General features: G+C 43.0%; 4 protein-coding genes across 4 annotated transcripts in view; all 4 read left to right on the top strand.

Annotated features, from left to right (window-relative positions):
- The first annotated feature begins 476 nt into the window (after nt 1–476).
- LOC146712254 (uncharacterized) lies at nt 477–1,085 on the top strand. Its single transcript, XM_085452624.1, has one exon. The coding sequence runs from the start codon at nt 477–479 to the stop codon at nt 1,083–1,085; it is 609 nt and encodes a 202-aa protein (XP_085308750.1).
- Nucleotides 1,086–10,807: 9,722 nt separating this feature from the next.
- Nucleotides 10,808–17,736, top strand: LOC146712253 (E3 SUMO-protein ligase ZBED1-like). Its single transcript, XM_085436071.1, has 6 exons — nt 10,808–10,850; nt 12,412–12,564; nt 15,605–15,741; nt 15,888–16,358; nt 16,465–17,065; nt 17,261–17,736. Exons 1-6 carry the CDS (start codon nt 10,808–10,810, stop codon nt 17,581–17,583), a joined length of 1,728 nt encoding a protein of 575 aa, XP_085292197.1. The 3' UTR covers nt 17,584–17,736.
- An 18,209-nt stretch (nt 17,737–35,945) lies between these two features.
- Nucleotides 35,946–43,928, top strand: LOC146712252 (uncharacterized). Its single transcript, XM_085452623.1, has 9 exons — nt 35,946–36,000; nt 40,396–40,437; nt 40,657–40,926; nt 41,001–41,234; nt 41,317–41,538; nt 41,867–41,935; nt 42,092–42,121; nt 42,205–42,246; nt 43,111–43,928. The coding sequence occupies exons 1-9, from the start codon at nt 35,946–35,948 to the stop codon at nt 43,332–43,334; spliced, it is 1,188 nt and encodes a 395-aa protein (XP_085308749.1). The 3' UTR covers nt 43,335–43,928.
- Nucleotides 43,929–56,314: 12,386 nt separating this feature from the next.
- The window catches only part of LOC146712251 (uncharacterized), a 5,415-nt gene continuing 781 nt past the window's right edge, over nt 56,315–60,948 (top strand). The window contains exons 1-5 of the mRNA XM_085436057.1: nt 56,315–56,345; nt 59,883–59,924; nt 60,065–60,334; nt 60,521–60,763; nt 60,847–60,948. The exon at nt 60,847–60,948 is cut by the window's right edge and continues 93 nt beyond it. Of these exons, the coding sequence (XP_085292183.1) occupies nt 56,315–56,345; nt 59,883–59,924; nt 60,065–60,334; nt 60,521–60,763; nt 60,847–60,948 (688 nt within the window). The remainder of the gene's footprint in view (nt 56,346–59,882; nt 59,925–60,064; nt 60,335–60,520; nt 60,764–60,846) is intronic.

The following is a 60,948-nucleotide window of genomic DNA, read 5'->3' as shown; positions in this document are numbered from 1 at the left end:
AACTAGCACCACTGAAGGAACGAATGGGCCGGGAGGTCAGTTCCTTGATCATTGGTACGCATATTGTCAAGACCATTGATCAACAACAACTGATCAAAAACCATGAGTACCATTCACAGAGAGTTGGGGAATGGCTGCGAGTGGTGCAGTGGTGCTAGTTTCAGTTATTATCCAAATGTCCTGTTTATAAGATTATAAACAGGACATTATGCAAATGTACTGTTAGGGGTTAGGACCCTAACAGTACATTTGCATAATGTACTGTTATGCAAATGTACTGCATAACATTCTTCACTTCATCCATGTAGGCCGCCTCATCGTTGTTGGAGATGGCGCCCAACATCACTGTGTCGTCAGCAAACTTCACAATGGTGTTGGAGCCATGGGTGGCCACACAGTCTGAAGTGTAGAGGGAGTAGAGCAGTGGCGAGAGGACACATCCCTGAGGTGCTTCTGTGTTGATGGTGATGAGAATTATGGATTTGATCAACTGGTCTCTGAGTGCTATTGACACCCTCTTCTCAACGAGAAGTCTGGGCTCGGGAGAGCCCGAGTGCCCTGGAGGGACTTTCCCTGCCGGTTACACGATGGATGGGTGGCAGAACTGGAGGACCGTGTGCCTGGCGGGACTGTCGATCGAGGACGCTGAAGATATCTACCTATTCGGAACCATGATAACAGGGTTCATGCTGATCGGCGTTGGCTTAGCCCTGGTTTATCAGAGAAATAAGAGAGTGGAACCGGCTGTTCAAACCCCCACAAGGCTGCCCGCTGGATTCGAAGCGACGGGACGAGGTGCGACCTCTCACAACGAACGTAATATGGTTAACACCTTGGAGACGCTTACAGCTGCTGTGAAGGCTCAAAACAACACCATTGAGCGTATGAGGGGAAACATCAGAGAGAGGCCTGCTCAAAATGAGACCCTTGAGCGACTGTTGGAAAACATCGCGGAACGGATCACTGCAGTTGTGAGGTCTCAGAATCAAAAGACTGACAACACCACGGAACAGAAGTTTGATACCATCATGGGGAGGCTCGCAGCTCTTCAACGGGAGATCGAGAGACCAGTCTCAGAGTGCTAAATTCGAGCTGCTCACAAAGGAGAAATCAACAATATTCTACATTTGGACACCACGGCCCCAGCTGCAGGCCCAAGGCTGGAGCCCACCAAAACAACTCCCTGATAACGACTGTGTGATGACTATTCTTCCCGTCCCATGAAGGACACCTGGGTTGGCTGGAAGACTGTTTACTTAGCCTGATAGAGCGAAGGACACTGTCTCAGCTGAACTCTGGACACGCACACACACACACTTACACTGATAAGCACTCACTCATCCCCCTCCCTTTCCAACGCCTTCGATGCTTGTGCCCTACCGGGGATGATAGCAGTCAACTGGACCAGCACAGATGCTGCAGGACCGGATGCGCTGTCTACGCCGGCTCTCTCTCACCTTTACCCGCCCCTGTTGCTTGTCTCGTGTTTCTATGGTGTATTGATAGTCATGTGCTTTTGTGCTGAGGTGTTTTTTCTTTTATCAAACTGTTCTCCCACTAGGAGCTCAGTCTGAGTGGAGTTTTTTTTCTCCTCCTCTTACCTCATGTAGTGTATTTTCGTTGTTTTTTCCTATCAGCCTACCTTCTGACATGTCTGCCCAATGTGATGTTTGTGTAAGGTTTGGTCAGAAGGTTCTTTTGTAAGTGCGCATGCGCCATTAGCGTTCTGCCTGCTGTAACCCCTAATTTCCCTCGGGATGAATAAAGTATTCTGATTCTGATTCTGATTCTGATGCTGTTAGAGACGCATCTACCCACCCTCACCACCTGAGTTCTGCCAGTGAGGAAGTCCAACACCCATGCACACAGACACATTTTGCTTTTCCAGGAAGGTCATTAATTGGCTGTGAAATAACTTTTCAAGAATTTTGGAAAGAAAAGGTGGTTTGGAGATAGGCCTGTAATTTGCAAGAACCGTAGGATCAAGAGCAGTTTTTTTAATCAGGGGATTGACTACTGCATGTTTAAAATCTTTAGAGACTACACCTGACATCAAACTGTGGTTTACCAGCTCGAGAACCAAAGGTCCGACTGTAGGTAACGCCTCTTTTAAAAGTCAAGGAGGAACAGCATGGTTTGGAGACCCAGCAGGCTTAAAACGACCCGGGCTCAAACCTTTTAAAGACAGCAGCGCAGGAAGCAGAGACTGATGGGTCATGAGCAGAAGGGGAGAGATTTGATTCTCAATAAAAATGTGTAATAAACTTTCACAGGCTTCAGATGAGGGCTCGATACAGTCAATATGTGGTGCACTAAGAACAGAGTTAATAGTTTTAAATAAAACATAGGGATTGTGACAGTTTGACAGAATAATGTCAGATAAGTGTTTTCTTTTGGCATCTTTTACAGTTCTTTGATATTGTCCCCAAAAGTCCTTCAGCATCTGAAATGACACTTGTAGTTTGTCCGTTTTCGACTTGTGCTCAGCTCAACGACACTCGCGTCTGACAGCTCGGATCATGTCGTTCAGCCAGGGCTCAGATTTAGTTTTAGGCAGTCTGGTTTTTAATGGCGCCACAGTGTCCAAGGCAGTCTGACAAGTGGAATAAAACCATGAGCTCAGTTCCCCAGTCTGGCTGCATAAAAACTTTTACAGTTCTGGTTAAAAACAGCTGGAAACTGGTCAGCAGTGGAGGAGTTAAAAACGCAACAGCACCGAGCAGCAGCTGTGAGCAGGGTTGCATCACCGGCTGTTAACAACAATGGCAAGCCCCCCTCCTTTCTGCGGATCAGGCTTTCAAATGAATTAAAAGTCTGTCTGGGGCTTTCGTTGACTGATAGACTGGTGTGGATGATTGCTGCCACGCCACCTTCTTGGCCTGTGCTTCGTGCTGTGTATTGCGGCTCCTCCACCCAACGGGCACGGCAGGCCAAACATGAGAACGCTGATGATGCTCAGCAATAAACACATTAATGCACTTATGTACTATTTGTTCCTTTTATTCCACATGGTACTGTCCACTATACAAAATCAGCACATAGGATCAACTTTTAAACAAACGCGCAGATTTCACAAACACAAGAACTGCAACTCACAAAGTCTTACTGTCACGATCCAGGGTCTTTCGACCCAGCGTTTTAAGTTTTAGTTTATTTTCTATGTTTATGGTTTATGTTTAAGTTCATTAGGTTATATAAGATCATTTGTTTATTAGATTCCCCTTGTGTATCCAACCCCTGTTAAGTCTCCCTTGTCCTTCATGTGAGTGCAACCACATTTATCACCTAATACACCCATGAGTCACGCCCAACACCCGTGCACCAATACAGAGTGTGCATTTAAAACCAACCCTCTTAATCCAAAAAAGGAACAACTCATATGGCTCCTACACTGTGTGTTTATCTTCATGGAAACTTGGCTGAATGACACGATCTCCCACGTGGACATTCAGCTAATGGGGCAACACAATATCCAGGAATGCCGGTATATCTGGAAAAGGACACGGCGGCGGTGGCCTGTATGTTTAAATCAACACAGGTATAATCAACAAGCAGTGCTCTGCTGAAGGAATTTATGGCAGAGATGTGAAGGCCCTATTATTTGCCAAGGGAGTTCAGTATCATTGTTATTGTGGCAGTGTACATTCCCCCTGAAGCTAAGGAAGCTCTACGCAAGCTGTATGAGGCTGTCAGTGACCTGCAATCTGACCAACCTGAAAGATTTTTAATTTTCACTGGGTACTTCTGTCAAATGCAGACACCACAAGGATGCTCGGAGGTACAGTGAAAAGAAACAATTTATTTTGGCACTAAAAAGTGGCACACATTGAAAGTGGTGAACGAAAATGAAACACTACACATGAACTAAGGACGAGAGGGAAAACAATTGGCCTCTGGACCCTTTAATTTACTAAACCAACGCAAAACTTCCTATTAGAGCACTAAGAACTTGTAACTAAATACTGGCAAGAACTACGAGACAAAACTACTACTAGGAATGCTGAGAAAGAAGACAAAGCTATGAAGCACTAGGATTGGCTAGGACACAATGATAATTAAGCATGAAAACAAGATTCACACCACATGTGCAGCGGCAGAGTCCAAAGGAAAAAGTCTCTTTGGTTGGCTGGGGAAAAACAGCCTGAGCACGGCTCCAGGAAATTTTCCGGAGCGGGCACACAAGGTACTATTCAATTCAATTCAATTTTATTTATATACCACCAAATCACAACAACAGTTGCTTCAAGGCGCTTTATATTGTACAGTAGATTGTACAATAATAGATAGAGAGGAAAAACCCAACAACCATATGACCCCCTATGAGCAAGCACTTTGGCGACAGTGGGAAGGAAAAACTCCCTTTTAACAGGAAGAAACCTCCAGCAGAACCAGGCTCAGGGAGGGGCGGGGCCATCTCAAATCAAATCAAATCAAATCACTTTTATTGTCACATCACATGTGCAGGTACATTGGTACAGTACATGTGAGTGAAATTCTTGTGTGCGAGCTTCACAAGCAACAGAGTTGTGCAAAATACAATAATGTAAACAAGCAAAATACAAGAATGGCTACATCTGAAACTAATAAATATATGTACAATATATAATAGTATATGCATTTCTGGATGTGTATACTAAATGTTTTCCAATGTGTGTGTATACACATATTTTACAAATTAAATAGAGCAAACAATAAAATAAAATATATAAAAATATACAGAGTTGAGACATGTGCAAAACAGTGGCATTACTGTACAGTATGGAGTGCTGTGATTGGTTGGGGTGAGAGAAGGAAAACAGGATGAAAGACATGCATCATGGGAATCCCCGGCAGCCTACGTCTATTGCAGCATAACTAAGGGAGGATTCAGGGTCACCTGGTCCAGCCCTAACTATATGCTTTAGCAAAAAGGAAAGTTTGAAGCCTAATCTTGAAAGTAGAGATAGTGTCTGTCTCCTGAATCCAAACTGGAAGCTGGTTCCACAGAAGAGGGGCCTGAAAACTGAAGGCTCTGCCTCCCATTCTACTTTTAAATACTCTAGGAACAACAAGTAGGCCTGCAGAGCGAGAGCGAAGTGCTCTAATAGGGTGATATGGTACTACAAGGTCATTAAGATAAGATGGGGCCTGATTAATTAAGACCTTGTATGTGAGGAGCAGGATTTTGAATTCTGGATTTAACAGGAAGCCAAACAGGAGAAATCTGCTCTCTCTTTCTAGTCCCTGTCAGGACTCTTGCTGCAGCATTTTGGATCAGCTGAAGGCTTTCAGGGAGTTTTTAGGACTTCCTGATAATAATGAATTACAGTCGTCCAGCCTGGAAGTAATAAATGCATGAACTAGTTTTTCAGCGTCACTAAGAGACAGGATATTTCTAACTTTAGAGATGTTGCACAAATGGAAGAAAGCAGTCTTACATATTTGTTTAATATGTGCATTGAAGGACATGTCCTGGTCAAAAATGACTCCAAGGTTCCTCACAGTGTTACTGGAGGCCAAGGTAATGCCATCCAGAGTAAGAATCTGCTTAGATACCATATTTCTAAGATTTTCAGGGCCGAGTACAATAACCTCAGTTTTATCTGAATTAAGAAGCAGAAAGTTAGCGGCCATCCAGGTCTTTATGTCTTTAAGACATTCCTGCAGTTTAACTCATTGGTGTGTGTTATCTGGCTTCATCGGCGTCATCTGCATAGCATCATCCACAACTATTTTCTGTTGTGGATGATAAAGGATTCAGAAAGTTTATTCATGCAGTGAATCCAATGCAATTGTATACAATTCCAAGCAGGAAAATTTGCACGTGCTTCAGAGTTTGTACGTGCTTTGTCTCTAGGGGGCCACCGTAAAGATAAGATAAGATAAGATAAGATAAGATAACCTTTATTAGTCCCACACGTGGGAAATTTGTTTTGTCACAGCAGGAAGTGGACAGTGCAAAAGTTATGAGGCAAAAATATACTTTTATTCATTCACTCCACATAAAATGCAATAAATATATTATAAAATACAGAAATCAACAATTTACATTTCAACTTTTAACTATTTAAAAGCCTTCACATCAAACATTATGTTAACAGTCATGTTTCTTGGTTTGACATTAATGTATATGGGGTCAAATTGACCTTATTGGCCCCTAAGAAACTGAGGGTGACCCATTCAAACTCAATGTTCTCAGACTCATTTGAAATACTGATGTGGTTCTGCTAGAGTTGAAGATGTCATGGGATGCGGCCTTTGCTAGGCATTCCCAGCACACCCTCACTATCTGTTTAGGTGAACCAGGCCTGCTCAGCATCCTCCCCCACCATCTGATCCAACTCACCACCAAGTGGTTATCAGTTGACAGCTCAGCTCTTGTCTTTACAAGACATACAGCTGCTCATCTGGTGACACCATTACAAAATTATGGCTGTGCATTTGTGACCTGGGGTGTCTTGGTGTCATGTGCACTTATGGACATGGTGTTCATTATAGACAAACTGTGATTCTGTGCACAAAAGTCCAATAACAGACTATCACTCAGGTTCAGATCAGGCCAGCCATGTAACACAGTTACTTTTAAAAATGAGTTGACACATCACTGTAAAAAACAAAACAAATATACTGTTTATGCACTTGGTATTTAAAATCGATGTATTGTTTGTTTTAACAGCACAAACTGTCTCAAGTTGTAGAAACTCCTAATTAGTGGAGTTTATACCTGATACTTGGGAGTGCAGCCTTTTCTAAAGTCATACAAATATCCAGTAATTAATTCATTCTGTCATGACAGCCATTATTTCTGACCCTGTAAACAGCCATAAACCTGTCACCATGACTGTAATGAAGATGGATGATAAGATGTAGCCAGTTTTGTCTAATAATAGATTAATTACCATGTTGACATATTATATATGTTATATTATAATATACAGACTGTGAGCTGCTGTCAGAGTCTCTGCTGGAAATAAATGAGTGAGGGACTCACCGAGGAGGAGGAGCAGAGGGGTGGCTGCTGGCTTCATGGTGTCTGGATGTAGACTGAGCACGTGGGCTCTGAGCTACGGAGAGATGCCTGCTTTCATCACTTCCTGTTCTCACGTCAGCGTGCTGCTGTGTGTCCGGCTCACAAAGGTCCTTCATGAAGTGTCCCAGCTGTCCTTCTCAGTCCATCACAGCTCAGTGTGTGAAAGCAGCAGCTCAGAGAGCACAGGCTGACTATGACTCTGCTCATTAAAGACCCTACCAGAGCAAACCCAACAATCATATGACCCTCTATGAGCAGTCGTTCAGCGATAGTAGGATGTTTGATGAATTTAGTTATTGGAGTGAGCCCATGAGGAAGAGGCAGAAAGACAAGAGGCCATCCTGAAAATCAGATTTCTCTGGAGAGTAATGATGCTCGTGTCCTCACTGCTCTGCAGCTCAGTAACATTAATGATGTTACACAGCAGGAATATAAAACAACAGCATGATGCTTTGGTCACAAATACACGATGTAGTGAGTAATCATCATTTTTGCTTCTGTTGCTGTTTGAACTGTCTGTTAAAGGTGTTTGTGGTCCTGAATTTAAAGAGAGCAGACTGCAGCAGTTTCAGATCCTCTCTCTGATCACCAGGAGAATAAAAACGAGGAGACAACTTCAACATGATTCATCTGCAGCTTTAAACAACTTCCTCATAATAAAACAATTAACTCATTCACTGCCATTGACGTCTATAGACGTCAATTGAAAAACTCTTCAAAAAAAGCTCTTCAAAAATGAGTAAAAATGCTCAAAAACCTTGGCAGTGGGGAGTTACCTGATTTGAAAATGGCTGGCAGTGAATGAGTTAATATATAATTCTTTATTTATCCAGGTAAAAAATCTCATTGAGATTAAAAATCTCATTTCCAAGAGAGACCTGGCATCATAGCAACAAAAGTCACATACCACATAGGTATATAACATTTAAAACAAATACAATATCGCATACAAACATGTGTAAAATATACAATAACAGATCAAATACAAAAAGAGTACATTAAAAACAATCACACTGAGTAAAAGAGCTGTTCTCTCGTTCCTTTAAGACAGACTTAAACTCTCCCAAGGTAACCAAGTCTGATCATTTCAGTTCCTTCTGCAGATTATTCCAGGAAGCAGGGGCAGCGTATATAAAAGCCCTTTTCCCCCATTCTGTTCTGATCTTTGGGACAATCAATTGTATGATTTTGTTTGAACGAAGGTTGTATTGGTTGTGGTTTTTACACATATAAACACATAAATAAGATGGAACCAGCCCAAGGAGAGATTTATAGATAAAAATCAACCAATGGGAGAGTCTGCGAATATGCAAAGATGGACATTTAGCAGCAGCATACAGAGAACAATGATGTACACGACTTCCATAGCCAGTAATAAAACGTAAAGCACAATGGTACACAGTATCCAACCTCTTTAGGTAGTGGGCAGGTGCATTCATAAAAAGCAGGTCACCATAATCCAATAAAGGTAAAAAGGTTCAACGAATCAAATGTTTTCTCACTTGGAGGGAGAAACAGGATTGGTTTCTAAAAAAGTAACCTAGTTTTAGTTTTAACTTCGACACAAGCCTTTGAATGTGAGTCTTAAATGACAAATTCTGATCTATAATGATCCCTAGATACTTGTAAGATGTGACCATTTCAATTTCAGATCCTTGAATTGTTTTAATCTTAGGAGACGTAGCTAACAACTCTTTGCCATTTGAGAATAACATGAACTTGGATTTCTCTGGATTTAACACCAACTTAAGTTGAGTTAAATGAAGAATGTTTAATTATATGATTATAATGAGATGATCATGATGACCACGTGTCTTTCACAGAGACTACATTTGTTGTGCAGATGATAAAACAGCAGAGGTTTTGTCTTGTACAGTTTGTCACTTTAGGTGTGAACAAGCTGTTTTCACAGCATTTAAAGCAGAAGTCAGACTGCAGATAAGATCAGCTCAGCTCTGTGCTGTGCTTAAAATAAGCTACAGAACATGAGCCAGCACTGTGTTTAGGCAGCAGCAGGAGGCCACAGCAACCTCACATCACCCAACAACGAGAGTACAACACAGACAGGCTGGGTCATCAGAGTTAACACTTAATCTTAGTGTGTGTCTTATGTTTCCAGTTTTATTTTAATAGTCTTTTGTTCAGTGTCTTCAGTGTGGCTTCCTCCCTGTCCCATTATGTTAGATCTGTTTCAGCTGTGTTTCCCTGCTCTTTCTCATCCCTTAGCCTCTGTGTATTTACTCCTCTGTCTTCCTCTGCCTGTTGTCGTGTTGTCCTATGTTGCTGCGTGGGGTTTCCTGTGTTCCTGGGTTTCCTCACACCTGGTTTCTTGTTCCTAGTCTCCCAGTTTCTTCGGCCATTTCTCAATTCTCAAGTACGCAAGTCCGTACTCGCGTTCTCGCCAGTCCAGACGTCCCAAGAATGCAGCGTGATCATTCTACAGTTGGAATGGTAGTGTACTGATGACATCACAGGTCTGGAGTTTTTACTGCCGCCCCCTCTTAACTTAACACTGATTAATATTCGCAATGGAAATTACACATGACATGAAAAAGTTATACATGATGAAGTAGTAGTAGTTATTTTAAGCAAAAAAGATCATTTAAAAAAGTATCTTAAGCACTTTCGCTTTTACATATGCTCATCATCTGTTTCATAATTTCTAATAAGCTTCATACAGGTAAGCACAATCACTACATGACAGAAACGCAAGCTTCATCTCTCTGTTAATAAACATAATACACATGTATGTGTGAATAGAAACAAACAGGTGAGATGTTAGAACATTTTTTTTAGTAAAGACTCAAACCTACAACAGACAGCTGCCGGGGTTTGGAAGAGAACCGAACTAATATTTCAAATATAAACAGATCCTTGTTGGAGCAGCCTTCAGCATCTCCATGTATCAACATGCTGGTTTTGTTTCCTCCTGAATTAAATATGTTTCCTGTTAGATTTAATTCAGACTCAGCTGTTTAAATAAGAACAGCACAATTTAAATTAGGTGAAATATTCAGGTTCAAATATACTGACAGCTCTCCGAGTATGACTTTAAAATAAAACGGCCCAGTTATGAAGCTGAACTTTAATCTGAGCCAAACCGATTTACTCAGGAACAAATCAAACACTGAAATAAACCAAACATAAACATCCATCCACTCGTGCTGGAGCCTATCCCAGCTGTCATAGGGCGAGAGGCGGGGTACACCCTGGACAGGTCGCCAGTCTGTCGCAGGGCCAACACACAGGGACAAACAACCATTCATGTTCACATTTAGATTGATCAATTAACCTATCCCCACTAGGTGCATGTCTTTGGACTGTTTGAGGAAGCCAGAGTACCCGGGGAGAACCCACGCAAATATGGGGAGAACATGCAAACTCAGGACTTTCTTGCTGTGCAGCAACAGTGTTGTCATGGGGCAGCACGGTATATAGGTTATCTAAGTCTTATATGAAATATAAGTTATCTAAGTGACTTATATATCATGTTTAACCTAAGTAGTGAAAGACCGCGGGGGATTGAAAACGATGTGCCAGGAGTTCCCTGTTCTCGCCGGCTCTAGAGAGTCTCAACCTCCCGGTCGGCTAAGGAGCTGGTGGGTAACAGACGTCCCCGAAAACGTCGGAGCACTTTTGGAAATATATGATATCTTGATAAATTGAGCAGATATTTGAAGCTTACACAGCTACATTCTCACCTAAAAATATGTTAAAAGTTTATTTTGTGACCCAGAAAGAGTAATATTTAAAAGTTTTTAGTCGCGCTCTTTGGCCATTGCCGTGTTTGAGTTAGGGATGAAATGGGTGCTCCGTCCTGATGTCTTAACCCTGCCCACAGGTAACACACCTGTCGTTTCCATGGAAATGAGCCAGCCTTTGTCCAGGATGATGTCACTGCTGATGTCGCCACTGAATATCACTTCTGACCTGATGGATCTCAGAGTGATGGAGTTGACGTGGGAACTGTCTGAGTGTCTTAGTGACTAGTTTCTGTGATGTTTTCTGCTTTAACTGCTTTAAGCAGCAATAAAACAAACATTACAGCCCAGATACTGACACAGAGAATCAGAGTCATCCTCACAGAAACAGGATTAAAGTGACTCAGGAATGTGAACTATGGCTGATATAAGAGGAATATTTATTTATTAGGGTTATTCTATGCTGATTAGGTTGGCCTGAGGCCATGTCCACAGTAATACATTTTTATTTGAAAACATCTTTTTCTTTTCTTTTCATCTTTTTCTCTTCGTTTTGGCCTCCTGAGACAGAGTTTTTGGTCAATGAAAACAGCGTTTTGAAAACGCTCTCCAAAGCGGATACATGTGAAAATGCAGTTTTCGCGTTGCAGTGTGGACAGCGATCCCGGAGCATGACTAAAATGCGTCATCGAAAACGATGACGCATTTTAGTCATGTGATGCAGTCATATGACCAATTAAACTAAGCTAGCAGAGGTCATTATTAGTGATGGGTCGTTCGCGAACAAAATGGACTTATTTCTGTATTTCTGCACCTCAGTTTAGCATTTGATTACAATATACTTTAAATCATGTCTATTTGATAGATTCTAATTTGTTCTGCTTCACTGGGAGCTCACTGTTAGATAGAAAGTGGTCAGTGTGAAGAGGAGACGCAGCAGAAAGATGAAGACTGACAGGAAGAAAGCAGTGAACAGACTGTTGGAGCTGCTGTTAGTGGGACAGGACTTTAATCAGTCTCTGAGGACCAGATTTGACTTGATGAAGCAGAAAAACACAGTCTGAGTGTTTCTGTCACACTCACTTCATCACACAGCTCAGTTTGACAACATGTGGAAGAATTTGATAGAAGCCTTCCTTTAGTAAAAGCACCAAGAAAACACCATGAAAACACTTTGGGAATAAATTAGACTTGTTCCCGGTGCATGTTGGAGTTTGCCACGGTTGCTCTTTGTCACCAGTTCTGTTCATAGTGTTCATGGGTAGGGGTAGCCAGGAGCGGGAAAGCTTCAACTTTGGTGGTCTCATCTCTGCATGATCTTGTTGGCTCAGTTGATGGCCTCCAACTCACACTGCAGCGGTTCGCAGCCAAGTATAAAGCAGTGTAAATGAGAATTAGCACGTCCAACTTTGAGGCCATGGTCTAAGCAGGAAAAGGGTGGATTGCCCACTCCGGTTGATGGCAGTACTTGGCAGTACAAAGATTACTGTAGTACCAGCTCAGTACTTTGATATTTTTTAGTATCGTCAGTAGTGGTGGGTCGGTCGCGAACGAAATGGCTCTTAGAGCCGGATCTTTGAAGTGAACGATGCGAGCCGGCTCCTTATTGGGAGCCCTGGGATTTTTTTTTCTTTCTCCTTCCCTCTCTTTCACTTTTTTTCGCTTCACGCTGAAAGTCACCCTTGTGTTTGCGCTGAGCAGAGACGGCAAACAGAGCGTTGCGTTGCGCTGAGCTGAGGGGGCGGGGCGGTAGTTACACTCGCAACAGCAGTAGCACACAACAAGAGCAGGAGGGAGAGGGAAAGAAAGAGAGCCGGGAGCAACAACAAGAGACAACACCATCACACTGGAAAGGTACAGTAAAGAAAATGAGGGACACCAAGAAAAGAAGCAAAGTCTGGAGCCATTTCAATCTTATTCAGAAAACAAAGGCAGAGTGTAGAGTCTGCAAGAAAAGGATATCATACAGAGCCGGCTCCACAAACAGCATGCACAGGCACCTTAGAACTGTCCACCCATCAGTGCAATGGGAAGATAAATCGCAGGCAGTTGAGTGTGACATTAATATTTCTAAATGACAACTTTCCCTTAATTAAAGATCTGGGCGTTCTTTTCCCTCCCCCTTTTTTCCCCATATTTTAATTTCTATTTTATTGTGTTGTGGTTTGCAGTGTTTTGTGTTGTTTAAAAGGAAAAAGCTGAAAATTTAAGTAGTTAAAAGTTGAAATGTATGAAATGTATATATTTCTGTATTTTATAATTTATTTATTACATTTTATGTGGAGTGAATAAATAAAAGTATTCTTACAGTGGCCCCTAGAGACAAAGCACATACAAAGTCCAAAACACAACGGAAGTGCTCCAGGATGCTAGGGGCCGTGTTGAGCTTTTGTTACCTAGTGGCTACACAAGCCAGGAAGTACCAACAATCTGATTGGGTGTGTGGTAGTAACAGGTAAATGAAGTTTTTTTTTTAATTATTTGAATATATATATATATGAGTGTTTGTGTATTAATACAAAAACAATACACATATGAAATCGATTGTGTAATTTAAGTGATCTAGTAGCTCTGTTTTGGAAGTTCAGTTAACGCTATAAATGTGATTTGGAGTTTGTACGTGTTTCACCTGTAGGTTCAAGGTTCAAGGTTCTTTATTTGTCACATGCATAGTTATACAAGTATAACACACAGTGAAATGTAGCCTGACACGCTCCTCGACATGTGAAAAAATGGGGGGGGGGGGGGGGGGGGGGGTAGAGGAAGAACATTATATATATATATATATATATATATATATATATATATATATATACATATATATAGTATATACACTGGGTGAATGTGCAGTAGTAGCAGCAAGCAGGTGAATTCTGTACATTAATATGAATAGACATCTGACTATTTTACAGGATAGACGATATAAACATATTTAAAATTAAAGGAATTGAAATGTACATTGTGCCTTGGTTTAGAGTGTCTGGAAGAGTCCTGTCTCAGTCAATTATAGATGATGTGAGAGGGCGGGTGTGTGTGTTTAGGGCACGGATGGCTTGGGGATAGAAGCTCCTCTTGAGTCTCTCTGTCCTTGCCCGGAAGATGCGGAACCTTCTACCAGATTGCAGAAGTTGGAACAGTTTGTTGCCAGGATGGGACGGGTCCTTCAGTATCTGCGCTGCTCTAGTCCGGCATCTCCTGGTGTAGGTGTCCTGAAGCGGGGGGAGAGCAATCCTGCAGCAGCGTTCTGCTGTACGGATCACTCTCTGGAGAGCTTTTTGGTCCTTCACACAGCTGTTCCCAAACCACGATGTCATGTTCTGTGTGAGGATGCTCTCCACAGCGCCTGTATAGAAAATCCTGAGGATCTTTGGAGAGACCCTGAACTTCCTCAGTTGTCGTAGGTGATACAGGTGCTGCCTAGCCTTTTTGGTCTGGACCTGAATGTGGGCAGCCCATGTCAGGTCTGAGGAGATGTGGACACCAAGATATTTGAAGGACTGCACCCTCTCCACTGGAGCTCCATTGATGATAATGGGCTTGTAGTCTCTGTGCTGACCCCTTCTGAAGTCCACCACCAGCTCCTTGGTCTTGCTGACGTTCAGCTGGAGGTGGTTGTCCTGGCACCACGATGCCAGATTCTTCACTTCATCCATGTAGGCCGCCTCATCGTTGTTGGAGATGGCACCCAACACCACTGTGTCGTCAGCAAACTTCACAATGGTGTTGGAGCCGTGGGTGGCCACACAGTCTGAAGTGTAGAGGGAGTAGAGCAGTGGCGAGAGGACACATCCCTGAGGTGCTCCTGTGTTGATGGTGATGCTGTTGGAGAAGCACCTGCCCACCCTCACCACCTGAGTTCTGCCAGTGAGGAAGTCCAACACCCATGCACACAGACGGCTGTTAAGTCCCAGATCCCTGAGCTTTGTGAACAGTCTGCAGGGCACTATTGTGTTAAACACTGAACTGTAATCAACAAACAGCATTCGCACATAGTTACCCTGTTTCTTGTCCACGTGGCTGAGAGTGGTGTGCAGGACGTGGGCGATGGCGTCCTCTGTGGATCATCTCTAGGTCTACATCTCTAGGGGCCCCCATAAATATTTTTTCAGTTTCAAAGTAAATAGTAAGTAAATAAATGGCAGAAAGAAATGAGGCAGGTCGAATCATCTTGCGTTTCACACATGCGCAGTACTGGAACAGAAGCGTTTTCGGCCATTTCAATGTGGATGCATAACTCTGTGAAAATGACTGAAAACGTCATTTTCAAGTCTATCCGGGCTAGTGTGGACGTAGCCTTAAAGTGTGTGCATCAATAAGCTGTGATGGAAACAGGAACAGAGTAAAGACAAACATCACACCTCAAACTAAGACGAGTCCTCACAAACAGAGCTGATCTTATCATGATGGTTACTTCTGTTTTTAATGTGAAAACAGTTCACTCACAGCTGAGGTGTCAAACTGTCCTTCACAGGACTTCTGCTTTTCTTTAGTTTTAATAAATTCATTGTTTGCACATTTTTATCTCTTCAACTCTGAGATCACACAGGAAAAACAGGAACAAGACTTCTTACTCTGTCTTAAACTGAAAGGAAGAAAATAGCAAAAACAACCTGCAGCTGTCGCCTGTGACAAAGTGGATGAGCAGTTGCAATGGTCTCCATTTGTCCCATATGTGTTTACCTTAGTGATGTGACGTTCTGTATCGAGGCTTCAAAGCTTGTGTTGAGTAATGGAGGGGGCGTTTCCGCGATGCGCAAGACCAGGTGAGCCTTCAAATGCCATGATAATACAGCATGCAGTAATGTTACTAAATGATATAACAATATTATACAGCTGTAATAAGTTACGTGTGTGATATTTATATTTGTGCTTTGTCTTTATTGTCTTTCCTCAGGAGAACAATCTCAAATAGATGAAGACCTGGTCAGCATGGTGATTGAGGACTCCCAGCCATTTAGCATTGTGGAGGACAAAGGATTCAAAAGATTCGTTAAGTCATTAAATCCTAGCTATGTTCTCCCCACTAAAAAGGTCATAAAAGCAGTGAAAATTTAGTTTCTACAGAGTAAAATGTGAACAGGCAGGACTGAGGCTCAAAGCCTCAGTGTGTAGCTACACTACACACTGCTTCACAGCCACGTCGTACTTTAGAACAAAATGTTTTTACTTTCCTTTAGGCCCTGAAAGTCATGGTGGAGGCCAGGTACCAGGAGATGAAGGAGAAAGCTAAGGCCAGCGTTGAGAAGGCAGCAGCTGTGAGTCTGACATCAGATATGTGGACCTCCATCAACACAGAGGCCTATCTTGCAGTCACCTGCCATTTTGTTGATGAGTCCAGCACATTGAACACCGTTGTTTTAGGAGTGCAATATTTTCCTAATGCACACACTGCAGAAAACATTGCACAGGTGAAAGGCTCACTCATGGCAGAATGGGCAATTACTGACAAAGTCACATGCCTAGTAACAGATGGGGCTGCCAATATGGGGGCTTGTGCAAGGGAGCTAAGACTTAAACATGCCATATGCATAGCTCACACCCTGAACTTAGTGGTGAAGAAGGCCCTTGACCAGACCCCTGAGCTCTCTGACATCCGAGCCAAGTCCAGGAGGATCGTGGGATATTTCAGGAGCAGTACCTCTGCAAAGGTAAGTTCTTCCGTGGCTTAATTACAGTTTCTTTAATTCTACTTATGTGTATAGTTCTGCTCCCTTGACAATCTAATGTATGCTTTTTTAAATTGTATTTTGTAAGGAGAGGCTTTCAGTCGTGCAGGAACAACTAAGGAAGCCTCAACACAAACTACTACAGGAGGTGGAAACCCGCTGGAACAGCACTTACAATATGCTGCAAAGACTTTTCGAGCAAAGGGAGCCAGTGGGTGCTGCTTTGGCAAGTCTCACAACAGACATCCCACCTCTGTCATCTGAGGATTTTGGTATAATTTCAGAGTGTCTGGTTGTCCTAGCACCATTTAACGATGCAACCACTGAGCTCTCTCAGGAAAAAAGGGTGTCTGGGTCAAAGGTCATACCTTTGCTCACTATGCTGGATCATTGCCTCAATGAACAAATGGAAAAACCACCATCCATTGGATCTTCTCTGGCTCAGAAGCTGAGGATGCTATTGAGAGAGAAGCTAGATAAAATACAGACCATGAGCATTATGTTCCTTGCGACACTGCTGGACCCAAGGTTCAGAAAACTCGGGTTTCTCAGCCCTGCAAGAGCTAGCGAAGCAGAAAAAAGACTGAAAGCAGAATGTGCTTCCGTAATGAGGGCCTCCACCACCTCTTCCTCCGCACCACCACCACCACAGCCATCAACGTCACAATCTGTTGAGGCTGTTTCCCACGGTACCATTGTTATTGCATTTTAGTTGCATTTATATAAACTGAATGTTGGGTTTTCCACTGTATCTATTATTGTATGATCTACTGTACAATATAATGCGCCTTGAGGCGACTGTTGTTATTATTTGGCACTATAGAAATAACATTGAATTGGAAATTGAATTGGTAGTATCTCATAAGACTCTCCTTTTTGTTTAGGTAACAACCTGTGGCGTCGCCTGGATGAGAGTGTCAGGCAGACACAGACACAAAATGTGACAGCAGACGCAAATATTGAGGTCCAACGGTACCTGATGGAGCCAAATATTGGAAGGCTGGAGGACCCCCTTAAATACTGGGGGAGACAGAAATATGTCTACCCTCACTTATATAAGTTAGCACTGACATACCTGTGTACCCCTGCCTCATCTGTGCCCTGTGAGCGAGTGTTTTCAAAGGCAGGGGAAATATTGTCCAAAAAAAGAAATCGCCTACGACCTGCCACAGTGGAGAAACTGTTGTTTTTAAATAAAAACCAATGATGTGTCCCCTAAACATTAATCACTGTCCTTGCCTCAATGTTACAAAAGCACAACCACTGTCCACACCTCACAGTAAATGATCATTTCCATTTTAAGCATTTCCAAATAATCCTGCTAGAGCAAATGAAGCTTCAAGAAGCTTCGCGTTGGGGTGAACCAATTGGATGAAAAGCTTCAGTGCTTCATGAGGCTTCATCTGCCCATCACTAGTGTAAGCTAGTGATGGCCCGCTTGAAGCTGGCGCTCCGGAGCATGTGTCGAAAAAAACAACACACTGGTTCAGAAGCACTGTGTCGAGGCTTGCTTCGTTTGGCAAAAGTCACGTGACCAGTGACGTCCGAAGCTTCATTACGCACGTAACTGCTTCGGTACCTGATTCAAACGGATATAAGGAAGTGAATCATCCACGGGATTCGTGGAGTGTGTTGATGGTGACAGATAGCGACGAGGTGATCATTCCACTGACAGATATGGAGCCAGCGAGGAAGAGAGGACGTTCTGGCGTGTGGGAATATTTTGAGTTGATTTTGCTCAATTCATTTTATCTGCCGAAGTGAAAAACTTGAAATGTCCAAAATCATGTTTTCATAATGTAAATATCATTACAGCATATGACTTCAGGAACACTTCCATGTGAATTAAAGCTGATGAAGACTACAAAAATGTATTTGACACTATACATACATTACATTGCTACAGTTTAGAAAATCATTTTGTTTATTGTTTTTAGGTGATAGTCTGCAGGACCCAGGAATACCTGCATATCTACCAGCTTGCAGTGTGGTTCCTGCACTCCACAGCCTCTTCTGTTCCATGCAAGTGGATTTTCTCCAGGGCAGGAGAAACTATTTCTAAGAAAAGAAACAGACTCAGCCAGCGCACAGTAACACTAATCCTCTTTTTAAATGTAAATAACAAAAGGGCTACCTTACATTGATCATGTTTTTACTTTGCAAGTTCTTGATTAGGGGTGGGTTTTGATTATCGCCTTTCTGATTACAATCCATGCTAAATTGAATAAAGTGATATTGATTCATTAAAATCCCGTGTCGATTTGTAAATTAACGTTATTATGCCTGAAACGCCAGCATCTCAGGTTAAACCTCACAACATGTCGTCAAACACCATGCAGCTAAAACAGTAACTGGGAGCAGGTTTACGGATTCTGCATACAAACGTGAACACAGAGCGCGGACCCGACGCGTCAGAGTCAGATTTTGGTGTGTCGGCGGGTCCGCGCTGTGTTTGCCTCCTTTTTCTTCGCTGGCTTCTGCAGCTGCAGGTTTCATAACTCTCTGTTTACATCTCTAATTAAGTCTCACATGTGTCAGCTTTCTTTTAATAGATACGAAATTATGGATATATACTGTTAAATGATCAGAATTGTAATATTTCTGACTGAGGCAAAACTTTCCAGATTCCAATCAAATTGAATCCTGTATCGAATCAAAATGATTCTACAAATCAGTGACGATGCAGCCGTACTCCGCTTCCTAAGCATTTTCCCTTTCCAGTTCACAATCAATCCCACCCCTAGGTCAAAAATATGTATAGGACAATTGGCCTCATCTAATATTTTGTATGAACCTGTCCAGCTGTCCAGTGATTAAACGACAAGTAGATGGAGGCAGGACTTCACAGCAGGGGCATACTGCATAATGTGCTGTGCATGCTCATATGTATATTATATATATTGCTCACTTATTGTATTTACCAACATCAAGGAGTTATGAGCAGAGAAAGGCCACACCATAGTGCATGTTTAAATAAATGTATTAAATAAATAAATGTTTAAATAGGGAAAGTTTATTGATCAAAATGTATTACGCAAATACGCATTACATTTTTTTCAGCCCCCCAATCGAGAAAACAAAACCAATTACATGTTCAAAGCAACGGAACGGTGGCCCAATATCAGAGAGAACTCCACTCTTGAGTGAGCAGTGATAATTGAGCAGTCCGTTTTATTTTGCAGATTCAAGCTGCTCTTCAAAGTTTTCACCACCAGATGTCACCGGAGAGGACTGTGTTGAAAAGCTTCGAGTAATGAACCGTTTTTCAATACAAGCTTCAGTGCTTCGGAAAGCTTCATTTGGCCATCACTAGTGTAAGCGTTTTGTTGCCGGCAAATCAAACATTCTGCAAATTAAGACAAATACTCAGTTACATATTTCTTTATATTTTATTATGTTACAGATCAAGTCATTCGTTCATACTTTGTTTGTCTTTTCAGTCTTCATGAGGGTCAGGTGTGGGGAAACGCCCGCCTGGCATTTCCTCATTTTAAAGTCCTGCTGATGTCCAGTGTTGGTCAAGTTACTTGAAAAAAGTAATCAGTAACTAATTACTGATTACTCCCCCAAAAAAGTAATCCCGTTACTTTACTGATTACTTATTTTCAAAAGTAATTAATTACTTAGTTACTTAGTTACTTAGTTACTTTTTAAAAACACGATTTACAACCTGAATAGGTGATAAAGTGATAGATCTTTCAGCCCAATTCTACTTTTTCTACATAATCCATCATACAAAATGTAATCAAATGGAAAAGTCTCTTTTTAAAACTTGTTTTATCAGTTTTAATCTTTTAACTTTATGCATCAAGCAAAACATTTAATTATATGCACCATTCTCTGACTTGAATAAATTAGTTTAACATTTAAACCTATTTTCTACACATTCCAGCACATAAAATAAAATATTTTTTGTGTTTTCACTCACTCTTTCAAACAGATGCAAGTAAAACACAGCAGAAAATAAATAAAGTCAAAGACTCAGCGGTCCTTTTGCTCTATTTTCACCTGTAAAGCAGGAGCAGGGTAGGCGGAGGGTTACCCTGGTGCAGGTGTGCTGCGGTCAGTTGAAGAATCCGCGCGAGTGTCTCTGTGAGTTTCCCATCACGTCGTAGCTACTCGGTGCTTGCTCGGAAGTTTAGGGGTTTTTTCGCTGTAAAAAGAAGTTTTCTTCCCACGCACGATGGACGCTAATGTTTTTGTCACTTTTTATGGAATCAAACTCAAAGTAAGGTCAGTACTTCCACGCTTTAAACGCTGCACGCTCATACTCTCTCCCGCACTCGATATATTATCCATTGTTGATCTGCACACAGCTGCTGTCACCAACGTCGCACTTGCTTACGTCACTGTCATGAGACATTCTCGCAAAAAAAATCACGGTTTTAGTAACGCAGTAACGCAGCGTTCCTACGGGAAAGTAACGGTAATCTAATTACCGATTTTGCAATAGTAATCCCTTACTTTACTCGTTACTTGAAAAAAGTAATCAGATTACAGTAACGCGTTACAAGTAACGCGTTACTGCCCATCTCTGCTGATGTCACAGGTCAAACCAAGTGGAGGGGTTTCTTTTTCCATAGAGATGCTTCCTTTTGCTTGTGTTAAGGTTTAAAGGGATTTGTTGAATGTTTTTCCTTTCATTAATACTGCCATTTAGTTGTGTAAATGTGCATGTTAGAAGTGTGTAGAGGTTTTGTGTTTTTAGATCATCTGTGTAGAGTTTTAGATCCCTCAGTTTGAGTGAGTGGTACAGGCTGGGCAATTGGAGGGAAATTAATGTCCCTATTTAAAGCCAGTCTCTACCAGATGCAGGAGGAGGTGAGCTGTGTTATCAGAGCCATGGTATGTTGAGTTTTGTGAATTGAAGGGAAGTTTTGTCAAGTTACACAATAAATTAAGTTCACTGTAAATAAATTGATCACCTCTGGAAATCTGAAATGTCTGCGTAGTCTGCTTCTCTACCTTCCTTGACGTTCGTGTCTGACTACTATACATCGCCTCATTTAAACTGTTTTTAAACTGAAATCCTAAAAAAACAAAAAAACCATCACAGCATTTAATCCTTTTACACTGAGAAACAAAGAACATGTAGATTTACACCACCCAGGTCCTGATTGAGGGCCAGTAAGGGTGATTGATCCATTTAATTCATTCATCTGTCAAGTTCAAATAACTGAACACTGAAGCATCACAGACTTGTCCATCTCCACAGAGTTGGTCCAGCCCTAACTATATGCTTTAGCAAAAAGGAAAGTTTGAAGCCTAATCTTGAAAGTAGAGATAGTGTCTGTCTCCTGAATCCAAACTGGAAGCTGGTTCCACAGAAGAGGGGCCTGAAAACTGAAGGCTCTGCCTCCCATTCTACTTTTAAATACTCTAGGAACAACAAGTAGGCCTGCAGAGCGAGAGCGGAGCGCTCTAATAGGGTGATATGGTACTACAAGGTCATTAAGATAAGATGGGGCCTAAAAACTGAAGCCTCTTGGCTTGTCCAAATTCAGGATCTGGATCCTTGGAAATGTTGGAAATATGACGCCACGGTTTGCCTACTACATACCAGTGAAACAAACACTAAGCAGCTCATTAGAATCAGAATTATGGAAGAATTCAGTATCACAGCAGTCTTGTGAAACTGACTCTGAGGCTTTTGGAGACACAAGTGACGGACAAAGCTTTAAGTCCAACAAGTTTTTCATTGAAAATCCAGGACGCCTGAAGCTAATTCTGTACCAGGATGCATTTGAAATTGTTAATCCTCTTGGCTCCGCTAAGAAAAAACACAGAGTGGTTGCAGTCTATCTGTCAGTGGCAAATTTGCCTGCTCATTTGTAGTCCAATACTGATCACATGTCCCTTGTCTTACTATGTGGAGACAATGACCTTAAAAAATTTGGAAACGCAAAGGTTTTCTTAAAAGTGGTAGAAGATTTAAAAGATTTGGAGGAAAATGGTATCGTTTCTGGTGATGAAATAGTCAAAGCAGCTTTGTACAGCATTGCTGGTGATAATTTGGGTTCACACAACATTGGTGGGTTTATTGAGAACTTCAATCGCTCTGAATACTTTTGCAGATACTGTGAAATCACACGAAGTGAGTTTCAGAGTAATGATCCAAATGTCTGTGGTCCACAGCGCACACCTGAAAGCTACAATTCTGCTGTGGGCGATCTACAAGCTGAAGGCAGTCAAGAAATCAAAGGGATAAAGGTAAACTCTGTTTTTAATACCTTGAAATCTTTTCATGTTTGCCAACCTGGTTTACCACCTTGTCTTGGCCCTGACATATTTGAGGGAGTCTTAGCCTATGATAGTGCACTGTACTTGAAGTATTTTATTAAGACAAAGAAATGGTTTACATGTGCACTTTTGAACCGGCGCATTAAACAGTTCAAGTACAAAGTGGTGATAAAGTCCAAAATCCAAAGGCAGCTAATGCTCCAGCTTAAAGACATAGTTGAAATGATTTGTGCACAAAACATCTCACTGTCATAGGTGGTCTATGTTGACATTATAACCCATGAATATTTGGATTCAAGAAAGTGTTTATTTCCAGAGAGTGTACTAAAACCTAAACACCATTTCCTCTGTCACTATCCTGCACTTACTTTGAAATTTGGCCCCTTGATTAGGTTATGGACTATGCATTTTGAAAGTAAACATAGTTACTTCAAAAGATGTGCCAGGAGTTTGAAAAACTTTAAAAACATCTGCCAAACCTTATCTGAAAGACATCAGATGTTTCAGGCATATCTTTCAGCTGGGCCAGGATGCAGTCAGTTTCTGCAAGTGAAGGACAGTTGCACCTTCTACCCCGACCTCTACAGTGATGCCATGAAATATGCAGTGAGACAGTTTGGCTTTGCAGGAAATGATACTAGTGTTTGCACAGAGATACAGTATAAAGGTACATCGTATAAAAAGGGGAATTTCCTTGTGTCAAAAAATGAGGGGTCCATTGAGTTTGGAGAGCTTCTTATTATTTTAATCAAAAATGATGCAGCAGTGTATTTTGTGTTGGATGCACACCAAGCTGAGTATCTTTCTGAATACCACGTGTACTCTGTGACAAAGGACAGTACAAGGCTGCGATGTCTTAACATTACTGACTTGGTTGACTTTTATCCATTACCATCACACTTTGTTAATGGCCACCAAGTCATTCCTCTTAAACACAGTGTGTTGTCAAAATAAGCTTTTTTTTTTTAATGTCGCCACTGTTGTTGGGAAACCATATTAAAATGCATAACTGCAATGATTAAAAATGTTGTGATGGGAGGGGAAAAATGAAAGTGAATTACCTTTTCCTTTTATATATGCAGAAAATAAAAGGTGTAAACCATCCCTCGTGCCCCGAAAGCAGAAATTCATCTTATTTATATATGCACAGTGTTACTTGACTAAATATAATATTACTTTTGCCTTTTGTCAGCGCGTCATTCTTCGTTGATTCCAGAAATGACTGACTTTGAACCAACGTTTCTAAGGACTGCAATCAATGAGGTCCTGCCTGACCTTCCAGAAGTGACAAAGGATATTCTTGAAGAAACTTTACAATCAATTGGGGTAGAGACAAATGATGATTTTCAGTTCATTGAAGAATCTGATTTGCACTCAGCTTTGAGGCCAGTTCAAGCACGAAAAGCCATTGCTGCTTGGAAACTGAGATGTAAGTCAAGTATTGTAGTGAATGATACAAACAGCACTAGAAGTTGCCTGCATAAATTGAACCCTTTTTGCTGTGTGTGTGTTTGTTTGCGGGTTTGCAGGAAAAGTGAAGAGACGGGAATATGTCCATGTCATGAAACAGCCACTCGCTTCAGCCGAATCCGACATCTTCCGCTGTAGAATACGACTGTGCAGCAAACTGGCGTGAAATGACGTGCAGCTGCACTACAGCGACGTTAAAGCGGCAGATCTCCAAAAGTTGATTCTGTTCATCTGGACGCATCAATCTTATAAACAGTAAATTTGCATAATGACTGAAACCAGCCCACTGAAGGAACAATGGGCTGGGAGGTCAGTTCCTTAATCACAGTATTGCAAATTCTCATGACCACTGATCAAGTCAAGTCAAGTCAAGTCAACTTTAATTGTCAATTCTGCCACATGTACAGGACATACAGAGAATAGAAATTGCGTTACTCTCAAACCCTAGTGATTAGAAAAATGCAAATAAAATAATTAAAAAGTAAAAGTTTAAATAAATACAATACAGTTTTATGTATAACAAAAAAAGCTATGCAATATACAATATGCAATATACAATATACAATATTCAAGTAAGAAGGCATAGTGGTGCAAAATAGGCAAATAGTGCAAATGGAGATTTAGTAATGTACGGTAAGAGATAGTGTAACAGCAAAGTCTTATGAGGTCCAATGCTTAAGCAGTCCAATGCTCCACAAAGTGACTGGAGCAGGCCAGTGAGTGCGTCAGAGAGTGAGTGTGTGTGTGACAGAGTTCAGTAGGACCGTGGAGGAGAGAGGGGAGAGGGGGCAGAATCGGGAGGGAGTTAAGCTTCCTGACAGCCTGATGGATGAAGCTGTCCTTCAGCCTGCTGGTCCTGGCCTGGAGACTCCGCAGTCTCCTCCCCGACGGCAGCAGCTTGAAGAAGCTTTGCATTGGGTGCGTGGGATCAGCCGCTATGCAAAGGGCTTTTTTAGTGAGACGGGTGCTGTAAATGTCCTGGAGGGAGGGGAGAGAGACACCAATGATCCTCTCTGCAGCTCTCACTATGCGTTGGAGGGTTCTATGGCAGGACGCATTGCAGGCTCCAAACCACACAGTGATGCAGCTCGACAGGATGCTCTCGATGGTGCCTCTGTAGAAAGTGTACATGATGGGGGCTGGTGCTCCTGCTCTTCTTAGTTTGCGGAGAAAGAAGAGACGCTGCTGTGATTTCTTGGCCAGTGCTGTGGTGTTGTACGTCCAGGAGAGATCCTCTGTGATGTGCACACCCAAGAACTTGGTGCTGCTCACTCTCTCCACAGACGCTCCGTCAATGGTCAGAGGAGCATGTTGGGTGTGCATTCTCCTGAAGTCCACAACAATCTCCTTCGTCTTCTCCACATTCAGAGAGAGATTGTTGTCAGCACACCACGTGGCCAGGCGTCTCACCTCACTTCTGTAGTCGGTCTCATCCCTGTTGCTAATGAGACCCACCACCGTTGTGTCGTCCGCAAACTTGATGAAGAGGTTGGAGCTGTGTGATGGAGTGCAGTCATGGGTCAGCAGAGTGAAGAGGAGGGGGCTCAGCACACATCCCTGCGGGGCCCCCGTGTTTAAAATGATGGTGCTGGATGTATTACTGCCAACCCGTACTGCTTGAGGTCTTCCGGTGAGGAAATCCAACAGCCAGTTGCACAGTGAGGTGTTGAGCCCCAGCTGGACCAGTTTTTGAATGAGCTGTTGGGGGATTATAGTGTTGAATGCTGAACTGAAGTCTATGAACAGCATTCGGACATATGAGTCATTTTTGTCCAGGTGTGTGAGTGCTGAGTGGAGTGCAGTGGAGATGGCATCATCGGTTGAGCGGTTGGGCCGATACGCAAACTGGAAGGGGTCCAGGGAGGGGGGCAGGACAGTCTTGATGTGTTGCATGACTAGTCGTTCGAAGCACTTCATCAGGATGGGAGTAAGTGCAACAGGACGGTAGTCATTAAAGCAGGAGGGAGATGACTTTTTTGGAACCGGAATGATTGTGGTGGCTTTAAAACATGTGGGGACGACAGCCTGGATGAGTGATATGTTGAAGATGTCTGTGAAGACATCAGTGAGTTCCACTGCACAGTCTCTCAGTACACGACCAGGAATGTTGTCAGGACCCGGAGCTTTACGTGCATTGATCCTGCTGAGGGATCTCCTCACGCTGTCCGGGGACAGAGTCATCACCTGGTCACCAGGAGGGGGTGGGGTCTTCTGTGCAGTGGTGCTGTTTTGGACTTCAAAGCGAGCAAAGAAAGTGTTCAGCTCGTTCAGCAGGGGGATAGTGCTATCACAGGTCTGTGGTGGGGGCTTGTAATCTGTGATGGTCTGAATGCCCCGCCACAGGCTCCGTGAGTCTCTGCTGTCTTTGAAGTGATGAGATATTTTCCTGGAGTACTGTCTCTTAGCCTCTCTGATGCCACGGGAAAGGTTGGCCCTAGCTGTCCTCAGGCTCGCCTCGTCTCCATCTCTGAAGGCAACATTCCGAGCTTTCAGCAGCCTGTAGACCTCTCCTGTCATCCATGGTTTTTGATTGGCCCGGACAGTTATGGTTTTCGTGACTGTTACATCCTCAATGCACTTGTTGATGTAGGCTGTAACAGTCTCTGCGTACTCCTGGAGGTCAGTGGAGTTGTTATAGGTGGCAGCCTGCTTAAACATGTTCCAGTCTGTGGTGTTAAAGCAGTCCTGTAAAGCCTCTGAAGACCCTTCTGGCCACACTTGTATCCGCTTACGAACCGGTTTGGTGGCTTTGACGAGCGGTCTGTAAGCAGGCTACAGTGTCATAGATGCAGTTTGAAGTGTTGAAATGAGAAAAGCCCAAGTGAACACAGAAAGTGTTGTAGCAGTGTTTTATGATAATGATAAAGCATATATGAGATGATGTGGACAGTGGGTTTATTATTAAAGTGGGGAAGATCACAGGTATCACAGGGCAACTGTACACATGGAGAAAGGAGTTTCTCTGCAGAAGACAGGAAGGAAATAAGTGTTCAGTAGAATATGGAGTAGAGTCAGTCCTTTATTATTGATTATTTTCACTGATGATCAGTGATGTGTTTCATAATATAGACAGTGGGATGGGATTTTCCCCTCGTGCAGATGATGGTGCTGTGTGTGGAAGAGAGGAAGGAACTTAGAGTTTATTACTGCAAAGATACAGGAAGTGATTTTGAAGCTGAAGGATGGTCACATGAGTGGGGGTTTAAATTTTCATTGGATCAGACCAAGGCTGTGTTTTTACAGGGAAAAGAATAAAACTAAACTAAAGTTATATAATCAAGAGTGAAGCAATTAAAATAATGTCTTGGGGTCTGGTTTGATGAGGACTAGTCCTTTCCTTTTTTCCTCTTCCAGTCTGTTTGCCTCTCAGAGCCACTGTGAGGCTGATTTTATGCTGGTGGCCCATGGGTCGGTCGTGCACTTCTTAACTCTTGTATCTTTGTGCGTCCTGTCATATTCTCCTATGTTGTAGGATGCTAACAGTGTGTATAAATGACTACATGTGTGTCATAATGGGGCAGCAGGTATATTTACAGATTCAGGTTTCAGGCTCTGCCTTTGACTCAAAGGTGATAAAGTGTGAAGGATAAATGTTTACTCGTCATCTTAGGTTTCTTCTTTTAAACACTCAGACTGTGTCCAACCATGGACCTGATCACTGATCTATGTACAGAGTCATAAAGCTGATGTTTGCAGTGTGAAAACGTCTTTAAGAACATTTGTCAGCCTCATCAGCTTCCTCTCTATCAGCCCTGCAGTATTTTTAGCCTCCCATCTCCCCTCTGCATCACTTCTTCTTTGTGTGGTTTCCTGCTGATCTGAGGACAGCTGTCCTTATTTTAACTGTGAGTTTCGGCTCTGTGGGCTCTCCTGGTTCCTCTTCAGATTGTGACAGATGTCAGGGATTAAACACGATTATATTTAACATGGGCAGCACAGTGGCACGGTGGTTAGCACTGTTGCCGCACAGCAAGAAGGTTCCTAGTTCAATTCCACCATCAGGCCGGGGTCTTTCTGTGTGGAGTTTGCATGTTCTCCCCGTGTTTTCTCTCCGGGTACTCCGGCTTCCTCCCACCGTCCAGCTTGTTGGGATAGGTTAATTGGTTAATCCAAATTGCCCATAGGTTTGAATGTGAGTGCGAATGGTTGTCTGTCCCTGTGTGTTGGCCCTGCGACAGACTGGTGACCTGTCCAGGGTGTACCCCGCCTCTCGCCCTATGACAGCTGGGATAGGCTCCAGCGCCCCCTATGACCCTGAAAAGGATAAGTGGAAGCGACTGGATGGATGGATGGATTTAACATCAAGGGAATCATAGCTGATTTCATCACATGTTTACACAGGTCTTTAAAACACTCCTGTTGGATCCACAACAGGATCCACTGTTGAGGTCACTAACAAACATATCTGTGGTTTCTCCACACTGACCTCCCAGCTCCCGATTGTCGCATCAGTCACATGTCAGAGTAAAGGCCCCGTCTCTCAGTCCTGTGGCTCCATCTAGCTGTTTATAATATTCATAATCATTTCAGTTTGTGGTCAGTACAAAGTGAATGTTTCTCTTATAAACAGCCCACACTCTGTTTTAACTCCATCTCCCTGGATCTTTGACTCTTCTGTGAGCCCTGACTTTAAAGTTGAAAAGATCTTCACAGACTTGAATGTCCTAAATCTGTAAAAATTTCCAGCTCACAGGGACAGCAGCCTAAAAGTTCAGCTCACCGATGCTGCTGAGCTCTGAATGTGACTGACACTCTTTAATAAACCATCCCTCTGCAGATGTTCATACAGCTGTTTTACTGCTACTCTGGAGCGTTTCAGTGGGAACTCACCTGGAGGGTTCTTCACACAGGTTTCTTAGGAGGACAAAGCTACGAGCACAAACAGCAGGATAGAAAAATCCCAGACTGTCCAACTAATCAGAGGGCTCCTTACATCACACAGTGTGGTTTATTTACATAATCAGAGCTAATCTGATAGCTAATCCAGGAGCTAATCCAATTGTTAACCCAAAGGTAATCTCGTTGCTAATATAATGTGTATGTGCTAATCAGTGAGCGAACAGGAAAGACAAAAGTAGTGAGGAATGAATGAGGAATTTAAATGTCAGACACAAAGGTTTTTTAAAAATATTCATTTATTTCTCTGTTCTTAATTGTGTTTAAAAAATTCATGAAAATCATTTTTTTGATTTCCATCCATCTGTCTTCTTCCACTTATCCAGGGCCAGGTCACGGGGCCAGCTGAGAGATTAAATCTGTATCTGTATAATCTGCATTATACTTGATGACAAGATGGCGCCGGTGTGTGTGGCTGCTCGTCTGTCGTTGTCAAGCTTGTTCATGTTTATATTATTTCTAATTTGTGTGATCAACAAAAAAAAGTCTCTGCTGGGGCATCATCACCAGACACTACTGGACCTCCAACCTGAAAATATTGTGTCCTTTGGAGCTGGTGGGCAGCAACCCAGTTGTATCTCGGGTTACCTGTACCGGGTTTCCACGCTACCTTCCCGGCAAAGGCGTCACAGTCGCCGGGGTAAACCAAGCGGTGGGCTGGTGAAGCTAAAGGTTGATCTAAGGAATTACTAAGGAATTGTGTTAATTGGATTACTTCCAGGATTTTTTGTGTCTCTGCGTTTCCTGGATCCTATTGATGCCTTCTTGGAGCCTGTGGTTGGCGTTGATGATGCTCCTCGGCCTCGCTGCCCATGCCCTCCCAGGCTAAACCTCCACCGTCAACATGATCGAAACCTGAGGTCGCTGCGTTGGTTTTCTCGACTTGCTGAAACTGGTGCTCCGGCTCCAGCTCCTGCCAGGATTGGCCTGGTGAACGCCAGATCACTTTTAATCAAACCTTTTATTCTTTGGGACTTCTTCAGTTCCCGTGATCTGGATTTTCTGTGTGCGACTGAGACGTGACTGAGTGTTGGTGAGTCCAGTGCTCTATCTGAACTTTTACCTGTGGATTGTTGCTCTTTTAACTCGCCATGGACGTCAGGCAGAGGTGGAGGCACAGCGACTGTTTACAGTCCGTCATACAGTCCATGCCTGGCCCTACACATGAGCACAGACAAACACTGGATCTTGTTCTGTCATACGGTCTGCCTGTCACTAACTTGGAGATTTGTGACTGTGGACTCTCAGATCCTATGGCTGTGTTATTCAACGTTGGTTTTAAACATAATGCAGTTAAATCTCGCGCTTCTGCTCGGCGCTGTTGGGTTATCAACCCCTCCACTGTCGTGCAGTTTTCTGCTGCTTTTAATCAGCTCGGTGGCCGTTCTGACTTAGTCTCCTCTGACACAGAAGAGCTTAATTCCTGGTTTTATTCTTGCTGTCAAACCGTCTTGGACTCTGTGGCTCCTTTAAAAACCAGGCAGCCCAAGGCCAAACCTGAGCCTTGTGTGAATGAGAGCAGTCATGCTGTTAAGAGGGAATGTCATCGAGCAGAACGGAGATGGAGAAAGGATAAACTGCATGTCAAATTCTCAAAGATTGCTGGCATCGCTACCAGAACACCGTTAAAGAGGATAAAAGGGAATATTTTGCAAATATTATTTCTTCCAACGGTCCTAACCCACATGTGTTATTTAGGACCATTGACACTGTTCTTAATACTCCTTTGAATGTCTGTTTGGAAGTTTCTCCTGAGATTTGCAATCATTTTCTGAACTTTTTTATTGAAAAGGTTGTCTCCACCAGGGCTCTTATCACAGCTCCTGACTCTGACCCCTCTGCCTCTGTCCCTTGCGCTGCTGTTTTTACTTAGTTTGATCTTGTGACCCTCTCCACGTTAGAGGATGTGGTTCGCCATATTAAGCCCATAGGCTCCCCTCGGGATCCTGTCCCTCCACAATTCTTTAAAGAATGTTTTTCTAGCATACGACAGTATGTCCTTGACATTATTAACAGCAGTCTGTCTTCTGGTGTGGTTCTTGCTAATTTTAAACATGCAGTAGTACAGCCACTGCTTAAGAAACCTGGCCTTGATCACACAGTTTTAGCGAACTATAGGCCTTTTTCCAAGCTGCCTTTAGTCAATGGCGTGTCCAGCGGGGTGGCCTGGGGGGGCACAGGCCACCCCCCCAACCAGACTGGCCACCCCAGGTGCCACCCCAAAGGCAAAACAATAAAATTCAATCAAATATCAAATGTCCGATTATGTTTTCACGGTGAAGCTCAGATATCCGAGTGTAAGTGAATGCAGCATCGGCTTCTGCGCTATGTGCATCACGTTAGCAAAGGTAGGAGAGCTAAGCACGAAAGAACTGCAGGAAACTATTCTTCAGTGAAAGAAAATGAGGACAGAATAAATGTCCCGGTAAGTAATATTAAGTTTGTTGAGTTTAGTAAACTTCGGTGAAATTAGAATACCAAGGAAAAAATAACACTTAAAGAATTATTGCAGCCGTGGAATATTTCAGACCGTATGCTACTGAGGGCAGCTAACATAAGAGTTATGAGTTATAAGATATAATCTAAGTCGTAACATTGCTGTATGGAGCTGCAGATTTGGTTGCAGGTTAACATAGCTGGACTGGCCATCGGGCTTATTTGACTTATTTTTTATTTTTTTTGTAATGGCATGAACAATGAGAGGTGGTGGGCTGGCCAGATGCAGGTCGATGTGTAGAAATAACTCCGTTGTTTGGTGGTGGCTATGGCGGAGCTTCCACAGAGGCCAGCAGGTGGATGAGGGAAGGGGAGGCAGGAGGAGAGACCCGAAGCAGCCGCCAGTCCGAGTGTCAGGTGAACTGAACTTCAGGTAAGAAGTTATGACCTGCAGTCTATCTGGGTCAGATATAAACCAAGTTTAGGTGGAGTTTATTTTCATGTTGCTGACTTTTTACAGTCAGTTACAATAACTCATACTGCGTTCTAGCCAGCTTGATGGAGTTTTTATACAGCTGTTCGGTTGCTATGATGTTACTGATAGTGAACTTTATTTTATTCATAAGGTTAGTTAGTAGAGTTGCCAACGGCTCCTTAAAAAAATGGAATGGTCCCTCATTCAGAGAAAATATTACACGTTTCGTATTGAGCTGAGAAGAGACGCAGTTTGTCCCGGACTTTAGCTAGAATGGAAAAAGACACAAAGCTGGATTTATTCTGTCTTTATGCTGCACAGCTGCCTTCTCTCCCCTCCCTCTCCTGTTGCTACTTCAATCATGAAACTGATCAGTGATCAGCTGATCGTCTCTCTTGTTTGTTTATCGCCCACTTTGTGCCAGAAAGAGGAAACCAGCAGATGTCGCGCTAAACAACAGCAGCACGTTTAAGCTTGATCAGCTGTTGTTAGAATGTATTTAATATTACTTTCTAGTATCAGCTGATGTTTGCTGGAGCCACAGCTGTAAAGCTGCTGGTCATGATGTCTGTTTGGATATGTGGTGAGAGGGAAACATGAAACCAGGAGATGTCCTTACTGAACCATCAGAGCTGAACAGGTGATGGAGAAACAGGTTTACCTTTTAGGTCACATGGATGAGTTGAAGTTATGAACTGTTTCTGAGAGACAAATAACACCAGGATCCTTTTCTAAGCAGCTGACAGCTGGTAACTGTGCAGGGGCGGGTCTAGGAAAGTTTTGCCAGGGGGCCAGGTAGGGCATTAACAGGGAGAGGGGGGCACAAAGAAATACTTTCTTATTCTCATTTAAAATGTCTAGTTTTTATTAAATAATTATCTAAATCTTACAACCAAAGTTTTTATCTGATGTAAAATGTATAGAAATCATACATATACAAGACTGTACATCACTGTCACAACAGGGTTTGTTTTCATTCAAAGTCTTTATGGCTTTAATACCTGGTGGGTCAGTCTGTAGTAAAAATGCCCAATTTTTTTGTCCCAGTCCAGCCCTGCAGGTTAATACTGGCAGTGTCACCATGCCAGCTGAATGTATTTCATCATCAGCCAGTGTTGTTCTTTATCAATATTACCAAAGTTTACCATAAGGCAGCATAGAAAGTATTTACTTGCTTTCAGGTTTTATTCAAATGTTAGTCTTTTCAGTTGTTTCTCCACTTTTTTCCTGTTTCAAAATCAAACACCAGATTGTGAGAAGATTATCTTCTTTTTTTAACAGGCAGAGAAAGTTTTGCATTGGCTAATTTGTCAATTGTTTGTTACAGATGTTCATATTTTAATATTCAAAAATGTTTTTGCCCAAAACATATGTGCACTATATGTCAGTAAAACTACTATGCAAATATTGATGTCCTTGAATGCTGAGTAAACACTGACAAAGCACTGATTGTATCTCTTGTACTTTATCAACGCAGTATCTAAAAACTTTGCACCGTAGTGGTTAAAATCTCATTCTAATAAGAGTTAAAAGTGCATTTGGTTATTAGGTTTACAGGGTTATTGAATTATGGTTAACGGTTGGTAGAATTCTTTTTAACATTATCTGCCAATTACATCTGCCACCCTTCTCCAAATCTGTGCCCCTACCTGGCCCCCCCAACAAAAATTTCTAGACACGCCACTGCTCTGAACACACAGTGAACCTGGTGTTCTTGGAGGCTAAATGTGTGGGGCTGTGCTGACAGGAGGCTGTGGGCAGTGTGCATGGTGGGGATGTCTGCAGTTCTCTTGAAGCGGGGAGTTCCTCTGCTAATGAGATGTCCATGTTATCTGTATTTGTCCCATTACCTTTGTAGTTGGTGATGTGTTTCAGGCCCTCCCATACCCTTCTGGAGTCGTATTCAGAGAGGAGATCTGATAACTTGTTTGAATAGTCCAGTTTTGCTGCTCTTGCTCTGCTGTACATGTCCTGGTCCCCAGATTTGTATGTACAGGGTGGGCCGTTTCTATGGATACACCGTAATAACATGGGAATGGTTGGTGATGTTAAAGTCCTGTTTGTGGCACATTAGTATATGTGAGGGGGCAAACTCCTCAAGATGGGTGGTGACCATGGTGGCCATTTAGAAGTCGGCCATCTTGGATACAACTTTTGTTTTTTCAATAGGAAGAGGGCCATGTGACACATCAAACTTATTGGTAATGTCACAAGAACAACAATGGTGTGCTTGGTTTCAACGTAACTTTATTCTTTCATGAGTTATTTACAAGTTTCTGACCACTTATAAAATGTGTTCAATGTGCTGCCCATTGTGTTGGATTGTCAATGCAACCCTCTTCTCCCACTCTTCACACACTGATAATAACACCGCAGGAGAAATGCCAGCACAGGCATCCAGTATCTGTAGTTTCAGGTGCTGCACATCTCGTATCTTCACATCATAGGCAATTGCCTTCAGATGACCCCAAAGATAAAAGTCTAAGGGGGTCAGATCGGGAGACCTTGGGGGCCATTCAACTGGCCCACGATGACCAATCCACTTTCCAGGAAACTGATCATCTAGGAATGCTTGGACCTGCACCCATAATGTGGTGGTGCACCATCTTGCTGGAAAAACTCAGGGAACGTGCCAGCTTCAGTGCAGAAAGAGGGAAACACATCATCATGTAGCAATTTCAAATATCCAGTGGCCTTGAGGTTTCCATTGATAAAGAATGGACCCACTATCGTTGTCCCCATATACCACACCAAACCATCACTTTGTTGTTCCAACAGTCTTGGAGGGATCCATCCAATGTGGGTTAGTGTCAGACCAATAGCAGTGGTTTTGTTTGTTAACTTCACCATTCACATAAAAGTTTGCCTCATCACTGAACAAAATCTTCTGCGTGATCTGAGGGTCCTGTTCCAGTTTTTGTTTTGTCCATTCTGCAAATTCTGTGCACCGATCTGGGTCATCCTCGTTGAGATGCTGCAGCAGCTGGAGTTTGTAAGGGTGCCATTTGTGAGTAGCTAATATCCGCCGAAGGGATGTTCGACTAATGCCACTCTCCAGTGACATGCGGCGAGTGCTACGCTGTGGGCTCTTGCTGAATGAAGCTAGGACAGCCACTGATGTTTCTTCATTAGTGACACTTTTCTTGCGTCCACATTTTGGCAAATCCAACACTGAACCAGTTTCACGAAACTTAGCAAGCAGTTTGCTGACTGTAGCATGGAGATGGGTGGTCTCGTAGGGTGTCTGCATTGAAATCTGCTGCAATGACCCAGTTACAATTTTGATCCGCTCCTCACGTGTTAACCTCTTCGACGTGTCAATGGCTGTGAACAAAGAGAAACTTGTAAATAACTCATGAAAGAATAAAGTTATGTTGAAACCAAGCACACCATTGTTGTTCTTGTGACATTACCAATAAGTGTGATGTGTCACATGGTCCTCTTCTTATTGAAAAAACAAAAGTTGTATCCAAGATGGCCGACTTCTAAATGGCCACCATGGTCACCGCCCATCTTGAGGAGTTTGCCTCCTCACATATACTAATGTGCCACAAACAGGACTTTAATATCACCAACCATTCCCATGTTATTACGGTGTATCCATATAAATGGCCCACCCTGTAGAGTTGTGTGCCTTTGACATGCCTGAAGGTTACTTGTCATCCAGGGTTTACGGTTTGTCGCACACGCTTTTCCGTGGTGACAGTGTCCATGCAGTGTTTGATGTAACCCAGCACTGCGGTTGTGTGAGTCTCTAGGTCATCCTGTTCAGATACACTCTGTGCGCAAAACAGTCCTGCAGCTGAGCTTCCTCAGAAAAGGTGTTAATGGTTCTGATGGTGGGCTTTGTCCTTTTCCTGAGTGTGTGTGCTGGGACAATGATGAACTTTAGCTTGGTACATGATAACTACAGGCTGCGGCGCAGTAAAGTAAGCCCCGCCCTCACCAACCACACAGTGTGGCCACATGGAGCTCAGCCAGTGAAACACTTCATGTGTTAAACTTGTTAAAGGGGAAGTGATGAAGCTGAAGGCGTCTCTCTGCTCAGACTGATGTTCAGTCGTCATCCAGACACCATGAAGACTCCGTGTGTCTCTCTGCTCCTCGGTGAGTCAAACTCAGAGCTGCTGCTCATTTATTCATCAGCATTAAACTGAAGGGAACCTCTGCTACACACAGCCGGGAATGTGGGGAACTGTGATGCAGGACAGAGACACAGACACTAAATCCACACTGTGAAATCTCATCAGCTCCCAGAACTAAAAAACACTAATAAAACTTGTTGCCTCAAACAAACTGAGTAAAGCTTAAGATGACTATATTAGGACAACTTATTAATTAAGTGTAGAGTTCTAAGAATAACTTGATGATTCTGACTGTGTAACACTGATTGTTCACCCACTGACAAACATGAAGTTCTGCTACATCAAAAAACAACTTGTAGTAACTTATATTAATATAACACTGTAAGCAAATGTGATCCAAAGAGAATAATTAACAACACTTCTTGTAATGGTGTTTAAATCAGCACAACTTTTATTTTGAAATGTAAAACAATATATCAGCCAACATCCTGGACACTGTTCTGCTGAACAACAACAGTTATGCTGTCATCACTGTTAATGTTACAATGAAACAACGTCTCAGATTTAATTATTCTTATTATTAGTTTATTATTATTAGTTTAGGCTTTCCACAACTTTATTTGTAGTTACATTACTTCTATAATCAAAATAAAATGTAGATCAAACAACACATTTGTTTTACATTCAAACACAGGAGCTGGTATGTTGTAATGTTTTAAGGAGGCTTGTTTCCAGTCCAGGCATCACTGCCTGAATGACTGTCATGGATCCAGGTGATCAGAATGTAAGTGCAGCAGAAAGTCTTAACTTCCCTTCAGTACAGTGGCAGTGGATGTGGGTTGGAGATGCAATGACCTTCGACCTGCAGGTCACTGACCAACCATCTGTGACGGAGGACTCATCTCTCCTGGTGTCCTGCAAGCAAACAATCAGATTCTTTAGAACAACAACTTATTTGCTTTCTTAAAACATGTTTTCCAGCATTTGCTATGGAACAGACCTCGGTTTAGACTCAATCTCAGGCTCCCTCCCCACCAGAGAGGTGACATTCACTGATAGCTCTGACCACCAGCTGACACACAATAATGTCATGAAAGCATCATTTTTAAAAGGGCTCTGCAAACATGGGCAATAACTTATTCTGGTGATCTGCAGAATAATTTGGGCACAAAACAAATGTCACTGTTCAAAAAGTTGCAGACTTCACTATATACAGTGCAGACAGTGTGGACCCTCTAAACTAAGTCTGTGGGATATGATCTTTGAATGAATGCAGACCAAACTGTCGTTGTATTTACTTACACAGCATGTCTTGTAGGATTAACTGGAGTCATCAGCAACAGCACAGAGCAGTCACATCTCAGGTCTAATAACAGAAGACAGGAAACTAAAGCATAAAGGAAACAGCAAGTAAAGCAGTTTGATCTAAAGTATGATTAAAGTTCAGCCTGATTAATATAAATGTGACAGCTACTAATATATTGTGGGAAGTAAACTGTAACCAAAATCCTTCCCACTCAGCTGATGTCTTTCTGTCCAACAGCTGCTCTTCTAGACTTGTAAGAGTTTGATGTGATGTGAAAAGCTGCCACAAAGAATTAAAATAAATACAGAGGTTAAGAAGATGCAGTTCATATGTTGTAAAAGTGGGTTGAAAACAAGCCCCGCCCCTAACAGCTGGGCTCTTATCTGGTATCTGCTCACGTTTCTATTTCAAACAATCAACAGAAAACTTGACTGAGAGATTTTATATGTTTTTAAAGCTGTGGCTTAATTTTTAAGTAACATGAGCCCAGAGGCAGCAGCAACGCTAGGCTAACACTAGCTAGCTAGCAAGTTCATAAACCTGGTGCTAAACTGAGAGAAGGCACAAAAACAGTTTGAATAAGAGTAAAGATTTACTCACTGAGTCAGTGTATCAGGTAAAGATCCACAGCAATGCCAACAATGATCTCTTGAGCTGAAGCGTCTCCAGGTTTGCTCAACATATTCCAGAAAAAAATGGCGACACCATGAACACGCGGACTGATCTGTGAGAGGAGGACGGTGGTGACGTGGCATTTTCAAACCATATAGTCAAAACTTCCAGCTTACTGAGTTTTTCTAATTTAAGACAACTCAAATAAACTGATCAGCTCTTTGAATAAAAAGTACTGGTAACTTACGTAACCTGAGATCTAATAACAAGCTGATGAAAATTGAGTTCAGTCTACTTAATGTTTACCATCGTTTAATAACAGTTTACAAAAACAATACCAGCAGGGGCCCGTTCTTCGTACGTCGCTTACTACATCCAAGATCAAATGACACATCCAAGACCAAACCATCGCGCTAACCATGAGCGGTTATTCGTCTGTAGCAATAACAAAGTATAACATAAATTATTCAGTAGCAATTACACAAGAATATCCAGTAATGTCCCTGCCTACAATTAAACACATTCACTTACTGAAAATCATCTGCTGTGGCAAACGGCTGCAAGCCTTTGACCACAAACTGAGTCACTGCTCGGTGACGTTCGTCTGTCCTGCCTGAAAGGAGACGCTACCGGTAGACTGCAGCGAGAGCTGCCAGCATCTGAGCCAGACTCTGTCTCATCATGGTCACTAAATGCACAGTGATGGCAGGTCTTGTAATAAGGCAGATCGCGCTAACATAATATGCACTGTTAGTTGATTATTTACCTGCTGCATTAACGGGAGAGGACGTGCAAACGTTACCGCTGCTGCTGGGTTGAGATTCACGAGTCCGGAGCAGAATTAAAAACACGACATTCATTTAAGGTCATCGCGTGTTTTGTGAGCAAATGGTTTTGTATATTCGTAGTGTTTCCTCCCTTAAATGAAATATCTACTTTGCAAGTACTGCAAGTTGCCCTGCTGTCATCCGTTCTTGTCAGAATCAGAATCAGAATCAGAAAGGGTTTTATTGCCAAATGTTGAGCAGGTTTACAACATTAGGAAATTGCTGTGGTGCTTCAGTGCAAACATAGTGTCATAAATAGCACTTAAATAGACATGAAAAAATAAAAGTAAGAATAAGAATTAAAAGTGCTGCGTAGAAAGATATGTGCATGAGATATACGTGAGATATATACATGAGAATAAGAATTAAGAGTGCTACGTAGATAGATATATACATGAGTGCAGGTGGTGATCAGTGCCAAACATGGAATGATGCAGTGACACAGCGTAGGGTCATGTGTTAGTGGTGGGGACAGTCATGTGGTTATTGTTCATGTGTCCAACAGCAGAGGGGAAGAAACTGTTCTTATGGCGAGAGGTTCTGGTGCGAATGGACCGGAGCCTCCTGCCTGAGGGGAGCAGGTCAAACAGACTGTGTCCAGGGTGAGAAGGGTCAGCTGAGATCCGAGCTGCACGCCGCAGTGTCCTGGAGGTGTACAGGTCCTGCAGAGATGGGAGTCTGCAGCCAATCACCTTCTCAGCAGAGCGCACAACACGCTGCAGTCTCTGTTTGTCCCTGATAGTGGCTCCAGCGTACCACACGGTGATGGAGGAGGTGAGGATGGACTCGATGATTGCAGTGTAGAATTGCATCATCGTCCGTGTTGGCAGGTTGTAAAGTATAACCAAACTTTTGAGCATTTGAGCCGCTTACGCGTCGTGTTTCCTGCCAGGTAAATGACGCTCCGCAACGTGGTGACGTCATTCGGGGCGACTGGAATCGATAAGGGAATCGTTTGCAAAAATGGCAAACGATTCCAAGGAATTGAAACAGTGGGAACCGGCTCTCAACAAGAACCGGTTTTCGATACCCATCCCTATGTGTGTGTGTGTGTGTGTGTGTGCGTGCGTGTGCGTGCGTGCGTGTGTGTGCGTGTGTGTATGTGTAATGACCATGTAAACCAGGTGTATTAAACTATAGTTTAAAGAGGTCGTGTCAGAGACGATGTCTTGAAGTCCAGAGGATAAACATAAATACACAGATGCAGATGCAACATAGCAGTAAACACACATGTAAGACTGTTCATATGCATGATGCTCCATTTCAACATAACACAATGTGATGCATGTTCAAAGGGAGATAAATAAAAAGAGAAAGAACTTGAACTTCCTCTTTTCTGTTTCACACACTGACTGTGTCTCAGTTATACTGGTAACACATCTCAACCACAGTTTCCACTCTCCTGTGCTTTTGCACGTCTCTGCTCTGTGAGTAAACTGAGCTCTAGCTTGTGCTGCCAGGATTTTAACCCTGGCTGACTCTGAGCCTCACACACATGTGGAGGAGCTCACTGATGAGCTGGGAACCACATTTAGCTGTGATTATGTTGAGTGTGGAGAAAAGTGCTTTAGTGTGTGGAGCCAAACATGGTGACGATGCTCAGAGTCAAAGCTGAGAAACTCTGCCTGCTTGTGACCTCTGACCTTTAGTGACCTCTGTCCTCCTGTTGCAGGTGTGTGTGTGCTGCTGCTGTCTGCACCGACTGTTTCTGCAGGTGAGTAGATGGAAGTTAAACAATCAGTGAGACTCCAACAAGAACACAAATACACTTAGTGTGTGTGTGTGTGTGTGTGTGTGTGTGTGCGTGCGTGCGTGCGCGTGTGTGTGTGTGTGTGTGTGTGTGTGTGTGTGTGTGTGCGTGCGTGCGTGTGTGTGTGTGTGTCTGTGTGTGTGTGTGTGTGTGTGCGTGCGTGTGTGTGTGTGTGTCCTCCAGTGTCTCTGTCTGTCAGTCCAAACCTTCAGCAGGTCTTCAGAGGATCTCCTTCAGTGTATCTGAGTTGTGTTGATGATGGACAGACAGCTGAAGGATGGACAGTGAAGAGGACCAGAGGAGGACCCACTGAGGACTGTGGAGGCTTTGGGAGGCTTCTTGGTTCCTACTGTGTTGTGGATCTTTCTGCTCCCAGTGAAACCTTCTGGTGTGAGGACTCCTCTGGACAGCAGAGTGACAACGTCTCCTTCAGTGTCCAATCAGACACTAAAGGTGAGATGTTCCAGCTGTGTCTCTGTCTCTGTGTGACTCTGCTCTCATTAACTCTGTTTGTCTCTGATGGTCAGATAAAGCTGTCATCCTGGAGGTCCCTGCACTTCCTGTGAGGACAGGAAGTGATGTCATTCTGCGCTGCAGACAGAGGAATGGTGCCACAGTCAGAGCTTATTTCTTCATCAAAGGAAGTTATGTTGGTCATAAACCAGAGCACATCATCACTAACATCACGCAGGCTGATGAAGGTCTCTACTGTTTTACTGATCAGGGTGGAAAGTCTCCTCAGAGCTCTCTGAGGGTCAGAGGTCAGAACACTGACATCACTTCCTGTTTAAAAAATGATGTAACATTGTGACCTGATAATAAACTGACTCTTCTCTCCTCCAGATCCTCCCAAAATCATCCATCCTCCCCCTCCTCACTGTCCTCCTCCTCCAAGCACCTCCACAAACTTTGCTCCTCCTGTAAAAACTGCTCTTACATGTCCTCCCTGTACTTCTCCTCCTCCTCCTCCCTCTCTCCTGGTCCCAGTTGTAGCAGGTCTGGTCTCCGTGGTTCTCCTGGTTCTGGTTCTGGGTGGAGTCCTGTTCCTCTTCTGTAAACTAAAAGGTGATAAACCTGCACAGAAGTAAAAGTCCTGTTCCTTTATCGCTTAAAGCTGACGAGAGCAGCCGCGCTCCCGTCAACTCTTTTAAAACCTGCTGCAGGACGAGTTGGAACAATAATGTTTGTGCGTCTGAAAACAGAGGAGTTGTGTTTACACATCACACATTCAGCTGGTCCCAGGTTTCCTTCCACTCATGTGTCTGCAGGAACAACAAGTTCACAGCACTTCCTACTGTCTGACAAACACCATCACGCTGTCAGCACGAACCATCACATGAGTTCGATGTGCACCATTACTCCTCCTGTGCTGATGTTGCTCTGTGTGATGCAGGAGGTCGGGGAGCAGAGCTGTGGAGCTGTGGAGGTGACGGCTGTCTGAGACGGAGCGTCTGCCTCTGCTGTGAGTCTCCTTCATGTTCCTCCACATGTATTATCTGTGTTTCCACCACTGGAGGGCGCTGTGGGTTATTGATGTGTGGGAACAGCCAATCACTGCAGGCTGAATGCTTCTCTTTGGTCATGTGACCATTTGATCTCTGATCAGTGCGTTCTTCAGTTTCAGGCCTGTTTCTGCTGACTGCTGCAGGTGAGCTGATGTTCCTACACCTGTCTGTCCTCATCATGACCTCTGACCTTTGGTGACCTTTAGTGACCTCTGTCCTGTTGCAGGTGTGTGTGTGCTGCTGCTGTCTGCTCTGACCGTTTCTACAGGTGAGTTGAAGGTAACAGGAACTCTGAGGTGATGTAGGTGCTCTGTGGTGGCTGCTCCATCATCATGTCTAACAATCCTCGGTCAGCCTCTTCTTCTTCTTCTCTCCTTTATCTGACTTAATGTTGACAGCTGATAAATAAAGCTTCAGCTCCTCTGTTCAGGTTTTCATGCTAACAGTAAGAGCTGCTGTTTTTAATGTTTCACTGCTGTTTGAACAACTTTTAAACTTTGTGACTTTTTGACACCACGTCATTCTGAACTTCTGAGAGACCTTTTTAGAGAAAACGATGTGTGTTATGGCACAAAGCTGGTCTGCTCCTTTGTTCAGGGTCTGACTGGGGTGTTGGTTCTGATTCTGAACACATTAAAAGGCTCCATCAGCTTCTGGAGTCACAGCCGCTCTTCTTTTTCTTGAGCCTGGACTTTTTGCAGCAGTTTGTGGGATCTTCAAGAGTCACAGGCTGCAAATTTGTCCATGATGACGAGTCATGTGTTTCTAGCAGCAGGGTCTGAAACTGCAGTATGAGGTTCTGAGACCAGCTAGAAACATGAGAAACAAGCACAGAGGACTGCAGACGACAGGAAGTTATAAAACTAAATCAGACTCAGGGTTAGCTAACACGTCTAAGGAGGCTGGAAGGAAACTTCTTGTCTGCAGGAGGACACTTCCACCTCCTGAGGGTGGAAGAAAAAAGGAGACTTCTGAAAGTTTGGTGAAGACGGTTCAGCTCAGATCCTCCAACATGACTGAGCATCACTCAACATCCTCAGAGCACAGACGACTTAAAATCAGACAAAACAGGCTACCCTGACCTCCTCTGTGTCCTCCTCCTGACTCCCCTCTCTGTGTCCTCCTCTTTCAGCTCCTCCTCCCTGTGAGTCTGTGCTCAGACTCGTCTGCCATCTAGTGGTCTTCTGTCCGTACTGCATCTCCACTGGTCTGCTGCTGTCCATGTGCTGCAGCAGGAAGACACCGAACAAACCAGCCGTCTCCATGGAGATGAGCCAGTGTGATGGAGGAGGTCAGGGACTGGCTGAAGATGGTGATGATGTCACTGCTGATGTCACCACTGAGCATGCCTTCTGAGCTGCAGACTGACAGCATCTGCAGTATTTCTGTATCTTGGTTCCTCTTTTGCTGTGTTGGAGAAAAGTTCTAGTGTTTGCTGTCAGTATGTCTTAGTTAGGTTTGAGTTTATCGCTTCATCCCTGTTTCCTGTGTAAGTCTGTCCTCTGTGCATGTCTCTTAAGTCATGTGTCCTCTGTCTGTATTGTGCCTCCTGTACATTCTCCCAGTGCATCATGTGCGTCTCCTCCCGTTGTCCTCCAAGTTCGTCTAGTTCTTCCCTCCCGTCTCCTGTGTCATATTGTGTGAATTAGTGTTTCCTGTTTTACTTTGACAGTGTCACGTCCTGTGTTCAGTGTGTATAGCTTTGCTTCCTGTGTGTCGTCAGGTCCACTCTCCCTAATTACCCTTGTGTGCTTATGTTGTGTCTGTTTTCCTCTGTCAGGTTGCCTGTTTCCTGTGTCTCTCACGTCATGGTCTAGTTCATCCTGGTCTCATGTTCCAGTTTTCCTTGTTTTTTGCTTTATTTTCCCCAGTTTAGTCAGTGAGTCCAGTCCTGGTTTCACATTTTATGTATGTCAACATTTCCAGCCTCAATAAATGACTCTCCTTCGTTCAACCTCACTCTCGCCTCAGTTGTCTACATTTGGCTCCTCCTCTTCTCTCCACATGATGTGTTGTTGCCGATTGTGACGCCGTGGAGCTCTGATGTGTAAGTCAGTAAGTTTACCTCAGCATACGAGGTGAAAAACTAACTTCATCGTCTTTAAATTTGTTACTGAGGTCTGGACGATGAACACACCCCTGTAAACCCTCCCACTGATACTACACTGATACATATTACCCAAATGGTCACTGCTAAATAAACACACTGTGTGTTGAACCAAAATCATACATGTTTCCATGAAAAATGTCCTGATGCACGCTCAGTGATCCAGGTAAGGAGATCCCTAAAGGTTGACCATAGATCTGACCTGTGTGACCTCTGAGGCTCCATCACTGAGTGTATTCAGCAGATACAGATACAAACACTTCCTCTGTTCATGTCAGTGTGCAGTGCTGTTTACACAGCATCCACCTGACTGCTGAGACTGGGAGGAGTCACAGCTCCTGGGTGGGCCGGGTCAGGAAAACTACCAGATTAAACCTGTGGACCCAGCTGCTGTGGATCCAGCTGCTGTGGATCCAGCTGCTGTGGATCCAGCTGCTGTAGATTCAGCTGCTGTGGATCCAGCTGCTGTGGATCCAGCTGCTGTGGATCCAGCTGCTGTGGATCCAGCTGCTGTGGAGCTCTCAGTGGGATATCCTGAGCAATAACTTCAGATTTAATTGAGGTTAACTGTATTTGTGCTTCCTCCTTCTTCATACAAGGGTCAGAGTTCACAGGTCAGATGAATCACTCAGATCCAGGTTTGTCCAGAGACAATGACGGCTGCAGGACCTGAGCCAGAGAGCAGCAGGACTGACTCCACCCAACTGTGCTGGACGCTGAAATATGTAAATAACTACTGAGCATATTTAACTCACACTAGAAGAGAGAAAACGTCGACTGTTAAAACTGAGAAAATGAACCAGGTTAATAAAATTAGCTCCTTTTTAATTGGCTGACATAGAAAGAGCATGTTAGAGAGGCAGGCAGACAGACATGTTCCTCACTGTGAACATCTCATCATCTACAGAACAGGATCTCATCAGGAGACTCAGGGTTCAGTTAACCTTTGACCTTCAGCAGAGCTGCTTTGACCTTTGACCTCCAGATGAGACCACAATGGAGGAACAGCGTTGTCTCCTCAACAGAGGATCGGTTTGATCAGACACTGCTGGGACTGAGGAGTCTTTCTAATTCGTCGGTTTATGTGGAAATGAACTTCTTCAGGAAAGATAAGCTCAGCTCTGGTTAAAAACAAGCTGTCGTGTTCATTGTGCTCATTCATGAACACCACCAAGTCATTGGTTCAGGTATGTGGATGACACCTGGGTGAAAATCAAATCTCAGGATGTTCCACATTTCACATTAACTCGGTGGACCGACACATCAGATTCAAATGTCAAAGCTGGAAAGGCTCCTAAAGAAAGCTCCAGCCGATCCAGGAGAGAAGGACAACCTCTGCCTAAACAAAAACCTGGAGTGATCCCGTACGTGTCAGGAGTATCGGAGCAGTTGAGACACACCTTTTCTAAACACTGCGTCTCTGTGGCTTTTAAACCCCAAAACATGCTGCGCCAAAAACTGCTCCACCCCAAGGATCGGGTCCCCCGACACAAACAGAGTAACATAGTGTACGCTGCTAAGTGCAGGAGGATTGGCAGGATTTATACATCGGGGAAACCAAACAACCTCTGGCTAAGAGCTACCTCGTCAGGCAAGGACTCTGCAGTCTGTTCACACCTACAGGTGGGCTTTGATCAGAGGGTTTTGGTCAGTGGTCATGAGAAATGCATATTAATGATGAACTGACCTCCCAGCCCATTGTTCCTTCAGTGGGCTGGTTTCAGTCATTATACAAATGCACTGGTTAAAAGATTGAAACCTGCAGTCAGCTGAGACTGAAGAAGTCACCTGGATGATGACGAAACGTTTCTCCCACAAAACGCTACGTCCAGATGAACAGAATCAACTTTTGGAGATTTACTTTCCTGGATGATTGAGATGCATCAAGACATCTCGACCAATTTTTTAAAAAATGGCAACACACGCATTTGTTTGTGTAGGGCGAGGGGAACGTTTCGGGAGTGAGGGCAGCGAGACAGAGTGAGCAAGAGAGAGACAGAGAGATTTGTGATGTTTAGTGTGGAGTGTATAGTTAGTGTGTTGTGTTGTCTTGTGTTATTAGTGTGTAGTGTATTCGTTGTTGTATGTTGTGTGTCAGTGAGGGCACTAATGAACGTCACAAATGCAGATTACAGTGAACGCCGTCTCCAGCTGGGAAACGGGAGGAGTGATACAGCTCCTGCTGTCAGACCTGCAGGAGGTGTCCTGCTCTCCTCTGTCTTATAGTGGACAGGAATCAATTTTTAATGGTACAAATCATTTGTGTGCCTTCTTATTTAATGCAGAACACCTGTATTGTTCTGTAAATAGTTTGAAATGGTTATTAAAAAAAACCCATTTGCTGCAATTTCAGGTAAATATCTGCATGTAACGTTGTTCTTTGCACAACTTGTGCATAGGGTTTTAAAATTTCATTTACAATCTATGTTTGCATTTCAAGCTATAAAACTGATTCGTTTTTACAGTGACAAAAAGAACTTTTCTCTACTCTGATTTTATGTTTTTGTCTGAATTTAGATCAGTATGTTAAAATGGAAAAGATAACAGGAAATTCAAACATGTGAGGTTGTGCTGAGAATAATGAGACCAAACAAGGCGAGATAAACAGTTTTAAAGGTGAGACGTGGAGGTAAAATCAAAAGTAGTCAAAAACAGCCAGTTATACCCTAAAAATGGTTAAAATTTAAATTCTAAATGTTGTGATGGATAATTATAACCAATATCTAAAGTATTTTTTAATGACCTCATTTTAAATTGCAGACTGAAAGCTGTGTGTTGATTGAGACCAGTCTCTATCTAACTGCAGGAGTGGAGCTGTGTTCCACTGGCCTAGAAATATTTAGTTGTAAACTGAAAACTCTAAGGTACTGGAGTCACACTTTCTTCAACTTCCACCTTTGCTAAACCCCGCTGTATAGCTTTCAGGTCTGTTCTATCAGCATCAACGTGCTGATGGGCAACTGGATGTTTGTTTGCTGTTTCATCCACCACATCTATGTACAAGCAGTTTTGTTTTATATTCCAAAGCCAAGTGATACCCAACTTAAATAGTTTATTCTTCTACTTAAGAGAGTGTGAAGTGTGAATATACAGGCCATTTACCATTTACTCAGTGACTAAAGATGCACAGCAGACTGAGAACTTCATTCTGTACTTAAGTAGAAGTACTACTGTTAAAAATACTCCAAGTACTAATTCAACTTCTTTACTGAAGTAAAAGTAAAAAGTAGTGGCTGTGAAATGAGAGTAAAAAGAGCTGATTGAAGAACATTTCTAACACGTGTTTATACAAAGCTAACTGAACCATGTGCTGCATCAACGTGATAATAAAATAATATTATTCACTTTGTTTCTAATAAATATTCCCAGCTTGAATCAGACAAGTTGAACATGAGCAGAGAAAAAGAAGCAAATCCAAATATTCCTGTGTTCAGTTTTCTCCATTTACAGGCCGACTGTGCCTCTGAACAGGAACATGAGCAGGAAGAGGCTGAAGTGGATTCAGCAGGTGGAGGATGCCTAACATCAGCTGGAAAGATTTACTGTGACGTTTGTTTGCTGTTTTCGCCTCGTGCACGAGAACATCACCAAATAAACTCCAGACAGTTTTTAATATTTCACTGTTCAAGAGCAAAAAGACTGACGGACTGTGTTTAAGGCCACCTCACAAATGTCACACATGAAATATTCAGTGTTTATTTGCTGGTTTGTTGGCAGCAGCTCCTTAAAGTCTGTCACACATCTGTTTGACCGTCTCCAGTTAATCTGAGACACCAGTTAATCTGCAACAGCAGCATCAGGCGGTTCAGCTGATCTCTGGTGTGTAGCTGCTGTGCTGCGCTCCCATTCCTCAGTGAAAGCAACAGCAGAACAAAAACTCTCTCGATCCACATGTTTGAAAAGAAAGCTTTTAAACAGATGAACACACTCAGTAAAGGACAAAGAAATAAGTAAGAAAAAATTAGAGTAAAGAGTAAAAGCAGGAGCAACTGAAACAGGCTGCATGCTAGCTGACGCATGCTAGCTGACGCATGCTAGCTGACGCATGAGCACTAGAACTGTTCAACTTCATTGTTATGATTTTAGCACCGAGTTACATGAAATCCTGCATCAAAAAGAACAACACAGCGATCACAGACATGTTTCTGCCAACAAACCAACATTAACCCAGAAAAGCCTCTAAAACAACCTGCTGTGGTTTGGAGTAGAGATTCCTGAATTTACCAGGTGCACCTGAAGGCAGCACAATTTAAACCGTAAATAATGATGTAGGTGCGCAAATCCTTTTCAAGCGTCACAGCATCAAATGAGCCGGCTTACGTTTGTTGCACTTCTACACCAAGTTTTACGCTCGCGTTTCTTCGTTGCTGATTTTTGTTCCACAAACCAAAAGAACAAAGATTCAACCTTTAATATATTTTCATGTGTGTTTCAAGCACTGTGACATATCACACACACACATGCTGAGTGTGTCACTGATAAAGCTGTGACACAGCAGCTCACTCAGTCCAGTCCAGGTAACAGACTCACCTGTTAGCAGCAGCTCTGCCCTCACAGAGCTCAGCTGCTTATTTCAGTCAGCAGGAAACATTAATATTATGGACTACAGCCGTCTGTCAGGGCCGTTCAAGGACACAACGTCACACACAGGTTTAAACTGTTAGACTCATGAATACCCACAACGTTCGATGCACATTTCTCTTTAACAGGAGCAAACGGCCTGATCAGATAATATAAGAACTCATAAAAGCTCATTTATGTAAATCTCTGCTTGGACCAGTGAAACAGTCTCACACTGATTAAACACCATCACTACTTCAGTAATGACAGAGGGGCGTAGGCGTGCTCGTGGGACAGCTTCCTCCAGCTGTGGAAACCAGATGTGGAAGCTGACTCCCTGATGTTGCAGTCCAACACCAGTGTGAGCAGAGAGGACTCAGCTGCTGGGCGGAGCTTATCTTCCTGTCCTGTTCAAATCCAGCATGAAACTCTTCTTATGTTCCCTCTTCAGTCTGATCCTGTCTAACAAACATCACTGTTCACCTCCTCCTCCCTCTGTGACTCCTTCATGTCCACTTTACTCCTCAGTAAGTCTCCACAGCTCCAAACCAGCTCTGCATTCAGAGTTAGTCCATGTTTATCTAAGTTAGTTCATCACGGGTCCTTCCTGCTCTGATTGGAGCTCTGAGGTCAGAGGGGTGTTTCATGATGTTTGTCTGATCTTCTCTGACGCTTCCTGATAGTCAGCAGCTTTGAACTTTAACTCAAATGAAGCATTTTCACTACATCAGCAGAAACAGCAGAAACAAGATAATCATCTTTATAAACCTCTAATGTTAGACAAACAGCTGCAGAACATCTGGCTGAGGTTAGTTAGCTGTTAGCAGAGGAAGGCCAAAGCAAGGCTGCATCTTCATCTTCCTCAGGGCTGAATAACAACAGATACTGTATACACACAGGCTGCTCTTCATCACCAGCTCCTCCTCCTCAGACTGTTTCTTCAGCAGTCAGAGGTTCCTGTGCCCCTGAGGACACAGAGGACAGTCAGACACTCACATGGGTCGGTGGGTTTGATGCTGGAGTCTGTCCCAGCTGTGCCAGCTGATCAACATCCTACAAACAGACTGATCGGTTCTCTGATCTGTGATCGATCAGCTGGAACTAGGATGAGGATCAGAGCCAAGAATAAAACCAGGTTCATACATTCATACCTGCACGGGCAGGTGAGTTCCTGTGATCATGTGACTATATGAGTTTATATCTGTGTGACTCCAAGTGTTTAAACTCTGACTGTGATCAGTTTAGTTCACTATAAACGAACATGCACAGCAGCTCCTGGGAGACACACAAGTTGTACATGAAACACAAACAGATGTGTTTCATATGGAAACGCTGTCTGAGATTAACAGCTGAGAGTGAAACAGATGCACAGTATGAGTTACTACCTGCTGCCACCGACAGCTCCCACACAGATCCGTTACTCTGCTGAAGGAGGCGCCTGCAGTCTCCTCCCTGTTGGACAGGAAACACTGACAGGCGGCGTTTCCCAACAATAAACGATGATGTCATTAATACGTCTACATTAACAAATGAGAGACCACGACAGAGGGAGAAATAACAACTCTTCCCAGCTTTCTGGTTTTTGAATCTGCCCTGGTTTGAATGTAATGCTCGTTTTTTTAAACGTTGCAAATAAAAGCTCGTATGAATCTTGGTTCTTTAAACACATGGCACTTTATAAAAATTAGGGGTTGTTTATGAACTGCTTCATTAAATGTATTCTACAAAGTGTTCAGAAAATGGAGATGACTGAATTCATACGTGTTCATAATGTAATAATGTGTTTCTCATTTCTCCAGTAACATTAGTATGTGTAAGTATTAGAGATGGCACAATACCACTTTTTTATGTCCGATACCGATATCATAAATTTGGATATCTGCCGATACCGATATGAATCCGATATAGTGTTTTTAATCAATAAAACTGTTTTTAAAATATCTTGCTGCAGTTTGTATAAGTTCATACTCAAAAAACAAACAAACACTAAAGCTATCCTGTTATACCTGTTTGCAAAAACTGTTTCATAGTTCAGCAACACTGATCAATCTAATAAACTTAAACCTGCTCCATCCTCCCTATTCTGGTATTTTAAAGAGTACTTAGCGTAAATATTAAGCAACCTAACTAATAGGGCTGCAAACTCCCAGCAAAAAAATAGGGAATCACCCCCACCCACCACCTCGTGATTCTTAATCGACATAATCAACTTTAATTTAATGCAAGTGTGAAAGAAAATGCACAGAAATCAATTATTTTTTTAAGAATAATTAAATAGATTCAACATCTTTCTTCAACAGAACTGCAGACTGCACAGATGGTACCTTCCCAAAGGAAAAAGTACTATAGCTTACTAGGGTATATTAGACTCAACAGTTACTATATACAGTAATTGACTTCTATTCATTTTACATCAGATTAAAACTTTGAGTGTAAGATTCAGATAATTATTTATTAAAAGCTAGACATTTTAAATGAGAATAAGAAAGAAAAGTATGTCTTTGTGCCCCCTTTTCCCTGTTAATGCCCTATCGGCCCCCCTGGCTAAGCTTTGCTAGATCCGCCCCTGCACAGTTACCAGCCGTCAGCTGTAGAAAAAGATCCTGGTGTAGAAAGAAATATTAAATACATTCTAACAACAGCTGATCAAGCTTAAACGTGCTGCTGTTGTTCAGCTGCTGGTTTCCTCTTTCTGGTGCAAAGTGGGCCAAAAACAAACCAGAGAGACGATCAGCTGATCATTGATCAGTTTCATGATTGAAGTATCAGCAGGAGAGGGAGAGAGAGGCAGTCGCTCCATATATTGGTTGTTAAGCTTAACGTGGGAATGCTTTACAAACACTCAGAGATGAACTTGCACACTTGCTTTACTTCTCTCTGGGATCACGTCCTCGGAGATGAAATGCTGGTTTGGTAGCGAGGCTCCAAATGCTCAACCAGACTGCCGAGACGTCTCGCACGCCACAGCCGCTCTATCATGTGAGCACACTGCTTCGAGGTGCTAAGGTTATGAGCTGAATTTCGCTGTGTTTTATGCAAGTTTTGTGAGGTGCTTTTGTGATATTTAATGGATCGGATTACATTTTTTATTTTTCTCCGATATCCGATCCAGTAATTTAGGTCAGTATCGGACCGATACCGATACGTAATATCGGATCGGTCCATCTCTAGTAAGTATGTGACTAATGGGACCACCCAGCTAATAAAGGTGGCAGTACAGTCGGGGGCGGGGCTTATTATTAAAATATATTATAAACTGGTTGTCATGAGGACCGAACGGACTCAAGTTACAGGCTGTAGTATCAGGTAAATGTTAAGAGGTAGGAACGTTTGTGCTGGGTTGTTGTGAGGGAGGGGATGAAAAAATACTAAAGGACGCTCAGCGGAGTAATGGCGTCTCGCGTGTCTGTGAGTTATCCCTCCAGTCAGATAACATTCATAACCTCAAATAACGTAACACAGACCAGCTCGTTAGAATAAAGTCAACAGTTTATTCACAGACACCAGGTGAAAGCCTACTCTGATGACATGGTCCAAAAAATAAATAAATTGTGGCCACAAAATACTACTTCGTGGGCACGAAATAGGTATAACGTGCATGTTAATGATATTACATTCACAATACTTTCATTTTAATTTTCACTTAATGTCGTTCACAATATGTTTTAAAGATGTCCCTAATATTTGAAATGTAAAAGATATAAAATGATTCCACAGAAAGTACAATACCTTACAGTGTATACAAGTATGAGTAGGTCATTGAATCAGTGTCTGTTGTGAGTCTCAAGTAAGTTGCCTGCAATGGTATTTAAGGTCCAGCAGGTGTCAGTATGGAGCAACACTGTGTCGACACAGTGTCGATACAGTTTGGGGAATGTGCTGAAACGCTTCACGAGGCCTCATCTACCCATCACTACGTGCCACGATGAAGAGAGTATAACCTGCTAGCAGAAAACCAGCAGCCTGGCACAGTTAGCTGAAGATCTGACAGAAGGCTTCTTCTTCTTCATATTGTTTTATTGGCAAACACCAACATGGTGCATTACCACCACCAACTGGTGTGGATTGTCTGACAGACGGTTGTTGTCAGTGCTGGTCTTAAATGCTGGTGACTTGATTGCAGTCAAGTGTGAAGGCTGATTGGAGTCTCCACCCGAAGGTGGAGCCCAGCAGAGTGGAAAAACCCCAGACTCACCCAGACAATGACAAAGTTGTTTTAGTCTGTTTTCTTCTATGTCTCCTGGTTTATTAGTCCTTCCTGTCTTCTGTGTAAGTCTGTCTTGTCCTCTGTTTGGTTACGCCCGTGCTTTAATCTCCTCAGCCTGTCATGTGCTTCATGTCTGTGTTCCACATCCTATTGTCAAGCTTGTGTTATTACGTCAACGTCTTTCCATGTTTCCTGTTTTATTTTGTTTTATTATATTTTGAAGAGTCTGGTTTTTCCAAGTTCAGTGTGCTGAGTTTTACTTTTCCCAGTGGCATCATGGGTTGTATCCCAATTCAGAGTCTGCAGCCTTAAAGGCCGCATTTTAAGGCCGATTACGTCACCGCAACGCGAAAAAGGCTGTCCCAATTCAAAGGCTGCTCGAAATGCGGCCCTCAAATGCGTCCTTCATTTCCCTGAATTTTAAGGATGTGGTGGTGTAGACTTCATGGCCCAACATATCCCAGAATGCATAGCGCGGCGGTGGGTGTGGATAATTTTGCCGAAGAAAAAAAAACAAACGGCGGATGAGGGCAGCCAAAGAGTAAACTTGGAAAAGTAAGTACTGAATATTATGTCACTTATTTATGTGCGAATGTTTAATAACGAAGAACATTAAAACATTACTGTCGGCCACATGTGATGTGACATTAGTGATGTTTGTACTTTCAGCGGTTACTTGGTTTTAATAATAGTCGACCTTAATCTTACAGAGAATGTGATGATTTTGTGGATAATTAAAGTCAGTCATATATCCACAAACACAAGCTGAAAGTCAGTGATGCTGCTCGGTTTGCAGTCCTGAACATCACGGCACAAGCAGGATTCACTGCACTGTTAATGTTAGCTGTGTTATATTGCTGCCTCTGTTCGGTGGTGTCGAGCCAAACGCACTTTAACGTGTGTTTGAACGAGCTGACGGTTCACTCGTTAAGCTGAAAGAAAGATGCTTTAATCACAGCAGTCACACATGTGTCCACTGCACCATCTGGAACTCTTCTTGTTTACACTCGTAATAACACAAACACTAAATCCTCCTGTTTGTAGCAGTGTGTACACCTGAGACTGTCACCTGTCTGTCTGTCCTGCACTCTCTCTCTGTTTCTTTCTCTCTGATTGTGGAATAAAAGTATGAACATGTGTTTATAAGTTACACTTGTGTTTGAATCCTGCAGCTTATCACACATTTGATTTCCATGTGTGACGACTGCAAGTGTCCAGAGTGAGGACAGACTGAGGGACACACTGCTGCACATCATCTGTGAGGCTTTGCAGCCCTGATGATCCACCAGGACAAACTCAGCAGTGTGTGAGGAAGAGGAGGAGGAAGAGCCAGCAGCAGCTGACAGATGGAGAGAATAGACAGACTGTTCCCTGTTTGTGAAGGACTGCTAGGAAAGTTTAACATAACTGTCTGTGCTGAATCAGTCTTATTAGGTAATGTTCCTCCAGTACCTCCAGTACTCAGGGCCTTCAAGTTACACACTATGAAAGGCAGCAACAAGTTTAATGTTCACACCCACCCCTTTCACAAGCCTTGCGCTTCCGACCTTCTCGGTCTTCCAAGGACATGGCCCACGTAGACCGCGAAGGATGAAGACACCGGTACAGCCATAGTGTCTAAAATGTAACCTTCCAGCCCCCCCTTCAGTTGGATTCTTGGGCAACTTAGATTGGTGGTTCTTGGTGTTTGGGGCTGGGTGCTCAGGTGTCTACTGGCTCTGTTAGCCCCCTTCTGGGAGATGGGGGGGGGGCCCTGTGACTTTAAAGCAAAGAAAATAAAGGAGCTCATCAGTGACTCATGGAGCACATCCTCAAAGACATGTGCATGGTTGAAGATAATGAATAATCAAGTGTTTGAAGTTCAGACCTGATAAACTTGTTTCTTTACAGACTTTAATAAGAAGAGCTAACAGTGGTTGAATTATCTCAGTGTGCTGTGATAATGTTAGCAGACCACTGAGCTAAATCTTTCAGTCTGTCAGTATTCGCTGTGGTTCATGTTTCCAGTACACAGAGTCAGAGATCTCAGTCTCTGTCTCTGCGGTCACTTCTGCTGAGGCTAAAGCATCATCAACATGCATGTTTAAGCGTACGTTATGAAAGCAGGTACACGCCTCGGTGGGATGAGCTGTTGTCACACAGTACGTGACAGTCTTGATAAGATCAGCTCAGCTCTGTGCTGCTGTCTTTGTTCTTCTCTGTTTGCCCTTCAAATCATCTTCTGTTGTTTTTGTCTTTAATGAAACGCCCACGTTAAACTGAACTGAACCATCGATCACATCCTGCAAACGCATTGTTGCACGGCCTGATGACCTTCAAAGAAAAGCTATGAAACTTCTGACACTGGTGCTTTGGTTGAACACATCAACCAACCTGAATCCCATTAATCACAATTCCTACTAGAAATATTTCATAAAAGTCAAACAATTATTCTGGGCCCATAAAAGGTCAAATGTGGGCTCTGGGGGTATGAAGTGACTAGAGGTGGGTGAGAAGGCATAAGATTAGAATTTATGATTAAAGATCTTCTAAGCCATGTTTTTAGGTGTAAAATGTAGAAAACGTTTGGAAACAGCAGATAATGAGCTTTTTTAAAATTGTCGTATTAAACTTAAGTAATGACAGAGTGAAAGCAACATTATCACTCTGCCAGTCAGTCTGTATCTCCACCTCACCCTCTGGTCAATGAGAGATGCTAAACAGCTGCACTCAAACTACAACACCAGCGTTCAGCTAAACCAGGTCTGTTTTAAAAATGAGACACTGAGTCTCAGCAGGACTACCTGTGGCATCAAAAGTTAAATAATAAAAACTAATGGCTCTCCTTCGATCTGCAAAGACTCATTGGAGTTCTACCTCTGCTTCTTCTCTATAGCACAGCTACATGCTAACCACACAGTTCTCTAAGAGACGTCCTGTTTTCTGCGCTGTAACTTGAGGTAAACCTACGTCGTTGTGTTGACACAATCTTCAAGTTTTGTGATTGGTCTGTTCCATACAGCCGACTCTGTTTTAATGGATGAGTGAGAGAATAACTTCAAGGATGAGGAATAATAATCACAGTATAAAGACTCACAGATGGCAGAATCCTGGAGGGAGATTGCTGAAAGTGCTGGAATGAACCTGAGCAATGAGTATGTTTCAGGCTCTACAGAGACACAGACACATCAGACACGTCTTTCTGAAGCATCGTCTCCAGGATTAGAGTAACTGCTATCATCAGCACCCTCATAACCAAGGCACAAATATCATATTAGACAAATACAACCTGAGTAAATAACCAATGCAATTTTTAAAATGAGAATTTCATTTATTAAGGCAAAAAGTTATCGAAACTTAACCAGGCGCTGTGTGGGTGTGCTTCTCATCAGTGGAGCGTTTGCTCAGGCAGTGAAAGTGTTAACAGGGAAGTTGTGAAGCCGAAGACGTCTACGCTGCTCAGACTTAAAGCATTCAGTCACCATGAAGACCCCGTCTGCCTCTCTGCTCCTTGGTGAGTCAAATGTTTATCTACTCATTGATTCACGATCTGAGCTTCAACACACACTCGCAGAGGAAAAAACACATTTACATTAGAAATAGAGGACACCAGACTATCATCAGACTTAACTGCATCAATTAGAGATGGTATTCATTAGAAAATACCAAAAATCGTGGGCCAGAGCTAATAATAACTGAAATCAGGTGTTTTTAATCTTATGACCGCAGACTGCTTTTAGAAACATCAATGAAAGAATGGACCTTTCTAAAGAGCTCAGTGAACACGAGGCTAGTACTGTAACAGGGTCATACCGTTGAAACACGTTGGTTTGTGAATTTTTTTATTCTAAATGTTGTCTAAGGAGCTTGGAAAGAGCGTCTGGACTTCTTTAAGTTCCTTTAAGGTGTTTCATCCAAGCAGCTTCTTCAGTTCTTGGGTCAAATGGTGGAGAGTGCCAGATTTAAGCCCTATGGGACTGTATCCCCAAGAGGGACATGGACCCCCTATTGATACCTAATCACATGAGCCAAGGTGTGGAAACGGGTGTAGGTCACAATCAGCCAAGGTTTCAGGTGAGCTCATTGTGAAACCTAGCCCCACCCTATCATGTGATTTCCTGAGGTCAGTTAACACATGGCCCACATACCACAACGAATTTGGTGGCCCAGATCAGGTTTGCCAGAGGTGGCCCACACATGGGCCAGCACAAGGCCAGTTGCACACACACTGGTGGCCAAGTGTGCTGACAATCAAGCCAAACACCAACATCATCAAATATACAGTTGAAACCAGATATTTACACACTCTTCAGATAAAAACACTTTTTTTAATTGTCAAACATCAAATCAGACTAAATGTTGATTTTTTTAGATTGATAAATATAAAAAACATATTTGTTGAATATAAGAGTAAAGAGAGAAACTGTCTGTATTTCTTAATTGCAAATGGACTCAAATTGTATTCAAACTGAGCCACACTTATGGAGCTCCACAGTTCTGTTCCTGCTGTTTTGTTGACATCTCCTGATTTTCCCATGTCACAGAAACAGGCTCTGTGTTTTGCCTTATATGCATCCACAGCTGTGCCACCAGTTTACTCACATGGACTCTACTAACCTATCAGAAGCTTCTTCAGCTCAGAATGGAATCGTCTGGAGTTTTCTTTTTAATTAACAAACTTAGTGTACATGCACTCCTAAATTTGATCAAAGTGATAGACATCTGTGTCTCTTTATTCTGACAATTAACTAATTCGAAAGATATTTCAACATTTATCTAAAACAAAACAAGTTTAATCTAAATTGATGTTTAAAAGTAAAAAAAAAAGTTTTTATGTTTTTTCCATAAAGTGTAAACGTCTGGTTTAAACTGTGAATATACTGCTGTGTGTTGAAATTCCTCTTGTTTTCCATAGAAATATACTGAACAACATCCAAAGCATAATATATAAAATAACATCTACCTGAGTTTTTTCTTTGAAAGAAGCTCCTTATGTCCATTGTTGTGTTCATCAGTACACAACTGAAACCGATTTAGAGAGTTTGTTTAGCCGTGGAGGGAAACAACTGAAAATATGAAATGTAAGCTAAGACTCTAAAAAATCAGCATTGCTGTTGTTCGGCTTTTTATTTATCCATTTGTTTTCACTCGAAGAGCAAGTAACGCAACCAAGTGATCAGTTTGATATCAATATTCGTGATACACCGTCATATTTACATTATTAGCTCAGTACGAATGATTTGCTTTGGTTCCTGGTCAAACTTAAGCTCTCCTCTGTCTGCAGCAAACTCGCAGGCAACAGCTTCTCCCCCCTCGCTCTCAGTCGCCTAGTGCCTGAGCTCGGATCATACCAAAATTAGGGGGAATTTACAACTGTACACTATATGCTTCGAATATTGTGTGTAGTTTTTGTTTTATACAGTTGTCAGTCAGGCATCTAACCATGAAACAAATTACACTCCAAAAGACCCCGGGCTTCTGCCCAGTAAGCCACCCCCCTGCTCCACCGATGGTTGACTCCAAATCTCCCGAACACTATGTCGATCTGAGAAAGCAAGACCGAGACAGCAAGACCAAGACCAAAGTCTGTCAAGACCAAGACGAGACCAAAAGTGGTCTGAAACATCCAACTCTAGGGTCTTCTAACTAAAATAGGAAAATAGGTACATAAACAGTGCCATCATTGTCAGACCTGGCCCACATCTGGTTGACATACACCCTGCCATGACACCAGTCATTCAGAAGTGCCAGCTTGATGCCGGATCTGGGTCAGACCTGTTTTCTATGAGCCTGGGTCACATAAACCAAACCATAATCGAGCTAGATGCGGCATGCCTCTGGCAGTGTCATAAACAGTGCCATCTATGTCAGGCCTGGCCCATATCTGGATGACTTACCATGCCAGACGTCAGCCAGCAGTGCCGGCTTGACACCAGATCCGGCCCAGACCTGTGTGCTATGTGGGAAGTGAAATTATTTCACAGTTTAAACATTTAGTAATTACAGCAGCTCAGCCAGGAAGTATCAGACCGGTATCTACAGTTACAGAAGATAGTCATCGAGTCCCAAAGCACATGGTGTGAAAAGTCAGGTGAAAGGCAGAGCTCCAAACATCCTCTTAACATCAGACACTGTTCACAGAAGTGTCATCAGAATAAGTTTTTTTTTTCTTTGGGAAGTGAGAAGACTAACTGCTGTAGTTTGAAAGCTAAATTATTCTCTTGATATAAAAATAGAAACTGCACAAAAAGCTCACATCCAACATTTCTGAGCCTGTGTCGGGGTTCGAATTTTGAGGAAGAGACATACGACTGAAAAAGTCCATAGTGGGTCAATAAAGTATTTTATTAAAAACACACAGTACAGTGTGGGAAGAGCCGGACTTCTTCTTCATGGAATGAGCCGCTCCCGATCCTTATATTACCAATGATGACGTCACACAGTTAGATCTTACTGGAAATGATAACAGTCTCCCCATAGTCCAAAGTTCTCCTTATATAAACATCAGCTGATACTTTAGAGACAAACAAGTGTGTGATATTTTGTGCAGTTTGTGAGACTATGTGTTCAACAGAGAGGATGTCCTGAAACGACCTCCCTGTCCTTAATAAGTGTGTATGTGAACGTGCGTGTTTTACATAACTCTCTATGTGCATGTTTTGTGTAGACCTGCAATATGTGTGTAAGTGAATGTAGAAGGCCCAGCTGGACCCACCGCTTCTGCTGGTGCTTTTTCACCACATGATAGAGTATTACATCTAGAATGGGTTTTATCCTGCGTGCTCTGAAATAACTGATAAATGATACATGATAAACTGATGATAAGTAACACAGACTAATGAAGTAATGATGAAATAATGACAGGGCATGTAAATGATAACAACGTGACAGTAAAATAACAGGTTTTTCTCGACACCTGAAAGAAGAATGGCTCATGCAAATACCAAATTCCCTTGGAAGACCCTTCCAGGGGTAACTTGTCCCTAATAACCAATGACCTCTGACCTTTAGTAACCTCTGACCCTCAGTGACCTCTGACCTCCTGTTACAGGTGTGTGTGTGCTGCTGCTGTCTGCACCGACTGTTTCTGCAGGTGAGTTGATGGAAGTGAAAACCATCAGTGAGACTCCAACAAGAACACAAATACACTTACTGTGTGTGTGTGTGTGTGTGTGTGCGTGCGTGCGTGTGTGTGTGTGTGTGTGTGTGTGTGTGTGTGTGTGTGTCCTCCAGTGTCTCTGTCTGTCAGTCCAAACCTTCAGCAGGTCTTCAGAGGATCTTCTTCAGTGTCTCTGAGTTGTGTTGATGATGGACAGACAGCTGATGGATGGACAGTGAAGAGGACCAGAGGAGGACTCACTGAGGACTGTGGAGCAGCTGCAGGCTTTGGGAGGGTTAATGGTTCCTCCTGTGTTCTGGATCACTCAGTCTCCTCTGATGGAAGTTACTTCTGTGAGAACTCATCTGGACAGCAGAGCGATGAAGTGTCCATCAGTGTTTCAGGTAGAGACAGGGAGATGTTGCAGCTGTGTCTCTGTGCAGATGTTTCCAGATGTTGGATACATGTCTGTCAGTGAGTTGAGAGTGTGAGACTGTCACTGTGGAAGACAGCAAGGTGCTCATTCAGACAGGAAGCAGCTCGTCTGAGAGGAGCTCTTGACTTTGCTCTGTTTGTGTTTCTGTTGTCAGATAAAGGTGTGATCCTGGAGATTCCTGCACTTCCTGTGTGGACAGGAAGTGATGTCACTCTGCGTTGCAGAGAGAGGAGCGGTGACACAGCTGCTGCTTATTTCTCCTTTAATGGACGTCATGTTGGAGCTGGAACAGCAGCAGAGCTCGTCATCAGAAGGGTCAAACAGGCTGATGAAGGTCTCTACTCTTGTGCTACTGAAGCATTTGGACCGTCTCCTCAGAGCTTTCTGAGGGTCAGAGGTCAGAACAGTGACATCACTTCCTGTTTACAGACATGATCTCCTGATAAAATGACTGAACCGTCTGCATCACTTCTCCTGCAGATCCTCCTCAGCACAGGAGCTCAGACTCCACTCCTCCTGTGAACTCTTCTGCTGACACTGCTTCATCACCTCCTCAGGGTCTCACCTCCTTTCTCACTGCAC

Source organism: Copadichromis virginalis, linkage group LG3 (assembly GCF_057382275.1).
Source record: "Copadichromis virginalis isolate Kocher_CV1m ecotype Utaka linkage group LG3, C_Virginalis_male_GT1.1, whole genome shotgun sequence".
NCBI lineage: Eukaryota > Metazoa > Chordata > Actinopteri > Cichliformes > Cichlidae > Copadichromis > Copadichromis virginalis.
Note: the sequence above shows the minus strand (reverse complement) of the source record. Positions and strands in the feature narration are given on the sequence as shown.

What these genes read in the sequence shown, in the direction of transcription:
- LOC146712254 (XM_085452624.1), top strand. Translation starts at nt 477, where the DNA reads ATGGATTTGATCAACTGGTCTCTGAGTGCTATTGACACCCTCTTCTCA.
- LOC146712253 (XM_085436071.1), top strand. Translation starts at nt 10,808, where the DNA reads ATGAAATGGGTGCTCCGTCCTGATGTCTTAACCCTGCCCACAG. An exon ending in GGAGCAGTACCTCTGCAAAG is followed by an intron (nt 16,359 to 16,464) that starts GTAAGTTCTTCC and finishes GTATTTTGTAAG; the next exon opens with GAGAGGCTTTCAGTCGTGCA. An exon ending in TGTTGAGGCTGTTTCCCACG is followed by an intron (nt 17,066 to 17,260) that starts GTACCATTGTTA and finishes CTTTTTGTTTAG; the next exon opens with GTAACAACCTGTGGCGTCGC.
- LOC146712252 (XM_085452623.1), top strand. Translation starts at nt 35,946, where the DNA reads ATGTTCAGTCGTCATCCAGACACCATGAAGACTCCGTGTGTCTCTCTG. An exon ending in GAGCTCTCTGAGGGTCAGAG is followed by an intron (nt 41,235 to 41,316) that starts GTCAGAACACTG and finishes TCTCTCCTCCAG; the next exon opens with ATCCTCCCAAAATCATCCAT. An exon ending in CCTCTTCTGTAAACTAAAAG is followed by an intron (nt 41,539 to 41,866) that starts GTGATAAACCTG and finishes TGTGTGATGCAG; the next exon opens with GAGGTCGGGGAGCAGAGCTG.